The following is a 72089-nucleotide window of genomic DNA, read 5'->3' on the forward strand; positions in this document are numbered from 1 at the left end:
ACTTGTCCCATCATTTTTCATTTTCAGAGTAATTTTTTTTTTGTTAGTATTAACTGGCTTTTTTATATTGTTTTTAGCTATTTACACGGGACACGTTCAAAATCCACCCAGTCAAATTTGAGAACTGATTACCGATCGAGGGTAAGGGGTAATAGTGATAGTGAAAAGTATATAAAAATTAAATCAGAAAAATGAATAAACATAAAAAAATATGTATATATAACACAAAATCGGGTTGATTTTGAACGCAGGTGGATTTTGATAGTATACCATTTACTTAACATGTAATTCATGATTTTAAGCACAATATTATTGACAAATTTATTGTTCTTATACAATTTTACAAAATTAATACTAGAATGAAATCATAGATATTTATTAAACTTAGTTACCAAAAACATCTTTAAAAATATTCTTAACTTAAATCATTTCAAAATTACAAGTAAGTATTTTTAAGTTGTATTACAAAACTACTGTTTAATCTATGTAAACTTATTAAACACGTTTGGATAAAAAACTAAAGTTATGTTCTATAAGATAGCTAAAACATAATAAAAATAATTAACTTTTTAGATAGGCAGTTGTGTAAAAATTCATATAAAAAACACAGTTTTAAATTAGGATTGCTTAAAATTAAACTTAGAAAGTTTCAGAAAGATTGCTTAAAAAACGTAGAAGATACACTTTTAATGATTTAGTATTTTTTTGCCTGTTTACTTTAGTTCTTCCACAGCAAACTTATTGAACTCTCTGACTTTGTACCCTCATATCTTAAAAACAAACATTAGTTTCACATAGCGGTAAGTAGCAGCTAGTACCAAAGTTAAAGATCTTAAAAACAATATCAACATGTAAAAAAAAATTATTGTAACCTCCCTATGCCATTAACCAAATAACTTTTACTATTTCTCAATTATTATAACTCCCTATTATTTTTCAAATAAATATTTTTTATAATCTAACATCTTAAATCTAACCCTCATTCTATCTTTCGCTTTAAAATTTTTTTCACAAAAAGCCATTTTACTCTATGTCATCATAATATAAATGTGTTAACAACAACGCTTTCAAAAATTTTCTAGTGTAAAATATTTACCCCTGGTATTATTTTAAACATTAACAATTAATTATAGGAACAAGTGCTTAATAATATTAATTTACAACTCTATAATTTCTAACTCTGTAAAGTTTTTTTTTTTTTAGTCCATTAGATATCAATTCCCCACTGTATACCATTGTTCAATTGTATTTAATTAAGTCCTGGACATGACATTAAACTGTTCTGGTGCACGACTCGATAACTGAAGGCTTTTTAGTGCACCAGGTCCTTGGACCAAACTTTTTGAGTGTTTTTTGTTGTTCAATAAACAATATATATATATTAGTTCTTAAATTAAATGTTGTTTAGCATCAATATAATTCTTAATTAATTTTTTTGTAAAAAAACTTAATTCAAACCAATTTTTAATTATTTGTCATTTTACCATTAATATTTTACTACAGATCTACAGTTTGAAAATCCGCTCTGCGGTGAAACTTGGTAATTGTTTTTTCTCAAAAGTAATAAATTATTATTTAACCAAATAAACGCTGATAAAATCAATTGAACTTAAAAATTTGAAGCTTTTATACACATTGTTATTCTATTTGAATAACATCTAAATTGTAACTGAAGATCCCTTGAAGGGTGAAACTTAGTTTTACAAAAAAAAGTTTTGATTAATTAATGTTGTATACTTGTCTCCTTTTTTTCAAATAAGTTGAGAACCAATTTTGTTTAATTTAGAACCTCAAATACAAGTCTATACCTAAAATATAGTAGTTTTGCAACTTTTTTTTTTTCGTTATTTTGATTTCTACCTCACTAATTTACAAACTTAGCGCTAAAGAGTATTTATATTTTCTTATGATTGTTCGGTGTTATTAGTTGTTACAAAATTAGTTAGTGTATGTTGTATTTGCTTTGTTGAATAAACGCTTAACCACAGTTATTGCTAGAATTTTGTACGTGGCAGTAAATACTGATTTGTATTTTATGAAACAAAGTAATCCCTTAAACAGGTCGGGGATTAGAGTTTTTCATACTTGAAACAATTTTTACCTATATTACATAAACTATATATTTATGTATGAGAATAAAAACCATGTAAGGTACTTTTAGTTCTGTAGGACTTTTTATGGGTAGAATTGCTGCAATGAAATCTGCCCGTAATTTGATGTGATGTCATTAAAATTATGGGTAGTATTGATATGTTGCTGCAATTAAATGAAAAAAAAAAACATCTTAAATACAAATAAACTAATTGTTCGATTTATATGTACATTTATTTAAATTGTATTGTGAAAAACTAACAAAAGTAGTGGCTAGACTTATTAAAAGATTAAGGATAATTTTTTGTTTAAGATTTAATAAAGAAAAATAAACAAAAACTTGTGTACACTTAAACCAATTGCTTGATTTATAAGTTTTTTTTTAATTTATATTTAGTAAACTTATAGAAGTAGTGCCTTGGCCTTATGAGTACTATTTTTTGGGCACTATTTTATGTGTAGAATTGCTTCAATCAATTCTGCCCATAATTTGATGTGATTTCATTTAAATTATGGGTAGTATTGAGATGTTGCTGCAATTAAATGGAAAATAAAACAGTTTTTGTTAAATAATACAAGTCTCTTTATTTTTCTTTATTAAATATTAAATAAAAAAACTATCCATAATCTTTTAATAAGTCTAGCCACTACTTTTGTTAGCTTACAAAATATAATTTTAATAAATGTACATATAAATCAAACAATTAATCTATTTGTATTTAAGATGTTGTTTTTTTGTTTATAAAATATTAACTACAAAAACTATCCATAATATTTATATAAGGCCTAGACACTGGTTTATTTTTCATTTAATTGCAGCAACTTTATTACAGCAACATTTCAATACTACCCATAATTTTAATGACATCACATCAAATTATAGGCAGAATTAATTGCAGCAATTCTACCTATAAAATAGTGCCCATAAAAAGACCCCTTTTCAGTTTATCCTATGACGTCATCAGGCATCACCTTCTCGTGAAACACTGTGTGACTAAACTCTTAAAGCTGAGACATTACTAAGTGTGTTTACCTATGTTATTATAAAGTTTACGACAGACTCTATGAAAAAAGATATAACTAGTTTACTAATTTTAATGGACACGTTTAATTTCGTTAAGGACAATATAACAAAAACCAACTAACAAGATTTGATAAAATTGACTTTAAAATTGGTTGGCTAGTGTTATGTCAAAAATTACGTTAACTATTATTGGTTTGTGCAAGATTTAAAATATAAATTGAATTATTAATATAATGCATTTATGGTTTTGAACTTAATTTTATGGCTTTATGTGAGTTAAAAAGCAATTTTTTTCCAAACTCAAAATAAGATATCATTTACTATTACAAAACATTTTGAGTATAAACTTAAAATTAATTAATTTATAAAAGCTAATTTGTATATGTATATAAGAAAACTTTAACACATAGATGTTCACAATATAATAAATTTATTGTTTAGTTTTTAGCTAAATAAAGTATAAGCATAATTTTAATGTTTTAATGTAATAAAGCATAACTTATAAGCTATGGTTTAGTAAAATTTAAATTACTTGTAACGTTTAACAAAACTTGAACCATTTTTGTAGAACTCGATATTTAATATTAAGTTAAAAAGGCCGTCACAAACATAGTACGTCAATTAATATATATATAGCAAAATTGTGTAAGATAAAAAATTTAAAATGATGTAAGTTTTAATAATACAATGTAAGATTATCTTTTCAAAACATAAGTGAAAAAACTAAAAATGTTTGATTATATTATAAAGTTACCATGCAAACACATAGTCACAGACACAATTCAGAAAAAAGTTTATGACCATTTTTGAGTGAAATTTTTATGGAATGATCTAAAAAGTGGGTCAAGAGACTTCATTTTCTCAATATCTGGTAAAATTGTCATTCTGTAAAAGTTTTATGGGTAAGAAGTATAAATATTCCATACAACTAAGCATCATTAAATTACTTTGATTAGCTCTGAAAAAATATTCATATATTCAAATGTAAAATAAACATATTTATTCAATACTTAAGTTTTTATTAAATTTCAATTCCTGGTTGATAACAAAAACGAATTATTTAAGTTAAAAGAAGATTTTGAATATAACTATCGAACATATAAATTTAAGCGTTTGTTAACAAAAGATCCTAGCGAAACAAGTTCACTGGAATATATAATAACAACAAACTATACAGTATCCTTTTTTATTACACTAACACATCTTTCTGTGTGTTAACGGATTAACACACTTCAACGGAGCTCTGTAAAAAAAAAATATTGTAAGGAAAGAATATAAGCTAAAGTAGGTGTATACACGTGTCCATTAAAATAAAAATAATTGCTTTAGATTTTTATAGGTTTATGGTTAATAATAGGTGTTTATAACAGTCGGATTTAATATTACGTATTTTACCTATTATTAACCATTAACCAATAAAAATCTATAGCAATTATTTTTATTTCATATTTTCAATAAACACATGTATACACCTACTTAAGTTTCTATTCTTTCCTTACAGTATTTATTTTTTACAGAGCTCCGTTGAAAAGTGTTAATCCGTTAACACACAGAAACATGTGTTAGTGTAATATAAAAAGGATACTGTATAATTTGATTTTAAATATATTGAGTTTTTGAAGTCATTAACATGAATATATTGAAAAGTATTTACTAAATTAAAGATAGTAAAATTTTTCAAAATAATAGTGCATTTAAAATTATGTTAAAATATCATTTCATTTTATCAAATATTTTAAAATATTATAAGACTGTTGCTATAATGTTTACTACTGATGATAACAGGGAAAAAAATTCACCTTATTTTAATGATTAATGAAAAAGTTCTCAAAAATATAAGACAGTTAATGTAACTTCAGCTAGAATAAATAAATTATTTTTTTAATATGAAACTGAACTTTGTTATTGTACTAAATAAGTGACAACCATCGAAAATTAAGATTATTTTGTTAGAAGCATAACTAGAAAAGGATTACTTTAGTTATTTAAAACAAACTGATATAAAAACATGTGTCACTGATAATTTTTATATATAAATCTTCTTGAAAACATTTGTTTTAACATCTTACCGTAGGCTACATAAAAAAATAGGTCTTCATTGATTTACGACAATATTTATAATTTATATACATTTGTATAAACTGATGATTATAATGTAGAATTTTATAAAATATATACAACTTCTAATAATTAATTCAAAAAAGTTTAAAACAAAACTATATTCATTTAAATGTCCATATAAAGCTAATTTTTACAAATAATGTTTTAGTTTAAATACTTATTTTAGTAAACATTACCTAAAATGATAAGTTCCTGGTTTTTGTTTAAAGCCAGATCCAGGTACAACACATATTCCAGTTTCTTCTAATAAATTAGTGGCATAAAAGCTGTCAGGAGACATTCCTTTTCTCTGAAATTAAATACATAAACTATAAAAATTAAATTTATATTCATTTAAACCCAGTTAAAACAAACAGATATTTAATGCTTAAAAGTTAATAATAAACAAACTTCAGCCTCTTTAATTGCTTTCTCAGGTATGGTAATTTTTGGAAAAGAGTACATAGCACCTTGTACAGTGTTACAGCTGATACCTTCAATAGAATTAAACATATCAGCAGTCAGTTTAGCTTTTAAAGCCAAACTATCGAGGACTTGCTTCTTCTCTGTCTTAAACTGTTCATACGAAGGTTCGCCCTCTACAGGAGGATTTACCACAACATCAACTGCTGCCTGTATTTTTTGAAGAAACATTAATTTAAAATTTAAACTTGTACATTTATCTAGGCTGCATAGTTTCTATTTGTATACATAAAGTTTTTCAAATCTAGCTGATGTAAGTTTTATGGTATCTTACACTTAGATCGACATGTGTTAAGTTCTGTTGAATTAAGTGAAGGAAATAGTGAAAATGAGACCAAAAAATTAGTGGCTAAATGACATCTCTGCTACAAAGTTGCCTGCTTCGAGTTATTAATTATACTCTTACAATTTCAATGTAATAAAATGTAGTATCTTCAACATATTGTAAGTAATTGTAGACATCCATTTAGCTTGTATATCTATAAAATTTGGCTGATAAGACGCAAACTAACCATTGAAGCTTTTAAAGAAAACATAAGTATGCAAAAAAGATAACTTTTGGCATATATAATTAAATATTTGCATATAAATACGAAACTAATCGTTAGTATCTTCTGTATGATTAAAACTAGAAAATACACTATAATACACCACATTTATATTCAAAATTTGAATTTATTGGAACAAAACTTTGATACGATCATAAACTTTGCCTTAATAATGTAATAAAAATCTAAAGTTTTAGCGCTACAAAAAAATCGAAGGCTAAATTACATACTTAGTTATCTAACAAAACATGTTTAATCATGTTTTAAAAACCTAAAGACTAATTTGTATCGTTTTTTGTTTATTAATTATGACTTTACAGGATATGTTTTTTAAAAGGAAAAAATTAAAATATTAAATTTTAATGTATTTTAAAGATAACAGCAATATGTAACATGTTCGCTGAATGTTATGACTAAACAATTGTTTTAAGTTTTAAAATAAATTTGTTTCTACTTAATGTGTTTAAAAAGTAATGAATATACAACATACTTTTATAACTTTTTTGATTTAGTTGTATTTTATATATTCGTAAAAATCATTAAACTACTGAAAATATGAGATTTGTACTAAAGTAGTTAAAAAACTGTGTAAAAGCTCTTACTATGGATTTTAAAAAGTATCATATTTTTATGTTATTAACTGTTAGTACCAAATTGAACAACAATAGTTCTTAACGTAAGTAAAAAAGACAAATTTTCGAGATTCTATCAAACAGATTTTAAATATAAACGATGTTTCGTCAAATAAGGCTCTTAGTTATAAGTTAACTATTTTCTAAAAGCTTACTTTAAAAAAAGATGATGAAGAATAGAAAATTTGTTATTATTTTTTTATTGTGTGTAACACCAAAACAAAAGATTACATTTATAGTTAACTGTTATACATTCAAAGGGTATTTATATAATATAAATAGTTATGCACTGCATTGTGGAATCCGGATTTGATCTTTTTTGCAAAGTTTGGATTCTAAATCAAAAATAAAAAATTTCTTGGTAGAAACAAAATGTCTATATTTCAATTGATAATCACAAGAATTTATATAATAATGATAATATCAAAAAGTTTTCTGATAAGACACAAGTAAACATTAAACAATGTAAAAACGTTTTTTTTAAGTTTTCTAAGCACCAAATTATAACTTTATAACCTTTAAATTAGCACCAACTTTTTTTAAATTTAATATTCATAATACCTGTAAATTTTTATTTAGACATTTGTTTTTATTTACTTGTTTGATACTATACAATTACTCTGATATAAAAAAAATCAATTAGAAGTTGAACCCTATTTACAAATTGGTCGTTATCCAGCCTTATTCTAAAGCAAATTTTATTGTTTTGAAAACTTATAAAGCAAAAAATAATTATTTAATTTAATTATTAGCCAGAACAGAGTTTTTCAAACTAATATTGATAATCAACCACTTGGCAGATTTTTGTAAAAACAATCGCTCCCTCCCTTATTAGATATCGCACCTTAACTAGTTAACTTCCTATTTACTTTTTTGCAAGCTAACTATTTATTACCCTGTGACATCCAATGTCGCTTCCAAGGGGCGATATCGCCTACATTGAAAAACCCTTAGCTAAAATTTGATTCTAGAATCTAGATAATAGATATTGTATTTGAATTTTATTTTAAAACATCTATAACAATGTTTAACTATTTGGATCTAGATCAATAATGGTATATAAATTAAATACTTGTCCAATCGATGGAGGGCAGAGTCTGCAAGATACGAGCTTTCGAAGCTGTTCTTTAACTTGTTCATCTAAATTGATGACTTCCATGTACCCTCCTCTCAACCCACACTCCCCCATATAGCCCTTAGATATTGAATGAAAAGAAGCTAGCTCAACTGAGTCACTGTGGAAAAATTTAATATAAAGTCTACGCTTTGTCTGAACTGAAACCATTATACAGAAAAAATCTAATACGAAATAAAACCATCTTATAAGCAAAATAAATGTTTGTATAAGGTCTAGACACAAAACAAACAATCAGGCAAATAAACACATTATTAAAATTTTTACAATATAAGAAAACTTAAACATATAAGATAAACTTCTGTACTCGGGTTCAAATTTCTCACAAAAGGATATCAAAAGTAAGTAGTTGAAAACTATTCATTTAACTAAGCTATACTTGTTAAAAATACAGTTTTTATTTTTTAACTATTTATATAAGATTGTATTAACTATTTTTCATCAAAAATTTTGAAACAAATTATTTTAAGTTATAAAATTAAGTAGCATAGCACAGTTTTTTTCAAAACTTTGAAAAATTGTATACAGTTTGTAATTTTAAACTGGGTCCCGCTAGTTTGCTGTATATAATATAACATACAAACTCAATTTATTAAACTTTATAAACTTTTATAACGTTTGATTATTATTTATATATAAATATATTTAATCATTACCAAAAAATCTATTTAAGTTCAAAAATTTTAATACGTCTAAACTTACCGGTATTCTGGACCTAACTCATGTAAGACTTTTTTGAATGAATGAAATTTGCAACCTTCTGCGTACACGTTGTCTTGATACACCTAAGTAAATATAAACAAGTAAAAATACAATATACATGGTATTAACTTGAATTTACTAAGTAACTTGTATTAAAGTCTAACTTCATCTGCCATTACAAACAAATTGTGCTTCTTCGCAAACTTCAGAACATTTTCTATATTTTGTCGACTTTGTACTTGACCAGTAGGATTACCAGGATTAATAATGCACAGGACACGTGGATTACTGATTTGTTTACCTTCTTCTATAGAACGTTCTAACTCATCAACATCCAATCCCCAGTTATTATCTTCGTCTAAATAGTAAGGTACCTGCAATAGAGATCTTTTAATATTCTAAGTGATAACGTTAATCTAATAAAGCTTCATAAAAAAAGTAAAGTTTCAATGATGCTTACTGTTGTTTCAACGCTTAAAGGCCTTATTTCAAAGCTTTTAAGTTTTATTGGTGAAGTTTTATAAAAGTTTAAATAAATACATACTACGTGTAAAATAAATTTGGTTCGTCTGTTTTTGAAAACTATTTTGTACAAGTAAACTTAATTTGGCTTCGTACTGTTTGTTTTTATTCTTAGCTCGCTTTTATTTTTAGTCAATAAAAATTTAAATAAACTAAATAAAAAAGATTTTTAATTAAGAACTAAAATTGAAAGCAAGCAGAAACTAAGAACAAGAACAAACACTACAAAAAAATAACTTTTCTTCTACAAAAGTGTTGTCAAAGGTAGACTAAACAAACTTGTTTAATACGTCATGATATGTATGTTTGTAAACTTTAATAAAATTTTGCTAGTAAAACTTTATTTGATTCAAAAACACGCTTTTAAGCGTTTGCAACAATTTAAAGCAACATAGAAAATTAGTTGTGTAATTACAGGGTTGCCAAAAGTTTTTGTAAATTTTTTCAGGTTTTAAAAAGACAAGTTTTTTGGTTTATTTTTAATAACAATTTGTGCTAAAGATTAAGCTAAAAAAATGTTTTAAATAGTATAATAACATTGAACAGACACTGTAAAACTACTTTAAATGTGTATTTAATGAAAAAAATTTAAATGATACAATTTTTTTTTCATTATGAAAGATTTTTCGTATCTAATCGAAATTTTGTTACTTTACATGTAGATATAGTACAAAATTCTAGGGTTTACCAAGTTTTTTTTTGTGATTTTTTTTCGAAATTCCAGGTTACTTTCAAAATTTCTCAAATTCCGGGTTTTTTCAGGATTCCAAGCTTTTTGGAAACCCTGTATTTTTTATAAATTATGTATTTATCTCTGTAAAAAAAAATTGCATAAGAACTTTGTCGCTTGTCTATAAAAAAAATATATTTCTAATATTTTTTAAAGTATGCATTTTAAACTCAAATCGTCTGACTTTAACTTAACAATAGTTAAATACTTAGTAAACATAAATATTACCTAAATATATGAATAATAAATTTAATTTAAACATGAATAGACAGTAATACAATTGCATTTTTATGTAAAATAAGATCAAAGAACTTTTAAAGAAAAATAAAACACCTTAAAAAATTTAATAATTTTCCAAAATAACTTTATTTATTTATATTGAGTAACTTTTTTCATTTGTTTTAGTAATTGAAAATAAAAAATAATAAAATGTTTTGAAAAGACAATTACCATAATATTGCTGCTAATTGAATTAATAATACTTTTTAAAAGTACACAAATACTTTTACTAAAAAACAACTGTTTAATAAGAAACTTCATGTATAAAAAAACAAAGCTACAAGGGAATTAAAATTGCATATAACAACATAAGTTTAATCAAAGAAAACATCAGGGAAAGTCTATCAATCAGAACTAAGCCTTGACTTTCTTGTGCTGTGAGACTAGCTCAAGTTAATACAAAGTTTATATTATACCACTTCGATCATCAGACTAAAAATTCTCGGTAGACTGATACCCAGGTTTCCTTTTAAAAACTTTCATAAAAAATAAAGAAAGCCGGGTCTAAGTATACTGAAAACTTGTTAACATTGTTTTTAGTATGATAAAAATAATTAAAAAAATAAATTATGACAATATAACTAAAAAAGTTTAAGGCTATCTTTAATAAAAGAAAATAATTTATCTACAACACTTTGAAAAATACTATATTTATCAATATTTTTTCAATATTGTAAAACTTTTACAACAAACTTTAAAGAGAAAAAACTTTCAAAGAAAAACTACCTTAATAAAAATTACATATCGTATGATTGCCACACTTAGAGTAAAAAAAAACTATCCAGAGTGACCAAAAACTGTCATGAGTGACCTAAAATTTTCCTGAGTCATTATGAGTTTTTAAAGTCAGTAAAAAATCTAAAATCGACTTTAACATTTGTAAAACAAATTTTTAAAATCAATAAAAAACAAGTTTATGACCAAAACTGAAAACAAAACATAAAAGTAATGAAATTGGAAAAACTTAATATCAATCAATGTCTAAAAAACTGGAGTTCGATTTATTAAAACAAAAACTATCTTAAGTTTCTTTTTATAAAAAAAGGCCTGAGTCATCCTGAGTTGAAAAAAATCAAATTATTCTAAGTTATCTTGAGTTATGCTAAGTTATTCTGAGACTTAAAATTTTTTTAAATTGTCCTGAGCTATTCTGAGTGTGTGACAACCCTGACATAGTCATAGTTCAAAACATATATAGATAAAAATATCCTAAAGTTTGTGAAGATTTATTAGCGAATGAACTAATAAATAAAACTACAGTAGTCCCATAACTTATTTTTATTATTATAAGGAAATTACTTTCATTCAAAAAAAACCAAGAAGTTTAATACATTTTTAATAAAAAAAACTAACGAGCTTGGCATTAAGTTCACTGACTGTAGCGGAGTACAGCGGATATTGAGGTATTGGTACCATTGCACCAGTACGGTTACTTTCCTCTCCAGTAACTAACAACTTCATCATAGCCTAAAAATTTAAAAACAATATTTTTAACTGTGTAAAAATTTGAAAAAAAGTATTTTCTATAAGGGTAGGTGTCAAATTGGTAAGAAGGGGCACTTTTGCACGAAAAAACTTTTGCACAGGTTGTTAAGTACTTTTCTTTATTCTACTAACATATGTTTCTCTGTGTTAAACAAATTAAAACAGTTCTACAGTGTTCTGTAAAAATAAGTACAGCAAGAAAAGAATAGAAGATAAAGCAGATGAATAAGTATATTTACTAAAATATAAGCCATAAATATTACAGATTAATTTTTAATAGTTAATACTATGTTATACAGCACGACGTTTATACATTTGGAAACAAAATTATTATACATTTTATCGAACTTTTTTCGTTAGGATCTGTATTAGCAAATTATTAGCTGGTAAATTTTGAGTATTTAAATAACAAGCTAAAAAATAAAAAAGTTAAATAGACTTCTACAACAAAATTTAATTAATATGCATTTTGATGATTGAATAAAAAGCAAGTTTAGAATTAAATTTAAGTATAACAAAAATTAAATATTTTTCAAAGTTAACATAACTTACCACAATTCCATCGCTTGCACCAGTTAAAAGAAAAATATTATTAGGATCAGAAGGTACACCACCATCACGATTTTCAATAAACCTACTGATATCATTCCTCACTACCTCTATTCCAACACTAGCTGTGTAGGCTCCTAATATAAGCAGTTAAATATTTAAATAAACCTTTAAAAATGTAACACAACAATAAACTTTAAACTTAGTGTAAATTAATTCTATTTTTATACTTGTGTTAAATTTTAGCAATAATCTTAAATTGTAATGGTATTGCATCCTTCATTTTGTTATTCAGGTTTAATGGATAATGAACTTCACCACACGACCAAAAACTCAAATTTTTCAACTTAACCAACAAACGGCCGCTTCGATGCTTATGTACCTTATCCCGCTAGGTTAGTTGTCAACAGCGGTTTCTTGTGACTATGCTTGCCTGATGAGTCCTAATAAGGACGAAAACGGTCGTAAGTTGTCTTTGATGGTGATGTTGTTCGTGTGTTAAAGTTCATAATTTATTATTGATGACCGAAATAAATACTAGTTATTAATGTTTTAAATAATTCATAATCTTTTTTATTATTAGGAAATTTCGATAATGTAAAAAAAAGTTAAAAACCTATGGCAACTTAGTACTTAATAATAGTGCTTCTAGTATAATGTGATTTTCATGAAATGAATCAGTGCTTTAAATTCAATAAAGGTAACGATCTAAACTTGTTTGCTGACAGTATGTAATTTTGTTGCTTATATAAGTAAACTGCTTAAGCAACAAAGTTAAAGCTTCACTTATAACTAAACGGTTGTTATCGTTTTAGGTTTTTTTTTTTGTTAATAAAGTATTTAAACGCTAGGAGTTTTTCTTCGTGAAAAATCTTTTAAACTGGGAATGTTAATTTAAATTCAATTAATACTGATAACGTTTTATAAACACGAAAAGAAAACTTTTATACAACTTTCTTTAAAAACACTGCTAGGGACGTGTATAAACCATAATCTAAAAAATAATTTTAAGAAGTTTACAAAGGCAGTAAGTTTGTGATTAATAACTATTTTAAGATTAAACATAAATCTTCATAAAGATGTTTGTTAAAAAGCTTTAAATATTTTAACAATTAAGTCTATTATTAAGTGAAAAAGCAAAAGTTTGTGATCCCTTTTGGATATATTTTTGGAACTTTTGGAACTTTGGGATGTATTTTAATATCTATAAAAGAACATTATTGTATATCTAAATTTAATGTTTCATAATTATATAACAAAAGAAAATAAAAAAAAATGTTAAAAAAGTTCAAAAAATATTTTACATGAATTTCTATTAAGTATGCGAATTAAAAAATCTTATAGACACTGCATATTTAAACCAAAATAAAGAAGTATTTTTCAACTGTTTAGTATTTCAACTAAAGATCTAAGAGATACTAATTTTAATAATGGATCCGGATCAGACCGGATCCTAATGTTTTAAATCCGGTATATCACTAACTTTTGCATATGTTATCCAAAAATAGACCCATATAATATTATAAAAAATGAGTAATAGTTGTAAAAATGAAAAAATGTCGTTGTTTAAAGAAAAAATAACACTAAATTTATAACAAAACGTTCCCTGAAACGAAACAAGTAACTAACGAACATAAACTAATTTAGTTACATGACTATTCAACTTCTAAAACAACAATTTCTTGGAATTTTAACAGAATAAATGGCGATAAAACTGGTAGAAAAAGATGGAAAAAAACTAGTAATTTAATACAGTCCTCCTTTTAGTTCCACTTTAAAGACCAACATAGGTAAAGAATGTCTGCCCATTTCCTTACTCTTAATAAAGGTAATTATATCGAACTATAACCTAGACAAAATATCTTCTGTGCTAAGAACTTCTCTTCTAATGTAATAGTCACCAACACCTGCAAGCATCACGTATTTTATTTCTTCCTCCGTATAACTTGTCACAATCTTCTTTCCACATTCACACTCACTGACTGTTGTGAAATTAGAAGTCTCTGCTTTGCAGCTAACACGGGTTGTAAATGTTCTAAATGGTTCATTGTGCTCTTGATTTCAGCTCATAAGTTCTGCTTTTTTGATCCCAATTGAAACTTTCATGATCACTACTGATTCCATAGTTTAGCCACATATTATTCTGACTTAGCCATCAGCCTAGGATTATTTGTCATCATAAAATCGCCAAGTTTGTCATGCGCGCAGTGAAAAGCTGTAAGCTTCTATTTTGGCTGCTTATGTTTGACCCAGTTTTAAATACCTCCCACCTGCGAATAAAAGCAAGCCATTTTTCTTGGCTGATCTCCTGGTCAACTCTTGACCGAATCAGTTGAGGTGCATTTGGCATTATAACAGCATTTGATGGCTCAGAATTATTCTTTGTACAGGTCAAGAAGTCCGCAAACTACATAACATGGGTGATATGGCGTCTTGTGGTTGCATCAACGAATTGGACACTTTGTTAAAACTATTCCCAGTTTAAAAGATTTTTCATAAAGAAAAACTCTATGCGTTTAAAAACTTTATTAATAATTAAATATCTAAAACGATAACACAAACTACATATTGAAAAAAATGTTTAATTATAAGTGAAGCTTTAACTTTGTTGCTTATGCAATTTTTAAAAGCACTTTATTCATATAAGCAACAAAATTACATACTGTAAGCATACAGGTTTAGATCTATATAAATTGAAGCTACTTTATTGGTTTGATTTATTTCATGAAAAGCACTTTTTGCTAGAAGCACTATCGCTAAGTATAGGGTTGCCAAAGGTTTTTTTTTACCAACTTCTTTTAAGGTTTTTAAAGTACAAGATTTTTAGTGTAAAATTGAGCCTTTAGTAAAAAGTCTTCAATAGTAATATTGAATAGATACAGTAATGCTACCTTAGTTGTGTTTTATAATAATTTAAATTATAAATTGTACAAAAAAAAAACTTTATACGATAAATGTTTCGTACCTGATCAAAATTTCATTAGTTTACACATGAAAGTTGTTAAAAATTAAAATTTTTTTAGTGATTTAGTAAAAAATTCAAATTTTTTTTTAATTCCAGGTTTTCCCTGGTTTTTTGTCTAGAATGTCAAATTCCAAGTTTTTCTAGGATTCCTGTTTTTTTTTGCAACTCTGTAAGTAAAACATATTGTAAAAGCATCAGAAATTAAGTATCATATTTTTAAGTTTATAAGGCCAGCACTTAGCCTATCAAAACTATAAAACTAAAATTGCAACATTTTAATATATTTAAAGCTCTTTACATCGTAGACGGGTAACCTTTGCACATAGACACTTTTGCATAAAGGGTCAATTTTGCACGACAACAAAAAAAAAATAAAAATAATAACAGTAATACATTATTACTGTACAAAGGTAAGGGTTAGGGGTAACAGAAATAGTAAAAAAATGGAAAATTAAAATAAAATAAAATAATGTTAATAATAATGAAGTTACTGAAAAAGGGTAATAGCTAAAGTAACAGTGACAATAAAAAAAAGTTGAGTAATATAAAAAATATAAGAAAAAAAAACTTACTGACCAAGTAAGGGGTAACAGTGATAGTAAAATGAGATAAAACAAAAAATTATTAAAAAATAATAAAACAAAAAAAATTTCAACTTATGCAAAAGTGACCATTCATGAATTTTTGACACCTACCCCTTAACATCAACCTTCAGTGAACTGAGCACTCTATTGTTAACCACAAAAGAAATTAAAACAAATTAAAAAAAAATAGTATTTTAGATTTAAAGTATAAAAAAGAGTATGTTAGTTTATTGTACATACAAAATAAATATATATATTAAAAAAATGGAGACATACAATATAAAAATAAGATTCTTTTTTCAATTAATTTATTTTGAAAATTTTATAAAAACTGTATTTAACAATAAAATAACCATATAAATATAATATATAGACTAGCCTACAGATTGTCCACCACATCCTTCTAATATTCTGTTTGCTCTTTGTTTAGCATCAGAAGGAAACTCATTTGACTTTAAAAGTTCGGGATAAGTGCATAATGCCAACACCTTAAAAGTAAATTATAAAACTTAAAAACAGAGTTTTGAGTGTACTAAAAGAATTTTCAACAAATGCGTCTAATTTTAAAGATTTTTAATTAAGCTAGCAGTTGCTTAATATTGTATTTAACAACAACCTATTTTTCGAGATATAAGGATAAAGTCAGAGAGCTCAATAGATCTATTATGGACGTAGCAAATTCAAAAGGCAAAAAAGGAATATTTTCTTTAAAGTTTATAACATTTTACAGTTTTTAATTAGATTTTCAAGTTTTTTTAGTTTATCGTAACTTAATAATAAAAAATAGTACTTAGGACTTTTTTTGAATAAAAAATATGTAAAAAAAATATTAAAATACTTGTTTTTGCTTTTTGTCATAAAGTGCCTATTTTCAATATTTTTAATACATTTTTTCTCATAATGCAAAAACCATTTCATGAAAATCACTTAAAAATAAAAGATAATGTAGATTTTATGAAAATTTTCAAAATTCGACGAAAATCAGCCTTACAAAAGTTCATCCCTAAAAAGATGTATTTGAAACATTTATCAAAATTTTCACACAAAAGTTAGTGAGTTATTAGAATTTTTATTTCCAGTAAAAAGTATCTTACAGTATATAATTTTTGCATTCAAATAAGGATCAATACTAATTTTCGTACAAAAATGGTGGACCTCAATGGCCTTAAATTAAGCAAAAAGTAAAACCCAACACAATACGAAGGATACTCGTATAATAGATATAAATGTATATTTATATTAACAAGATAGTTTTTAGATAAGGTTTAACACCATACCAGATGAACAGCTAATGCATAGTTGATTTATTAAGTTTTTATAAATAAATTTATCAAATTTTCATTTGCAGATTCAACTTTATTTTCTTTTAAATTTTTATCTGATGGCTGATTTTTAAAATTTTTGTGTGAACAAGGTTTGTTGCTAAGGTTTACAACTAATTACTGCAAAAATAAGGTTTTGATCTACATTTCTATATTATATTTACAGTAACAATTGGTAAATTTTACTTACTAGAATGCATATCATATTGCTGATATTTTTATTTATGCTTAGTAAAGCACATTGTTAAAATCTAATTTAGGAAGATTTAAAATTAAGTATATTGTATTTTAAATGTAATTTATTGTTTAATTATATATAAATGTGCTTCTTAGTTTAAATATTTATCGTTTATTTATCAAGTGGATGTGTTTTATGTTTAACTCTAAATTTAAAAAAATATATAACTTGGTTTTAAAATAACTTTTTATATATGTTTTCGTCTCTTTTTTTCGTGTGTTTTTCAATTGGTTGATGCGTTAGTTTAGCGTTGGACAATAAATAAACAATAATATACAATAACTTCACCTTATTTAAACCAATATTCAAAAAGAATAGAGCTGTTGGTTAACACTTATTGATAAAGTTATTGAAAAAAGCTTAATATATACACAATAAAAAAGTGAAATTTAATTTAATGAGAAATATTTTATGTTTAAATATAAATAAATTTAAGTGCTTAAATAAAACAATAAGTAATAAAAAGCTACTTATTGAGAGCACATAAATGTTCTATAATTCTATATAAATAGCAAATTTTCTTGTATAACAATCTTAACACTTTTAAACATATCTTAAAAAGTAGCTTTTACAACAGTTTTAAGCTAATAAAAATTAAAAATACTTACTTTTTAAAATGTTTAGTAACTAAAAATTTTCAAATTAATTTAACATTTACCACTTGAAAATGAAATTAGTATAGTTTTGAAAAGCTTTGTGAAATAAAATATAAAACAAAATGAGTAAGATGTTAATAATAAGTTGCAAATGGTAAAAAATTATAATATTTATTTACTTTTAACTACATTTGTTTCACTCAATTTGTTTCTCACCTGCCTTATAAAAGTTATAGGTTTTTGCCCCATTGCATGAGCATCTCCAATGTTAGCACTTATCACTTCTTTGAATGGTTTTTTTGTACCCTAAATGAAAAAATAGTTTTAACTTCATGGAGTTGTGAAAACTTTAAATGTTTAAATAAAGATGTTTAATATTATTGTTAGTTGAACTGAAAAAAGTATATGTCTTAAGTAAAAAAGATAATAATAAAGTTGTACAATACTAAGTTCATCAAAAATGGTGTTGCCACTCAAGTTTTGGCCCTAAAATCTCAAGCTTTAATTTAAGTAAACAAGTGGTTTTTATTGGGTTATTTAAAAGTAAAACTTATTTAAAAACTTGTATTTTTCTAGAATCGTAAGATTTTTATTTACTAATCTTATAAAAGTCGACTAAATAATTAGGAAAGGGATATCACAAAGGTTTTTGGAAACCAACCATAACTAATTTTAAGATAAAAAGAATTTTTTTTGGTTGTCAAAACCATTTTTTTGTCTCATTAACGTGTACTTTTTACTTTATAGATCAGAATAAAAGTTCTTGACTTAATGATATGGAGAATAATTAAAATAATTACTTAAATAAGATTTTATTCAACTGATGACCTCGTTTGATTTACTTTAAACGAGTAAAACATTGTTTAGTTGATAATATTTAAAAATGTCTGATTATCTAAAAAAAGTTATAAATATAAATAAGATAATATTTTGTTACCTCTTTTTGGACGATTTAGGTAAATAATTCAATATTTAATTATCAGTAAGGAGGCAAAAGGGGGCAAATTTAAAATCTTAAACAATAAAAGGGTGGTAACTAGTAAGGCAACAGCTTACTTTCACTAGATGTTCTGGGATTTGAAATGAAAAGATAAAACAAGTAAATAACAATAAAAAGGTAGTACTAGAAATTATTCCCAAATAAGCTTATGTATATATAGCTTTTAGGAATTTACCAAGTCCTAAGAACTGTAACAACTTATTTTAACTTTTAAACATTTTAGAAAGCTTTGTTTGAAAAGTTAAGAAAATTTAGTTGTTCAGAGAATTAACAGTTTAAACACTTGAAGTTTTAATTCAAAGTAGTAATGCTAAAAACCACTTACGAAATACATTATACTAACAACTTTTAAAGCAACTAGAAAATTACTACATTAAAAATTTGCGTAGTACACTAAATTTACCCAACTAATTGAAACTTATTATTATTATAACTCTAAAATATAAACTATCATTTTGACTAAATTAAAAGTTAATTTAAGGGCATAGGGGGTAATTTATTTTTTCACAACTTGATCTTATTTTATAGAATTTTAACTAAGCTACAAGATGCTTTTTACTGACTTTTTAAACTCAAAATAATTTTTGACATATAGTAGGTCGGAGGCAACAATAGGTTCCTTATAGGAGGCACAAACGAAAAGAGCAAAAAAAGATTATTTCATTTAAAACATATCTTCTCCTACGTTTTTGAGATAAATAGCTCAAAATTTCAGGAAATGTTCCTTGCAATATTTAGAAAATTCTGTTAGAAGAAAATTTGAAAAAATTTAAGTTTTATAAAAAACACAAACAAAAAATAATAATATGTCCTTAAACATTACTTGTTTCGCACCAACAAATAAAATTACACAGCTATTAAAAAAAAAAAAAATTGTAGTTAATGTATTTAAACTAATACTTTTTATATGGTTAGAAAAAGTAAGCAGTAACATAACTAAATGAATCTTCAATAAATTATAAAGTATAAATAATAAACCAACTTCCTGGAGTTCCTTTTTTAATTGATTAGATCTTACAACAATAGGACCTCTGACAGCATATTCTACTTTTTTAATATTTGGATTCATAGAACTTAAAGTAAGAACTTTAGATGATCCAAAGGATAAATTTTCCGTTTCAACAGAACTCATTTCTGCAATAGAAAATTTACATTAAAGTTGATGTTCATGTATAAACTTTTGTAACTAATTAACGCAGACTAAAAAAAAGCATTATTATATAGAAAAACAAACTACATGCATTGGAGGTCTACCTTGTATTTTAACAATTTAATTGAACTTATTTAGTAAATTCTTTTTCTTGTTATCAAATATTTTTTACTGATAAAATAATTTTTAAGATATAAGCAATGAAAGTCAGTGAGCTCAATAAATTCCTCATAGAAGGTGCATAATCAAAAGTAAAGAAAATATTATTTCACTAAAAATGTATCTTACTAATTTTTAGCTAATCTCTCTCAAACTTCTACAGTTAGTCCATTACTAATAATTAAAAAATCAACCTCAAGTAACTAATTTTTTTTGAAAAAATAAAATCAATAAATATTATGTTAAAACTTTATTTAAATCCTATATATCATTTTTCTAAATAATCTGAGGAATGTTTCCTGAAAATTTAAAGTTTCTAGCTCAAGAAAAAAGGATATTGAGTTTTACTGAATTATTAAATTTCCAAAATCACAATGAAAAAAATTTGACCAATATATTTTTTTGAAAAATCTACACAAAAGTAACTACATTTCAAAAGCTAATTAAAATGTTTATAATTTGTAAAAACTGACTTATAATCTATACTGTTAGCCTTCATATAAAACTCTATACTAACTTTTGTAAAAAAAAATTGTGCATGCACCTTATGCCTTTAACTAAGGCATAGAGAGGGGTGTAACAGTTCTTATTTACAAAATTAACATTGTGTCTAAATTATAAGCTTAAAGTCTATACTATAAGGGTATACTCAAATTTTCCACCCTAATCCCCACACAACCCAATTCTAATCCAATCAGTTCTCACCAATCTATTGAAACCCCAATTAATTCCCACTCAATCAGTTGCCATTCAAATTAATTCCCACCTGACAAATTCTCTATTAAACTAACTCCTTCTTAAGATTATGGTCTATTTTACAAGGATATTCACTTTTCAACAGCATTATTTTTGCACAGGTTTCTATTTTGCACGAGTATCGATTATTCAATCTATTCAAGATAAATATTGATGTATCAAAAATATGTATTGAAAAATTTCTAATAGAATAAGTATCACAGTTTGAAAATCTGCTCACTGTAAATCTCAGTAACTGTCTAAAACTTTCAATAAACATTTTTGAAAAAGTTATTGAGTTATCATACTTTGATTGCTTATATCACAGAAATTACTTAAGAATTTTAAAAATTTGTAAAGTTAACTAGTAATTTAGTTATATTGTAAAAAATAACACTAACTTTTATTAAAGGTGATTTATCGACCTATGACAGGGGTTGGCAAACTGTGGCCCATGGGCCAAATGCAAAAGCCAAAATCTGCAGCCCGCAAGCTACTTTTTAGTCAATAAAAGTACTTTTTTAAAAACAAATAAATAAATGGTTTTGCAATAAAAAACCTACAATTAGGCTCTTAATCTAATACATACTCTTTTAAAGTGTTATTTTACTGCTTTTTTTGTTATATTTTTTGTTTAAAACAGTATTTTTTTTACAAAGTACTATTTTTGGTTTTAAGTCAAATGCGGCCCTCAACAATTTTTTTCTTAAAGTGCCGCCCGCTGGCCAACTTTCTTAGAGAAGCTGCAAAAGGCTGCCGACCCCTGATCCATGACCTTAAAGCAGCAGTTAAGGCCATAAGGAGGTAAAACAGATTTTTTTATAATTTTAAGTTAATTTTTAGACTTTTAATAAAGCTACAAGCTGTTTACAAATTATGAAGCTTTTTCATACTCAAATCAACTTTTTAGATACAACAAACAAAAGTTAAGAGTTTAACATATTTTTATAAAATATAATTTTGAAATAGCAAATAAAGTTTATTTCATTAATTTTCTATATTCTTTTTATGTTTTTGAGCAATAATTTCTAATTTTTCAAGTATAATTTTTATTATATAAACAACATCTGTTTTGTAAGACTTTTTTTACATAGTATTTTTTTCCAAAAAAATAGTAAAATGATATTTAATAATCATGCAAGAAATATTTTCTAAAATTCAGGGTCGTTAGGATCAAAAACTTAGGAGAAGATGTATTTTTTGTAAATTTCAAAACTATCAAAAAATGTTCATGAAAAACTTACCCATTAAACTTACATATATCTTTTTATAGATTTTAAGAAACCGTAGAAAAATATAATTAAAAACTTTGTTTTCCATAAAATATATGATTCCAACAACAAATTTCAACATATCAGTAATATTATTTATACTTTAATCTTTTAAACAAGGGTCATTGTTGATTTTGCAAAATAAATTCTTTGACTTAGAGTAACTTCTATGGGACTAACACTATCTTAAGAGATAAACTGTTCTTAAAAACTATTGCAATTTTTAACAACCCTAAAATTAATTTGATTTATAATTTAATGTTAAAAAGTTATAAATCATAATACTCGAATAAAAAATTTGTGTTAAAAACTAACATTAGTGCTTAAAATGATATTATTCATAAACTATAATATTTTAAGGCCATAAGGGGTTATACATTTTTTTATAATTAAGTCTTTATTTTTCCAAAATTTTAACTAAATTACAAGCTGTACTTTACAGATTTTTAACATTCAAACTATTTTTTGAGACATAATCGAAGCAAACACTATGAGAGGAGAAAAATAAGATAAAATGTTAATTGGGGTTTTAATTAAAAAATGGTTGATCATTCCAGTTTGATCACCAGACCACAAGCCCTTGGTACACTGAGACCGGTTTTGTCCTGATTAGGACTCATAAGTCAGCCTCAACCAAAGAACTAGCAGTTGTCAATCTACAAATGGTTTATACATGCAAGCATGAAGTAACCATTTGCTGGTAATGATCAGTGACATCAGCAGTGTCTTTTGCCGTGCAACGTTCAATACATTGTCCACCAGACAAGACATCTGGTATGCTCGTATTAAACACAATTAACAAAAACATCCTGAAGTCTGAAGAGCAGGAGCCTAGACTTTTGTATGCTGTGAGACAAAGCTCAAGTTTACAAAAGAGTTGATCATACCAATTCGATCATTCAGACCACAAGCCCTTGGTAAACTGGGCTCAGTTTTGTCCTAATTAGGACTCATCAGTCAGCCTCAACTGAAGAACTTAAAGATAAAAATATGTTGCTTGCATGTATTAACCGTTTGTAGATTGACAACTGCAAGTTCTTTGGTTGAGGCTGACTGGTGAGTCCTAATCAGAGGACAAAACAAGTCTCAGTCTACCAAGGGCTTTTGGTCTGAAGATCGAATTGGTATAATCAACCCTTTTGTAAACTTGAACTTTGTCTCACGGCATACAAAAGTCCAGGCTTCTGTCTGTAGACTTTTGCAGATATTTTTGTTGATCGGTTTGAATTAAACTTACAAAATTGTTTAACAGTTCATAAAATTACTAAAAAGTATATTTAGCACTTCACAAGGATGAGTAAGGAAAGTAAGTTATTAAGATTTTCTTTCTATACCTATAATTTTACTTTACATTGAAGAGCACAAAATTTTTTTACAAGATTAGCCTTTATTTTAGTTAAAGCACAATTACTTAATGAAATATAACTTAATGTATTGATTAAGCAGGTGTAAACAACAGTGATTAAAACAAAACAAATGTACATCAACAGTAATTTACTGCTTTTAGTACTTACCTTTACCAAATTGTATCAAATAAGTGCTAATATTATTAGCCCAAGATTTGTTACATTACAACATTTATAATTAATCAAAATTAACAATTTTTTAAGTATTAAACATAGAAACACTTTATTATAACCTCACACATGGTTGCGATACATGTGATGCATGCAAGATTAGTTAATAATATAGCTACATACTTGTAAAAAAACAGTGAAAAGAATGAATCAAGTATAGTGCCAAACAAACTTAAATTAATGTTATATGAAGTATAAAAGAATTAAAATGTTATTAGATTTTTAAAAATTATAAAATAAAAAGAACTTTAGTCTAGTATAAACTTTATTGCATCCAGTAATTATTTTAAATACCCTTTTTATGTTTTAGTTGTTGCCTTGGAGTCATTTGAATTTTTCTGGTACAGAATTTGGCATATCTTGAAAAACTCATTATGTTCAAAACTATTTAATTTTTATAAATATTACCTATAATAAAATATGAACAATTAAAAGGAGCATAGTTCTTACTTGTGCATAAGTTTGATTTAGTAATGTATAACCATTTTTTCAATTGTGGTTTTATAAGGTTTAGTTATTGTTAGATAAACATTTTGTGGAAGAGGGTCAGAATAACACAGCGTTGCTAAAATTTAGCACTGTATGTCATTCTTAGCACGGAGGGTCATTTTTGCACAGTTGTAATTTTAGCACAGTGGGTCATTTTTGCACTATTTCTTTTTCTTCTATACTTGCTTGAGGCATTTTTAAAAATTTGTTTTTACTGATTGTTATTTTGCACATACCAAACCTTTTTAAACCTTCATTTGAAAATTTTTGATAACAAATTTTAATTACAAATATTTCGAACTCTGTAGTACATAAAACACTTGTTTAAATTCAATCCTGTCCTGGTCAAGTTGTTAAAAAGTATCCATGGTGTGCAACTCAATAACCAAAAGGTTTTTTTGTGCACCAGGTCCTAGGACCAAATATTTTGAGCGTATTTTTTGTTGTTCAATAAACTATATAACTGTATAAAAACTAAATTTGAAACTTCAAGTAAACACGCATTAGATTTGTAAAAAATTCAAACCTTAACTGTAACTTTATTTTGGAAGTGTTTAAATCATTATTTAAATGTAGTACAAAGTAAAATTTAATCTAAATGAAACTAAACTCAATACTTCAAAAAATAGTGTATTATTATAGAAGTTTATTGTGCAAAGATGGACTCGGGCATAAAAACCTGAGCCGCTTAAACATGGTCAATATAAAATGGTCAACTTCATTAAATTCATAAGGTTTAATTTAATTAAATAGAGTTAACACTTGAAAGCTTTTCATGGTTTTACCAAACTTTTTAGCCTAAAAAAAAAATAAAAACTTTAGAATGTTAACATTATTATATTATCATATGGTTAAAAAATTAAAAGACATTATAAATTAAACACCTAATCAGTAAAAAATAATAATAATACACTAAAAGTAACTAAAACCAGAATTAAAATTCTTTTTAAACTTTGTAATCTTGAGTTTTTTACAAAGTTTTGAAAAATCTCAGCTTTCTTTTATATTTAAAAAAATATATTATCATATTGATTAGTTATTACTTTTACTATCTTATCGTATTATTTATTTAGTTTGAAATGTATATGACCATTAAGTAACAAACTAAAACATTTATAGGTTTGATATTAAATAGTGTTAAAATATTTATTACTATTACATCTAAAAAGTACTTAAAATTATAAAATTAAGTTTTCCTTAAAAACTAATATACAAATAAAAAACAAATGTTTTAATTCAAGCTTGAAATTCTTACAATTTTAGAGTATTAACATTTATTTTTCATCAGTTAACTAAAAAGTTTCATAAAACCTCTTATTGAAAATTTTTAGTTGTTATAAAAATAAGGCTCCGTGCTGTAAGTAATGCTGTGTTAAAGTGACCCACATTGCACAATTGATGCATCGTGCTAAACTGACGTCCTGTGCTAAAGTGTGATGTGTCATTTTGACTCCCAACCACATTTTATTAGAAAATTAAGTATTTTTAATGCTATCACCACATTTGCTAGTAAAACTTTCAAGATGAGTGCAAAGAGAATTGATGCAAAAGAAAAGTTATTAGATGAAATCAAAAACCCTAGCCTTGTATTTTAAATAATTAATTTGTATGAAGGTATTTTAAAGTAGGATAATGTAAACAAATATTGAGATATCTAAAAAGAAGCTTTTTTAACATTCAACTTTTACATAGTGCTAAAATTTTAATTAGGATTAACTGAGTAGTTAGATAAGTTAGAACAACAGTTTTATTAAAAGCATCTTTAAGAGAGTTGCACTTTTTGTAGAAACCATATTTAAAAATCTTAAGTCACAAAGACTAAACTGGTAGGTATTTTTAATTAAGGTGCTTTAAAAACACAAATTAAAAATGTTTAGCTAAAAAAATTTTACACATGGAGAAAACTAAGAAAATACCTTTTTTAAACTTTTAGCTTATTTGACCAGAAATGACCATCTTTCTAAAATTTAAGTAGATATAACAGCAAATATTTTTTTCAAATTTGAAAATATTTATCAAGGCAGATTAATGTTTTTGGATATTTTTGAAAAATTGAAGGTTTCATTTGGTTTTTAAATTTACAGTTATTTATTATATTTATGACTTCATAAAGACGGAACAGACCTAAAAATCAAAGCAAGTTTATACATTTAAACACTGTATCAAATTAAAAGATAATGACTTTCACATTATAATGATACTTATGTAGTGTACTCAATTATTCTTTGTTGTAAAATTAACTTTATAAAGTTTAAAGTGCAGTGCTTATTCACTTATTCGGGCGCTCACTTATCTGGACAGTTTCAAAAAAACTTTAAAAAAAAATTCAATATTAAATACAAATAATTTTGTGTGAAACAAATATTTAAGCTTTCATGCTGTAAGAAAATTTTAAGTGTATTTATAAATACTGCAACCTAGTTCAGCATTTTTACGTAATAATACTACTAAAGCTTACATTCAAACTTTGTTCAAGACTAAATAAAGGTTTACATATTTTTCATTTTGATTAATTTGTTTTTGTTTTTAAACATACATTTTATTTATTTTTTTACTTTAAAAAAGGTTTTTTTGTTAAATTAAAAGTTCGAATCAGTGGAATAATAAATATTGAACTTTACTTGCTTGAACCTCAAAAAACGTATATCGTTGCAGAAGGTTAGCAAGTCTGATGTTTTTCTACTTAGAAAAAACAATCAAATAAATCAACCTAAAATTTAGCTTTTAACATTTTAAATGTTGCTATCTTTTATTCATAATTACTGTTTGTTTTTACTATAAAGTTTTTGTTATTTATAATGGATTGCATTGTATACAGCTGTGATATTGTTGTATAAAAAAAATTGTACTTATCTAGACGTTTTTAAAGAAAAACTTTGCTATCATGTCCGAATAAGAATAAGCACTGTATCTATAACTGAAATATTAATAAAATATCAACAAATTTTTTTTTTTGAAATAAGGAACTTGAATTTTACAATATTCCTAGAAAGAAATACAGAAACACTATTTTTAATTATAATTATGTACTGCCAAAATGTTCTTTAAATCTGTTTTAAATGCTTGGCACTTTTATAAACTTTATTATAATAACAATAAATTCCAAAACATTTGTGTTTCCCTTGGTCATCACATAAATTTTTGTATCCTTTTTATCCTAGTGAACAAGACATTTAAAAACAGGAACATGAGTTATGTTTGCATTTTTATAAACTCCTTTGCCAAGGTTTCTTCAGCTTTTAAAAAAACAATAATTTCTCAAACTTGAAGCTACACATTCTCTATTACCAATAAGCCTTCTAATAAAGTTTTACTCTTCATATGAAAATAGGTTCTCGTGGTTTGAATTTCTCATCTTCACTGTCATAATCTAGCTTGACATGTGAACTGTCTGAAATTCTAGTGGTAAGAGATGAACATGTGATTAGTTTGTTTTGTTTTAGGTAGTATTTCAATATATCTAATCAAAAAATAATTTAAACATTTAAACAATTTTTAACTGACTTAGAGATCCCATTTTAACCTTTTTTTAATCAAGTGTTTTTTTTTTAAACAATGTTAGACATCTTAGTGTTTATCCAAGGAAGTAATTAAAAAAAAACAGTAAAAAATCAATTACCGACTATTGTGTTTCTAAGTTGCTCTTAAACATTAACCTAAAATAAAAGTTATAAAAATTATTGGGTTTTTCATTTTAACCAGTGCTTAATTTTTTAGCAGGAAGTCATATGTGGTCATTTAAAAGTTTTTTTTTCCAATATAAGGTATACCTTTAAATTTTTTTAGATAAGAAAGATATACTGATATGGCCCTAATTAGAGTGACCATTACAAACCATGAACAAATCATATCTTGTATCAAATTTAAACTGAGTTTTTTGAGATTTAACAAAAAAAACTTTTGAACATATTATCAATTTTTTTATATCATTTTAACAAAAAATGTAAAAATATGCACTAAAATATGTACTTACATTTTTTTATTTTGACTTTTAAGTTTTAAATCTACTTTTACATTTATTAATCATCATAATTCCAAATTACTGAATTCTCTATTCAAACTTATAATTTTTGATTTATATCTATTTTCTTACAGACTAACTCAATTAAAAAAAGTATAAGTTTAAGAGCTTTTTATAATTTTTTAGTTTTACATTAAGCCTTAAAACAAACAAAAAAAACTATTATACTTAACATATAAGTACAAAATCTAAAAAATACATAAAGAGTACTAAACTATAACTCATGCATTTACAGATACTCATAATTACAGTACTAAATATTTCTACCAATGTTTTAAAGAACAAGTACATACAATTTTATTCATATAAATTATAGTTTTAATAAAAGGTTAACTACTTCAATTTTCCTAGTTTATGGTAGTATTTCTACTTGAATAAATATAACTTAAAAAAAGTATTTGAAGTAGTTCATTTAAAAAATTTTTGAAGATTAATACAGAAGTAATTTTTTTTAATGTTTTCTACTACAGTGGTAATAAATTATTTTGTCTCAAACTTACTAGTAGTTTATTTTAATTTAAACTATTTCTATTAAAAATTTGGAAGGTGGTGTAATTATAAAAAGATAAAATTTTAGCTTTTAGTTTTAAGAAAAAACAGGTATTGTTATCTTTTGAGTTAGAGTTTATACTAATTAAAACTAAATAAATTCTAACTCTTGTGTTAGATAAAAACATTTTTAACAATAAACCTTTTCTAAGGAATGATTAGAATACTTTGTAAGTGAAATACTACCCTTTTATAAAAATTAATGCTCAGAATAATCAAAATAATTGTTATGCTTGTAAACAAAAAATTATGGTTTTTTAAGCAAATTATGTTTCTTTATTAGTAATAAATACTCCTAGCATTTTATAAACTGGAACTACTAGTATTTTTTGAAATAAAATATAAAAATAAATTTTCAAAACTCAATACTTATAATAGTAACCAACTAAAAAGGACAAATTTTTAAAAATCAATTTCACAACAAACTATTTAATTTATAAAACAGTGTGATTCTTACTTTGGGTGTAAGGTAAGCTTTTGATTAGTTTGCTTGTTAGTAACACTTATAATTATTCTTGCACCAATAGCTTCTCATGAGATGGTCAGTGAAGCGTAGAGTTTATAGACTTTCGTTATGCCACTCTATCATTCTAAACAACTTCGACACATGACATTTATTTATTTTAACTTATTATAGCATATTCTAAACAGTATTTTGTCGCTTAAATATTAAGGTTAAAAAATAAATGTTTATTATTCAAGCCAGGGTTAATTTTGGATAGGTGCAAGAGCCTATAGAAAAGTGAGAAATTTTCGCCTTTTTTTAAGTAGCATACGTAAAAATACGCTTTTATTTGAAATAAAATTTTTTTAACAAGTTTCCTTAAGTTCATAGATTCTATAATTGGATTTTTATTTTTTTGAAAAGGAACTTAATAAATTTCTACATTTTGTGTGTTATAAAATTGAGAATTTAAACTGTTCTCCAAATAGCGTGTTAATAAATATAATGTTAATTATGTTCTTAAGACAGTTTTTAACTAGCTTAAAGGTAAACAATGAGATATATAAAGTTACAAACGATGTAACACACTCATTTTGCCCATAAAACGTTTATCGTTCCAAAGGATAAAGTATGAGACTGATATATTTTACCATAAAAATATTTTTTGCGATGTTGTCAAAATTAAGGTTAATTTTTCTGTTTAAAGTTCTTTGCGAAAGATAGACGTTTCTCAAAAAATAATATATCTAAAAAATAAAAAAATCGATATTAACATTATTTTTATTGGACATAATGTATTAACAATATGCGTATTTTCTTAAGATGTGCTACAAAAACTAAAACATTAAATCTTCTGGCTCAATTTGGTCGCCTTTCTCATTGTAACGCCTCTGGCTATAAATTAAATTCAGCAAAAGAGTTCTCTCTAATTAGGGGTTTTTTATTAATTTGTTAACTTTCTAAATTGCCGCCTTAGATTAAATTATTAGATATGTGGCAGCTCAAGCTGAACTTTCTATGTGCTAAATTGTGAGTATTGTTATTAATCTCTTATTTTTTAGTTCTGTCTCTTAAATTGAAATTTCTAATAAAGTTAAATTGAAGTTAATTTTACTGTGGTTTGCATAAATTTGAATAAATAAACTCTGCTGTTGATAAAATTAAATTGAAGTTAATTGTACTTTTGGTTTGCATAAATTTGAATAAATAAACTCTGCTGTTGATAAAATTAAATTGAAGTTAATTGTACTTTTGGTTTGGCATAAATTTAAATAAATAAACTTTGGTGTTAATACTTAATTATATTGAAATTATCTCTAATTTGGTTTTACATAAAATTGAATAAATAAGCTTTGTTGTTGATAATTAATTAAGTAGCAAGCTGATTTGGGTGCTCTTAATAATCTCTGAAATTTACAAACCAAATTTAATTAATTTTAAAATAAACTAGTGGGCCACACCTAACTCTTGGTATAGCACAATGAGTAATAGATCCAAGCCCACCAAAAAGGATAGTATGTTCTCTAAAGAGAACATACATCATACTTTAGACAAAGTCAACAACCCCGAAACTCGCTGTAGCCAACGTAACATAGACAGAGGGATTAACAAAAGGGGTGTTACTCTTCGCGCCGTAGCCAACCTGGTCCATCAGACCAACCACAAGCAACGTGCGAAAGATATGGTGACCACGACGTGAGTGAACACGCTTTAATTGATACACAGGGTATAGAAATCAGTGCCGAGATTGACATGAACGTAGGGGGGGATCAGTCTGGAAATAACCAAAAGGAGGAAGAACCCCAGGCAGCAATGGGCAGTTATCAACATCTAGAGACCAGCCTAATCCAAGTGGTCTGCCAAGACAAAGCTACCCACCCCAACAAAATTCTACACTTAGCAACTATGGGCCTCCACCAAGGGTGACAGGACCACCTAGCAACAGCTCCATTCCTCCAGCAAGAACTTCACCTTTGCCATTCCAACAACAACTCCAACCTAACAACTTAAACATGGACTATTCCCTCCAAAACAACAGGAGACCCCCTATTCAAGTGCCACCTCAAGAACTGAGTGCCGAGGAGATAGTACAGGGGATCAAAGATTTGAAGGAACAAATTCGACTGGCTAAACTTCAAGAGGAATTTCGAAGATTACAAGAAGAATTACATGAATTGAGAAGTCCAAATCCATCCACAAGGACAAATCACGACATCTCAACTCAGGGTAGACAGAATACATACATGGATCCTCAAATCCAGGTTCCCCACCAGGTTTCACACACCTCAAAGGCTCAAGACCTACCAAGGAGCCAGGTGATATCTCCACCTCATGCAAAAAACGAGCTCCCAAACTCTCCGCAGTGAGAGGGAGAGTGATTGGGGCTACACTATCTCACACCATAGCTGTCCAGTTTGTAAATAAAACCGCCCCTCGACAGCAACCCCCATCTCAACCGAGACCAACCAGAAATGCCTCAAACTGCACTATAAGTCATCCAGGAAATGAAGTGTCCACACCTTCAAACAAACCGAAGATGACTTTTCATATAAAGCAAACAGCCTCACGTGGTGCAGCAGAAACACCTGATGAGAACCAAAGTTCTGAGCAACCGCAGCCAGCATCAACAGGGCCAGCGTCAACGGTCAGCGCCGCCAATGCCAGCACCTCCACGACCAGCGCCAACGATCTGAGCCACTTTAGCCAGCACCACAATGGGCAGTCCCAACGGTCTGCGCAAACACAGCCAGCATCACCAGGGCCAGCGTCAATGGTCAGCACCACCTTAGCCAGCACCTCCACGATCAGCGCCAACGATCTGAGCCACCTTAGCCAGCACCACAATGGGCAGTCCCAACGGTCTGCGCAAACACAGCCAGCATCACCAGGGCCAGCGTCAACGGTCAGCGCCGCCGAAGCCAGCACCTCCACGACAAGCGCCAACGATCCGAGCTACCTTAGCCAGCACCACAACGGGCAGTCCCAACGGTCAGCGCAAACACAGCCAGCATCACCAGGGCCAGCGTCAACGGTCAGCGCCGCCGAAGCCAGCACCTCCACGACAAGCGCCAACGATCCGAGCTACCTTAGCCAGCACCACAACGGGCAGTCCCAACGGTCAGCGCAACCGCAGCCAGAACCACAACAAAAATCTCTCGACACTACCAATCACAATAAAGATAAAAGTGTAGAAAAATGGACTTTTCAACTGAATAAATTCCCTGCACCCAAACCGAAGAACCTCCCTCAGGGTCTACTATTTTTAGCGGATTCAAACACAAATGTTATCTTTTTGGTTGACAGCGGATCCGAAATTTCAGTCCTGCCGAAGGAATTGACTAACGGTGTAGACAAATATTTTCCTAAACAAAGTAGAACCATCCAAGGGTTTGGTAACAAAACAACCCACCCTATTGGTAGCGCGGATGTCGAACTTCAATTGGGGAATTTAGAACCCATCAACCACTCGTTCTGGGTTATTCAAGAATCACGCCACTTTGGCATTATTGGCATGGACCTGTTAAGAAAGAACGAACTAGCGATCCTGCCATCTACCTCTCAACTATGCAAGATGGGGTCAAACGAATCAGCTAGACTGTTCGCACCTGCTGAGTTGCCCACCCCTATAGTCGCTTCAGTCAACCACATCAATCTGGGTGGTAAGAATACGACTCCGTTAGAAGAAAAATGCAAAAGACTATTAATGGACTTCCCTGAAATTACCAGGAAGCCAACCTACCACGCAAAGCCAAAACACAACTACGAGCTCGAGATAATATTGGATAATTACAAGCCTGCCATGGTCAAAGCCAGGAGACCTGGTATTTTTTTGTACAAGCATAGAAAGATATTTGGTACTTTTTAGATGAATACTACTTAAGGGCTTATTCAAATAAGCAACAGTTGATTTTCACTGATTATTTTGTACAACACCTAGAAGCTGCTTGCATTTTTTATATTACTGTTAAATGACTTAACTTTTAAATTTTTTAATTTTAAAATTAATGGGGTTTTTGATTTTATATTTATTTGTACAACCATTAAAAATTGGTATCTTATAGACATGTATTTTTTTTTTTTTGTAATTATCTTAGCTAAAATAGGTACTGTGTGATATTTTATATAAAAATCTAAAATTTTCTATATTGCATTGAGTTTTGGTTGTCTCCTGTTTAGCACTGGGAAAGCTTGCCAAGCAAATTGTAAAAATTATGGCTCAATAACTTTCACTCATCTAGTTTGGTGGGGTAAGTCGAACTGCCACACCCCAGAGACCTCAGAATGAACCATTCTAATAAGAACAGGCTGCCACTACGTACAGCAGAATTGTAGTGACGATGTCGATTCGTCTGGAAATGCATACATGGCAGCACACCTTCGGATGCCATGGGGGCAATGCCAACCCGTCTGCTGATGATGTCAAGCAGACCCTCGAATCCGTTGGCGTTGATGACGATGGTGAACAACGCCAGGTCGCCAGCGATTAATTCGCGGAGAAGGACGTCAGTGGAGCCAAACTTCCCGCCAGAGTTCCGGGAGAACCACTACAAGAAGAGCGGCCGCAGCTGGAGCAACCAGAGAAGAGGAGGAGAAGGCGAGTAAGAAGAGGCCGTGCCTCAACCTCCAGTGTAAGAGTAAGGAACCATCATCATGAACGGTAAACATTGACTTTTAAAAAATTTTTGACTCATGATTGTAATTTGGAACTTGTAAATTTATATTTTAAAAAAGTCTTTTCTTTACAATTTCTTTAGAATTTCATTTTCATTTTGTTAAAAAAAGCATTTTTACCACACTTGGAAAGTGTCTTAAGCCTTTACTACATTTAAATACTTACAGTTTTAATTTTACTTTAAAAATAGCTAGTAGAGTGTTTAAATCCAGATTTTGAATTAGCTCATAAATGTTGTTATATGCAAGTACCTTTTAGCACATAAAGTTGATGATCATAAGTATCTCTTAAAATATTATTTTTGATTATTACATGTAAATTACAAAAAGAAAGTTATAAACTTATGTTGCATGCTTATATATCTCTAAGTTGAGTGCTCTAGTGCAGTGCTTCTGAAATGGGGTTCCGCGGAACCCTAGAGTTCCGCGACGCCTTTCAGGGGTTCCGCGAAGCCTTTCGAAATTTAAAAAAGAAATTTGAAAGAAAAAATAAAAAATAAATAATAAAACTTCAAAAACAATGGAGCACATAAAATAGAAAACATACATAGTTATAGCATTCATTGATCTGCATAGTGTGTTTCTAGCGGTAGAACTTTTAATGGGTATTCATTATTAATAGGTGTCCTGGTTGCACAAATTTTTGCAAATTTTTTGAATTTATATTTTTAGTGAAGTCATTAAAATACTGGTATTATCACTAAACCAAACAATGTAAGAGCAATCGAAAGAAATTCTAAATGTTTACACTATAAAACTAAAAAAACTCTTTATCATAAACTTATTTCTTGTTTATTATATTGTTTTAAATGCTGTAAAAGTGTTTAAAAAGATATCTTTTAGCTTGATTTAAAATTTAATACGTTTAAAATCTTATTTTTTACTTTAAAAATGCTACTATATTTAAAAAAATCTTGCAAGGCTTATAAAATTTTAAAGTGTTGGCAAATTCATCATTAGCACCAGCAAAATTGAGAAGGCACCAAAATGCATTCCATAAGGACAGTATGTCTAAAAAGTTGGACTTTTTTAAAAAGAAGGCACATGCCTTATTCTTGCAAAAGAATGCTTTAAAATCATCCATCAACCCTTCCATCTCAATTTTAAAGGTAAGTTATAAGGGAGCATTGAGAATTGGGATATGCAAGAAGGCTTTCACTATTGCTAAGGAGTTTGCCCTTCATTTCACTACTGACCTGTACGAGGAGGTTGTATCAAAAACAGTTGTTAAAAAACTTAGAACAATTCCTCTGTCTAATGACACCTTCCAATCCAGGGTCATGGAGATAGCTAGTGATACAGAGAATCAACTACTGGAGAAATTAAAAGCCAGTTTATTTTATGCTGTGCAACTAGACGAGTTCACTGACGTAAGCGGCAAAGCCTTGTTACTCGTTTTTGTTAGATATTGTGGGCAGGAAGGATTCAACGAAGATATATTATTTTGTAGAGAATTACCCACAAAAACAACTTCTGTTGAAGTAATAAAATGTGTCGAAAATTAGCAAGGGTTTTTCATCAGCAAGGGTTTAGAGTGGAATAAATGTGTCGGCATTTGTACTGACGGTGCAGCGTCTATGACTGGGCCCAAAAATTGTGTAGTGAGGAAAATGAAGAAAAAGCAGTTGAAGCTAAATGGATACATTGTTTTTTACATAGAGAAAATTTGGCAACAAAACATCTCACTTCTTGTTTACAAGAAGTTCTCTCAGCGTCGATTAAAACTGTTAGTTTTATAAAGAAAAAAGACACAAAGGCCAGATGTTTCAAAGACCTATGTGAAAGTTTAGACGCTGACCATCTGCAACTTCTTTATCACAACGAAGTTTGCTGGCTGTCGAAGGGGCGGACACTGGTTCGTCTCGTTGAATTAAAGAAGCAGGTTTTCACCTTTCTTAAAAATGAAGGCTCAGAATTAGTGAAGTTTTTTGAAGATAAAGTTTTTTTACGTCAGGCTAGCTTATCTAACCGATATTTTCGAAGAATTGAACGCTTTGAACTTAAGCATGCAAAGGAAGCAAAAATCTATTTTTGTCATGACAGACAAGATTGAGGCGTTTAAAAATAGAATTAACTTTTAGAAGAAAAAGGTTAGCAATTGTAATTTTGCGATGTTTCACCGGTTTGATGAGGCCCATGAAAAACGCATAGAATTCAATTTTTCTGACGAAATATACAACCACCTTGATCTTTTGTCTAAAAAGTTTTAACATTATTTTCCTGAAGATGTTCGCATCGGAAATTTATGGATTTTGTATCCTTTTATGTATGATATTGCTTTAGAAGAAGTGAATCTTCCAACAGATACAGAAAACGAATTGCTGCAACTATCTGAAGATAGCAATTTTAAATTGAGTTTCAAAGGGAAGGAGCTTTTGGATATTTGCAATTTCAGAGTACCCCGTCTTATCAAAACGTGCAGTAAAATTTATTTTACCATTTACCACCACTTATCTTTGCGAGTCCTGGTTTTTGCATGTAACAAACATTAAAACGAAGCAAAGGAACGGTATGCTGACTCCAACCTTATCTGCTTGTCTCAGTCTATCCAAAATCCAGTCGTGCATTGACATGCTTGTTGCTAAGAGTCAAGTTCAAGTTTTGCACTAAATGTTTTTTATTTATTTTTCGTTAGGCATTTTACCCGTTTATTACAGTAATCTGTGAATTCGATTAGGTTCATGTTTATTTCGTTATTGTTTGTAGCTCTCATTTTGTTTTTATTATGCAAGGAAGGATTTTTTTTTGACGTTGCGATTTATCATGTTCGTTTTCGTTTATTTATTATAAAATCATAAAATACCTATTGCCTCTGGCGCACTTTGAGTTTGACTCGACTTAATACTATTACAATTGGTATGATTTCTAACAATGATATAGTTTTGCTAAAAAATTGGTTTTTCACTGAAATTCTTTTGTTGTTTGCAGGAAATATTGTATTAAACATTTTATATAAAATTAAATTAGGGGTTCCGCGGAAAAGTTGAACTTTGGAAAAGGGTTCCGCCACTAGAAAAAGGTTCAGAAACACTGCAGTCTAATGTATAATGGTTTTAACCTTGACTATATTTAAAGTTTTTTTCAGTTTAACAAACGTTTAACACCTTAAAACTATTGTTTATCTAAAAACCCCAAGTTAAAATTCTAAAAATATTTAATAAGAGGGGAAAATGTAACGCCTCTGGCTATAAATTAAATTCAGCAAAAGAGTTTTCTCTAATTAGGGTTTTTTTTATTAATTTGTTAACTTTCTAAATTGCCGCCTTAGATTAAATTATTAGATATGTGGCAGCTCAAGCTGAACTTTCTATGTGCTAAATTGTGAGTATTGTTATTAATCTCTTATTTTTTAGTTCTGTCTCTTAAATTGAAATTTCTAATAAAGTTAAATTGAAGTTAATTTTACTGTGGTTTGCATAAATTTGAATAAATAAACTCTGCTGTTGATAAAATTAAATTGAAGTTAATTGTACTTTTGGTTTGGCATAAATTTAAATAAATAAACTTTGGTGTTAATACTTAATTATATTGAAATTATCTCTAATTTGGTTTTACATAAAATTGAATAAATAAGCTTTGTTGTTGATAATTAATTAAGTAGCAAGCTGATTTGGGTGCTCTTAATAATCTCTGAAATTTACAAACCAAATTTAATTAATTTTAAAATAAACTAGTGGGCCACACCTAACTCTTGGTATAGCACAATGAGTAATAGATCCAAGCCCACCAAAAAGGATAGTATGTTCTCTAAAGAGAACATACATCATACTTTAGACAAAGTCAACAACCCCGAAACTCGCTGTAGCCAACGTAACATAGACAGAGGGATTAACAAAAGGGGTGTTGACCCACACTCTTCGCGCCGTAGCCAACCTGGTCCATCAGACCAACCACAAGCAACGTGCGAAAGATATCATTGAAAAAATTTTAAATAAAAAAAATATTTGTTGATAAGTTTTTTTTTACATTTTCTAAAATTTTTTTTTTTGAGATATCTTCTCTTTTTACTGAAAAAACACAAAATAATCAATACCCCAAAATAATAAGTTTCTTTAAAATTATGTAACAATTAAAAATAGAGTTTACTAACTTTAAAAAATCAAAAACACTAAAAAAAGAGTTTATATTTTTAGATTTATACTATCAAAAGTAACAAAAGCAAAATGTCCGTCTATTTCATGGCTTTTAAGCACTAACTAAAGGCAATATAAATCATTGATTGTTCTATCTTACTGATTAAGCATAGAAATATTGTATAAAACATGCTTTAAGAATGTAAAATAAAGACACATTTAATGTGTTTAGTTAAAAACCACATCTTTAAAACTTTTCTTTTTTAGAATTGTTATTGTAGTTATGTCTTTGAAATGTAACACATATCTTAATTCTAAATTAGAAGATAAAAAATTACTTTTGTATAAAGTATGTATCGAGTTTTAAACGTTAAGTTTAAATCTTAAAATGTTCTACTTCAACAGTTTTTAAAGCCACCAGGCTTCAAAATGATCACAAACAATGTTTTTACATTAGTTCTAATATATTTGACCTTTCTACTACTTTTATACTATTTAATAATAGTATTTTCTATTTATCATTAAATACAATAAGTTTTTCAACTGGTATTAATAGCGGAGTGTGTTTAGAGTTGTTTCCTAGAACTTTTACAATCCCTAAAAAATAAAACAAATAAAAATAAAGTAAATGTTCTAAAAAACGTTGTTTAAAATTCATATTTAATTAAACAAACTTTCTTGTGGTTTTTTGCTAGATTTAAAATTTTTGATATAACAGTATATAATAACCTTATGTCAAAACATAACAATAAGTAGATACTTCAGTAAAAAAAGAAGAAGTTTTATTTATGCTGCAAAGTGCAGTGCACAGCAAGCACTAATTATAAAAACCTGAGAATATAATGTAATGATATACTGGATCTGGATCTGTTTTCTAAACTCCAGTCAAATACAGATCGGTTTTTAAAGTAAAGATACGATCGGATATGGATCAAATTAAAAATAAACTTATAAAACTTTTAATATCAAAACTTCGAAATGGTTTTTTGCGTTAATTTATCATACTTTCATTTTATGAAAAATTAAAAAAGAACTCAATACAAAACTTAACAAAATCTTAATAAAGACTTACTGAAAACTGTTCATATTTGCGGCTTGGGTTTGTACTTTATTTTAAGACTTGTTGTTTTTGATTTTGCTGAAAATCTGCTTGGTCTTTTTAATCTTTTTCTGAAGGCTTTTAATTTGTCAATTTTTTTATCCTTTCTTTGCAAATGCACGCAATATTTAGCTGTTTCTTGAGTTAAACTTTTTTTGTTTTGATTATGATCTCCCGTTTTATTTGTTCTACAAATACAAACAAACGTAAAAATTTAGACAAGTAAGATTAAAACGAAATTAAAAAAAGTGTTAGTTCCCATCCCCACTACTGCAACCGACCTGTTTTGTAGGTATAAAACTATTGAAATCGTACAACTTTAAGAAATGTAGGAATATGACATAATACATCTTTGATATAACAAGAATTTAAACATTTACATTGTATATGTTTATTGAACGAAAAAAAAAAGCGCTCAAGTATTTGTTCCAAGGACCTGGTGTACGAAAAAACCTTTCGGTTATCGAGTCGTACACCAGGATACAGTTTAAAGTCATGTCCAGGACAATTACTAATAAAACAATCAGTTAAATAAAATAAAAAATGAAAGAAAACAAAATGAATAAAATAAAACTGAACGAAAACTAACTGAATTTTGTGTTTAATAATGTACTATGAATCTTGTTTAGTAACATAAGAACAAAAAATTAGATATATTTTCTTGTTTAGTTGTTTACTTTAGTTTTAAATTTAGAAAATTAAGACAAATTAAACAGTATTCTTGTTTCATTACACTAACATATGTTTCTGTGTGTTTTAACAGAATAGTGTTTCATTTTTTAACATTGTACATTCCAATGAACTTGTTTCGCTCGGATCTTATTTGAAAAAAATCTTAAATTTATATTTTCGAATAGAAAATTACAATAAGTATTATTTAAAGTATTTTTTTATATAGTTTTTAGAAAAAAAATTATAATACTAAGTATGATACGAATTCGTACTATCTAACTGTATATTCGCACTATCTAACCGAAACAATTGTTAAATTTAGCATTACTTACATTTGAGATACATAATCATTCGCTTTTTTTAGACAAGCATACGTTTATAAACATGTTTTAGGCAGGGGTCGGCAAACTGCGGCCCGTGAAGTGCTTTATGGCAAAAACACACTTTTTAAAATAATGAAATTAGAGATTCGTGGTTGAAAACAACACATATTTTAAATTTAGCATTTTTGTTTTGATTAACTGCTGCCAACAAAAGAACTTTTCCTATACAGTGCGGTCCAAGAGAAGTTTTTTATGAGAACAAACGTTTTTAACTAATAAATAAAGCTTATAAAAAGCTGCCAACTCCTGTTTTAGGTGAATGCACCTGATTATTGACCTAAAAAGTATAAACCTTTAGCTTAGTTTTACTATTTAATAACGTTGAACATCTGTATAATGTTTTAAAATTCAAACAAATGAGCCAATTTATACAAGAGTTTTTCAAAAAAAAAACAATATAGCCCACATACGGACAAAAATTACTTATATATCACTTACTTATTATTTATAAATGAAATGAATGATACTGCATTCTTTCAATCTTCTAGTTTGTATGATACTAACTTAAATATCCTAGTCGTAAATGTTTTAAAAAATGTAAAAATAATGAACAACGTTTAGTTTCACACTGGTTTTGATATACAAGTCAAAAATGTTTTTATACTTATCATTTTACATATATGAAGGTTTTCAGTAACGCTAGTTTAATAAAATGATTTGAAAAGGATATGAATAGAACTTTCTTTTTATAGAAGTAATTCATAATGTATTAAGCTTCCAAAAAAATTAGAGTACTTCTCTTGATCAAGTTAAAGTAAAGCTTATATAATTAAAGTTTTACAGAGTCTATACACAAACTTACTATGTTTAGTTTCATTACAACCTATAGTTTAATTTTTAAAGTAAAAATAGTTTGTAAAAGTTTATAAAAGTTATATAACTGTTATCTTTAGTTTTTTAGCTATTTACGAAAATACTGTATAATTATTTTTTTTGTAGAATAAAAATAAATATATTTATACAGTTAAGACTTTATTTCTAATTAGCTTGTATGTTATATTATTATTAAATTTTAAGTAACAATTACAATTGGTCGAAAAATTAGTTTATTTAAAAAGCTATAAGAACGTTGTAGAAAACTTTTTATAAAATATTTTACATTTAATGTAGTAACAATTTTATAATTAACTAAAATAACGTATATTTCGAACTTTAAAAGCACTGATAGGTAAATAAATAAACCATTAAGGTAATTTTACGAAAGTCATTTAAAACTGTCGTTTTTTACTACTTAAATACCTTAAAGTATTAAAAACTGTAAAAACGACTAAGTTGTTAAAATATTTGTTTTTGAAAAGTATTAGTACATTTGAAACATAGTCATAATAACTACAAAACAATTAAATTGTTTATTCCAAGTATTTTTGAAAATTGCCATTATTTTTTGTAAATTTTGTACTTAAAGTAATCTGATTCTATTGTTTGTAAATTAAAAAATAAAATATTTTAACCGTAAAAACATATTAAAAGTTAATTTAAATTTGGATCTTTAGTTAAGAAAACTAGAAAGTAGTTTAGAACAAAACATAAAATAACAAGAAGATACTTTAGTAAGGAAAAAGACTATCACCTTTGAAAAAATAGAAGCAATTTTCCTTTTATTTTTTTAATAACTTGAAGTTTTTAGTAGAAAAATGTTCAAATAATAGTCTTAAGTTAAATATAAGTTAAGTTAGAAAAAAAAAGTTAAAAACACTAATCAAAAAATAAACTGTATTGATTTTATCTTAATTGAAGTGTCACAAACTTTGTAAAATACATCATGTTAACCTCTTCTCAAGTGGCCATTTTCAAAATTGTTGTTTAAAATTAACAATAGACTTTTTACTTATCCTACTGTTTTGTGAAGATATTTAAAAATATAATTGAAAAAAATAACCTAACGTGTCTGTTGTTTAACCCTGCTTAAATGTGTTTACTTCGTTGTTTTCAAAAACTTATTGAAGTAAAACACCTATGGTCTAATTTTTACTTAAATATTCTTGTTTTTTACGCAAGGAAATTTGTTATTAAATACTTTTTAAAGTTCTGTAGTGTACAATGGTATTTAAAAGTAAAGTGACAACCTAATACAGGAACATAGGCGACATTAGCTTTAACGACAACTTTTTATAAAATATAAAAATTGATGACAGAAAAAAACTTAAGCCGACAAGGAAAGGCGTCAGGAAGACTAAAAATATGAATGCCGATGTTTTGTTGTTGTTTCTGCTTGAAGCCAAATTAAAACAGTTCACGAAAGAAAAGTAATATTAAACGACTGTATTATGTAGAGGTATAAATTTTAAACGAAAGATTAAAGCAAGCGTCGGATTAATTTTTGTCTAAAAAGCAGTGGTCTGACACATTTGCTTTTGTCCTCCGCACACTGTTGTGTTACGGCTAATGTAGTTTTTGTTCATACATCCGATTAGCTTGAATGTAATAACGTACATGTTTTCCGAGCTTTCAAATAAAAAAAGAGTTTTGTTATGTATAAAATATAGTAGCTAAAAAGAGTTTTTTTGGTCGTTTTTGTACTACTTTGTAATTGTGCTGTTAAAAATTGTCTAAAAAAGTTTATTTAATGTGAAATCAGTAAAATCTTGAATTTATTTTTTGAATTTCAATGAAATTTTAGTTATAATAAAGTTGTTAAGCTAAAAGCATAATAGTTGATTAAGATAATTTTATGTTTTAGATTTTGATCTTTTAAAGTTAAAAAAAATCGGCACGTTTAAAAGTTTAAAATAACCGTTTTTTCTATTGTTGTAGCAGTTTTTTGTTTTAAGTAATTGCCTGCTTTTATAAAGTTAGAGGTACTGACATATTAACTCAAAAGTCATATGTAAGCAATTAAAGCTGCAATTGAGTGGTTCAAGTAGTTTTAGAAGGTTAGTTATCAAGTACTTTTTTTATATCCTCGTCAAAGTTATAACATACCTTTGTTTTAATCAATATAAAAGTAGTTTTTAACTTTGCAAGAATTATTTTAGTTGTTTTTACTTTATCAAGTTTTTGAATACAAAGAAACATTTGCAAAGTGTACCAAGTTAAGACTAAATTTTATTTTAGTTCAGTTTTTATGATAAATATCAGCTTTACGTACTTTTCAATAATCAAATATTAAGTTAAGTTTTGTATTTTTTATTTTTTAAGAAGTTTGGTGTTTGCAATTGCTCTTTCTACATCATTAAGTTTGATCTTTGAATATAGCTTTTAGTCTTATTTCAACAACTGTATTAAATATAAATTTTAGAAAAATTTTTACAAGTATACTTGCATTGACTATAGTAAACAGATTACAAATAAAACAGTATCTGAACATCATTACATATTTGATAATAGTTAATTAAAAAACTGAGACTGACTATTAGCCTATGTTTTAGTTATTACTGTGTTTACAAAATAAAAATATTAAGACATTTGATTTGTTAAGGACTGTTTTGCAAGCTCTGAACTAAAATTACTATCCGTCCATAAGAAATGAAAATAATTAAAAAACAATATGTGATTAAAATAACTTAAAAGGTCAACGCTGTTAGCTTAAATTTTGAAATTTTTCTTGTACTGTTACTAAAGATTCAGATTATCTAAAGAAGCAAAAACAAATTTTAGTAACTTTTAATTTATCTTTTAATAATAAAAATCTTTTAAGTTTATAACATAAAATTATTGCTAATACTAAAAATTGTTATCTATACATCTTAAAGTTTTTAGGATGTATTTCTTATGCGCAAAATTTTGCGCTTAGTTGTAGAATAAAGAAGCTAATTAAGTTTTTTAAAGTTTATTAACTTTAAATTAACTTGCTTAAAACGCTTATAAAAAACGATTCAGTTTTTAAATTTACGTTAATGAAGAAATCTTTTTAAGGACAAGAAAATTTTTGCCAGCTACAGTCAGTGGGCCAAAATCACGTTTAACCTGAAATAGGGAATGAAATTTTGTGTAAAATTAGTACTTGTAATCTTTTCTAATATTTTATTTTAATGTGTCCCCAACGTCATTTATATTAAATTTTTAAAACCAAGTGAAAAATTCTTATTATAAAAAACATTAAACTTAAAGTAATAGTTTTCTTTTTAGCTGTATTTGTTTTTTATAATTAAAAGTAGGTTAATTTCAAACTTAAAAAAGAATGAAGTCAAGGTTATAATTAAATTGTTTTTTTTTTTGCAGCTTTCAGTTGTTAATTAGATATAAAATATAATAATCTTATGGTAAAAAAACACGTCCTTTTTAATTGAACTTACAACTTATTAATTTTAAAATGGTATATGAAAAGTAAAAAGAATATGAAAATTCCTTGTAAAACTTATTATAATCTACAAATAATTTATTTATATATACATTTACATGGTCCCAGTTTGCACAGTAATTTTCATATTGAACTGCCATATGTTTTTGTGTGTTAAAAGGTTCCACACTTCCACAGAGTTCTGTAGAAAAACAATTAGTACTGTGCAAACTACGACCATATAAATAATTATATACTAGTAGTTCTACTGCTTTGTAGATATACAGAAACATAGGTCAGTTCAACAAAAAAAATTACTATGCAAATTATTTTTATTATATATATATCAGCGAACTTGCTTATCTAATCTGATCTTAATTAACAAAATATTAGCTTGGAATTTTGAATATTTGTTGTGTCAGTTAGCAAATTTTTCACAATTTCAGAGTGTTTACTAGGTTAAGGAAAAAACTCTTTTTTGCAAGGGGTAAAAAAGCAACTTTCAATCAAACTCGTTAAATAAAAATTGAAATGACATCAAAATTTTGTCTATGCAAAAACCCTTGCTTTTGTAGATGGAATTTCTTCATTTGGTTTAAAACTCTAAATGTGCTAGAATGTTGGCTTTAAGGTCACTTATTTTCAAAAAAAGGGTCAAAATTTAAAAAAAATTTGCGGGTCTTTTGTGCTACTTTTTTTAAATAGCTTAGAGAGTATTGAACAACAAAATATAGTTATTTGTAATATTCGTATCTAAAAGCATCATTTTTGGTTAAAAACATACTATATTCTCTTATTTAAAATTTTTCACTTCAAAATGTTTTAAATCGCAGATTAATCAGTACTGAATATGTAAAACGTACCTGCTATAATTAACTTGTAAAGCCATATTCTTAATTAGGTAAGGTTTTACGTTTTTCAGAGAAAAATAATACAGTATACTAACTAAGCTGTTTACAATGAATAAAAACTATTGAACAAATGTACTAAGGTTAAAAATTTTATACATGTACAATAGTATAAGCTGCCTTTAGTAAAGACCTGAATAATCTTTTTTAAACTTCAAATGGTAAGTTTTTAAATTCAATTACATCAGATCAAAGCTTTAATTAATAGGAAACAAAAAATAAATAATATTAGCTTTAAATTACAAATTATACTTAAGTAGGATTTAAAAATAGTATTATTATTGTCTAAAAAGATTCATTTAACTGTTTATTTAACTTTGTTGTTTAAAAAATATTTAAAACTTAGTCATATAATTATTTTGAATATCGATCTTACCTAAAGCATGTTCTTTTGATTATTAACACACATTACATAGACTTTTTTACAAGTTTGTTGTTCGTTGAAGTAGAAATAAAAATCTTAATCACTTGTATAAAATGAATATAAGTTTATAAAACATTGAAGGTAAATGACTTATCGAATCACATTTTAATTAAATAAAGTTTGAACTAATTGATATCTGCTAAATTAGTTTAGATTTCTCAAAACTTTTTATAAGAAATTAGCTGTGCGACAAGTAAAATAATAGTTAATAGAGCACAATATATTATTAATTTATAGCTCTTTCTGTATATCAAAATAAGTTTATTCGACCAATTTTTTCTATGTGGTTATTCAACATTATTTTCTTTTGTTTTTAACTTCAAGTTGAATTGATAAAAGAATTGATTATGAATTAAATTATACAAGATCATAGTTGAATACTAGTATATCATCAGAAAATACTTAATGTTAACTTCATTGTAGATTAACTGTGTATAAGACTTTACAATAAACAAAAATGAAATTAATTTGAAAAAAGACTTTAAACAAACAATTTTCAGGTTTATTTATACATTGACCAATGTAAATAGCTAGTACGGTATTAAAAATAGAGTAAACATTTACTGATTGCTTAAAATTCACATCATTGTCCAGAACTGAACCAAAAGTGTTCTAGCTTCACTTTTTAACTAGGATAGACTATCTTAACATAAAATGCTTTTGTAGTATAAAATATTCTTATGCTGATAAAGTAGTTTTTAGTCTTTACTTTTAGTACATTTTGGAGTATGTTTAATATATTTTATTTTTATTATTAGATTTATTAACATATTTTTATTATTATTTGATTTTAAAACTTAACTAAAATTTAAATTTTGCCACAAATTTAATTCTAAAATTATAATTTAACTTGTTTTGCTTTTAGGTAAAAATTTGTTTTAAAAATAAGTTTTTATATTAAGCATTCGGGCGGGATTTAAAATTTTCATAGCTATTACAAGAAGTACAAGATTGTTTAAATTTTTAATAGCTACGTCACCATTAAAATAAGCTACGTTAAAATGCACCTCAAATTTAAGCTCATCTTATTAACTTCACTTTTGCTTAAGCAATGTTTACTTTGAAAATTATCTAGAAGAAAAAAGAAAGCTACATACTGCTTTTATAATTATTATTGTTGTTATATTGATTTTAAAACTTAACAAAAAATTTAAACTTTACCTTAAACTCAACCTTAATATTAAAATTTTATTTAGTTTTTTAAGTAAAAAAATTGAGCAAAAATTTGTTTTTAATTTAACTGTTAATTGCTATTTTCCATGACTGTCACATATCTTTTTAGATTTATTTAAGCTCTGACGAGGTCTTTGACCGAAAATTAGTTTGTAAAATTAATTCTTGAAAGAATAAATTCATTATTTCTCCTCCATTAGTTGAGATCTCTTTATTTGTTTTCTTAAATATATAATAAATTTTATTTTTGTAAATTGAAATTTTATTTTGTTAAATACGAAAAACTTTATAAATAAAAGTTTTAAGCTATTTTTTGTTGGTATACTTACTAATGACAAATTTTAGTACTAATAAATACACAAACAATATAAATTACTGTTTGCTCGATGTTAGATACTTGACGTCAGAATAAACACTAATGACAGCGCATTTAGTTCTAAAGCTTATTTATGAAAATTGGGTTCATCATTAATAGTCTTATGTTAAAACTTACCTAATAATCGTATACTAAATGTTTATTTTCTTAAAGAATAGGTTTAGGTTTAAATATTAGTTTGTAAAATTTAAATGAAATATTTTTAACAAGAACATTTTCCAAAAGCAAGAACAAATTAAATTTTGTATAAAAGTTATAAAGGTTTTGTTTTTATATCGAAAGTGTTTATGTTTTTATATATTGCACAAAAATTCGAAACTATTTCAATGTATATTTTAAACAAGTACAAAATTACAATTTTAAATGTCGTTGCAGTTTTTTAGTTATTATTGTTAATATTTAACTGCATATTTAATATTTTCATTTAAATTTAGTAAAAAATAGATTTTACTCTAGTCTCAGCATCGTTAGAGTTTTTATTAGTACTTAGTATGTCATTATATAATTTCTTAATATTTTGAAAATTTTAGGCTACTTAAAGGCTGCGGATAATTTTTGTTTAATACTAGGACAATTTTTTTATACACTTACTTAAACTAAGTAGACTAGGTGCCTACTTTTTATTAAACATTCATAAATTACCGAAGTATAATAAAGAGTCATATGCAAAAACAAGACTACAAAAGGTGTTTAAAAATTACTACGAGGATAGTTATATATTCTATTTGATAGCAATTAAACAATTTAGTCTTATTGTATCTACAATAAAGTTTTTTTCTTGTTAAGTAACTTTTGAAAGAATAAAATAATGTCATGCGAAAATAGAATTCAAAACTAGTTCTAAGATAGCGCAAACCTTTTATAACTGTATTAGCTGCTTTAAAAGTCAATTTAATAAGCTATACAGTTGGAGCATAATTTAAAAATACGCTTTTTATGTTTTTAACTACAGTATACTACCGCTTAAGTACGCACTTTTTTTGGTACGCATCACGCCTTAAGTACGCACTTATCCAGAAAGACAAAGTAAAGGATGTTATACTAGAACTTCTAAAAAAATCCTGTTTTTTTGCTTAAATTTTCAATCATCAAGTTTTTCCAGATTATTTTATGTTTCCAGGTAGAATGGCCAACCTGCTGAGTTAGCCTTAGATTTTCACAACTTTTAAACTAGGGTGAGTAATCCTGAGTAGTCTAAGTGGCCTGAAATTGTGACAGTCCTGTTATTAAATGTTAAAAAACTAAATACTTATGTAGTGGTTGCAGAAAAGTAAAAAAAAACAATGATATTTGAGCTGTAATGCTATAAAATAAATAAATCTAGATGACAAAGTTAAAAAAACCTACAAATACAAAATAGTTAATTCATAATTTAATTTAAATGTACATACATTGATGTTTTGAAAATGTTTGGTAAACACAATGTAGTTTGGTACTTTCCCTCTAACAAAACAAAATGTAGCTTAATATTTTTTTTTAATCATTGACTGACATTGACTTTCTATATTAAATGTATGTATTAATTATGTAGAAGTCTTTTATAGATAAAATAAATCATTTTAAAATCTATTAAAAATTTTACAAATTAGAATTATGTATTAAATGTTATTTAAAATAAAAAGACTTGTTTATTTGGCTTAATTATTTGGTGGCTAGTTGTAAAAAAGAAAACAAACAACTAAATTTCATGTTATACTATGTCATCAAAAAGTACGCACTATCGTGCTAAGTACGCAATTTTTGGTCGGGTTCAATTTGCGTACTTAAGCGGTAGTGTACTGTACAGTACTGCTGATTTTGTATAAATGGTATAATTAGGTATTAGAAAGTTTTTACTGAAAATTTCTTATAAGCAAAAATATTATAACTTTTTCTTATACTTGATATCTTTTAAGATACAGTCAAAACAAATTTAAGCGTTTAAAGCCGGATTCCTTACTTTATAGTGTACATGTGTTTTAGAAAGTTTATTTTAGAGTAAAGTGGCTAATCACAAACTATATATGCTTTCAAATTAGTAATACTTAGTTTGTTACAATGGTTTTATCTTTATTGAAAGTTTATATCAACATTTTGAGTTATTTAAACGCTTTAAAAACCAACATGTTAAAAAAAAATTATAAAAAAAAAAGTTTCCGAAAAATTCTGCATCGTGATGGTATAACTGTATAGTTTTACATGAAAAAAAAATTAATAGTGACAATAGTTTTAGTTATTATGATTTATGGGAGGACTTTTGTTAGTAGAGTATGTAATAGCTTATTTGGTAAAGTTTTTTTTTGTAAGTAATTTTTATTAAAAAGCAGTTTTTGTATTTGTGGTAATTGCTGATTATGATTAAATTAAAATTAACATTTTTTATAACCATAGTTAAAATCGAGTTACAATTCGTACAAAAGTTATAAGTAATTAAAATTTAAGTTCGTTTTGTTAAAAGTTTAAAAAAAAACATGGTTGCATCAAATAAACTAATTGCTAAAATTTTATTTTCATTAAAAGTATCACACTTATTACTATTATTGATTAAGAATAATAAAGCTTTTTCCTATAAAAAACTAAGTTTATAATACTGCTAAGTAAACAAACCTAAACTGAAAGGAGATTAATTTACTATAAGTTATAATTTGTATAAGATGTTTAAAAGTTAAACAGACTTTATAGATATGCTTATTTAATATATTAAACTATTAGAGAATGATAAGTACAGTTACTATTTTGCAAGAACGAAAAGAAAAACTAGATTCAAGTACTACTTTTACCAAGTAAAACATGACGTATAAGAAGTTGTTAAAGCGAAAACTTCTTTTGAACCAAAATTTAAAAAATTGATTGAAAATTAGGTATTTACCTAAAGATATATAATAGAATTTAGAACCTTTAAAATTAAAAATAAAATGCTTAGTATGTTATTTTACATGCATGTATTAAATATAATAAAGAACATAGACAAGTTTAAATTTAAAACTTGATAATTTTATAATTTTCTACTATTAAAAATAAAAAATATATATATTGAAGTTTTTCTTTTTATAACCAGTAAATTTCTTGTTATTTTTTCCCTAATAACCGTTACATTTTAGTATTTTATTAAACTGTATAATAAGTGTTTGAAACTTTAAATTAGACTCAAAAAAAATCTTTTAGGTAAAAGTGACTTATGTTAAAATGTTACCTAGTATATAAGCATAAATATAGTACTGATTTTTTTATAGAAGTAAAGTTGTATCACAGAAAAATATTGTGCCATGCCTATTGAAAATAAATCATCTCCCGGTCATTCAAAAACTCCGAAAGCACTTGATCTAACATCATCTGAAAAGCGTAACAAAAGAAAAGCTTGTTGGCCTCAGCGTCACAGCAGTGAAAAAGTCTCGCTACTTTGTAGAAATCAATCAAGTTTTAAAATAGCAAAAAGCAAAAATGAGAACGTTAGTTTTGAAACCGCAACAAGAAATAATGCTGAAGTTTCTGAAAAAGACCCAAGTGGCAAAGAAATTGATATTCAAATAGACTTTGACAACATCAATGATAAACAAAACATTATTAATAAAAAAGGAGAATTGTTGATAGATCAGTTATCATTTGATCCTTTAACACCAATATCTAAAAAATCATCAACTGATGTTTTAAATAACATCAAAAGATTCAGAGAACAATTCTTAATAAACCAACGAACACAAAGCGTGAATATACAACAGAAAAACTCTAAACAGAACACTAACGTTATGTGCTTAAAATCTGCTTCTTATGGAGAAAATATCAAAGCATGCGATACTCCAGGAATTCCTGAAAGAACAAAAAAACAGAACCGTTGGGCGTTTAATGTATGGCGAGAATGGGCTAAAAAAAGAAATATACAGGTTAATAAAGCTAAATTATAAAAGTTTTTTTGTTGATTTTGTACAGTAATTTTTAAAAGTTTTATACATCGTAAAAAATTATATATATATATATTAATTTTTTATGAAATGTAGTAACTTATTAATAGATAAGCTGATTTTTAAAAGTATAAAATGACTTATATTTTAAATAAAAAAAAAATCTAGTGTTTTATTATGTAAATACCGGAAACAGAATGGTGCTTATGTTCCTATTAAGTTTGAAAGTGTCCCAATGGATGTAGGAAAAGCTGACGATGATGAACTTGATTTTTGGCTGTGCAAGTTTGTTGTGGTAAGGTTTTATTGCTTTTAGTTACTTTTGAACAAAACTTAAATTTTTTTTTTAATGCTTTCGACCGAAAAATGTTGCGGTCAGAAGATGTTTAAAATAAAAAACCTTTAATTTAAAACTTTTAGTCAAATTATATTATTTAAGCTTTAAAAGCTTTTAATAGCAACTATAACCAGGCTAATATATATAAATATGCCGCAAAAATATCAGTAATTTTTTAAAAGAAAATCTTAAATCGTTTTTAATCAGGATTTATTAGGCAGACAAAATCGCGAATAACCGCTATATAAGTTTAACCATACAGGCTTTAGTAAATTAGCACTGAAGCAATCTTTAGTGGGTACAGTTGAAAAAACTGACGCAACTAAATAATTCAAAGTTCAACGGTTAATATAGTGTCGGTTTCAATATGAGATTATAGTTTACGCTCGTCTGATCAAATCATTAGAAGCTACATTTTGTCTGTTTCTAACAAAGCTAAGGTGTTCATGCAATTATTTGATAAGCACTAGACTGCTCCTAGTGCTTTTTGTAGGATAGCCGAACTTTTCAAAAACTTTCAAAAACAATTTTTCTAAAGTAAAAACTGGATGTAAACAACAAAATTAAAAAAAACAAATTTACGAACGACAGTATAGTTTTGTAATGTAAACTTGCTTAAGGTGTACACCAGGGGCGTCGCATAGGGTTGAGCATTCGAGAAGTACTTCACATAAAAAATAATAACTTGTTATAAATAAAGTAAAACTGCTGAGGTTATAATTTTAAAAGAAGCTTTTATTTACAAATATTTGTTGTACTTCTACAAACATTACAAATTTACATTACAACTTTACAAAATTTGTTTTAAAATATCAAATTAAGAGGTTTTTAGAATACTAATAAAATTTCTCTACCCCTAACAAAAATATTACGCGTTGCCTTTGGTATATACTATAATTTTTAAAATTAATTTATGAGACAAAAAGTCAAAAAATAAACATTATTAAAAAGGCTATAGAGACTAAACAAATTGAAACATGTTTTAATTTTAAAATTATTAAGTCCAATTTTTAGTTTAAAAGACAACTTATTTTAGATATACTTTCATACATTATTTATGTTTATGAATGTACACTTAGAATCATAATGTAAAACATAAATACATATTTTACACAGTTTTGCAGGCTTTTACCTAATGTACGTTGATTATCACAGAATCTGTAAAGCTGTTTATATATTTTAGAAAACAAAACGTTGCTTAATAAAGTAGTTGCGTTAAAAACAGTTATTTTAATTTTTCGACGGTCTTTGTTTGTTTGAATATTTGGGATCTTAACTCTTATCGCTCTATATCTGATATAATTTAGATATAATTTAAAAGTTAAACATTTATTTGTACTACTTTTTCTATACATAGGTTTGAGACACAAGGCGTTCATAAATGATTCATTCTAATATAAAGTAAAACATATTTCGGCTAACCCTTACCAATTACAGTTATTAGCAACTAAATAAAAGTAATAAAAGAGCAAAAACTCAGTTATAATTACGTCATAAATACAAAATTATCAAATATCAAAAAAGATAAAAAAATGACAATCAATTACAATTATTTGCTATTTTAGTTAAGTATAAATCAAAAAAAATTAAAAATTAAAAATTCCATAGATTTAACTTATAATTAAATTGTTGTTTTCACAATGCAGGCCTAAATTTTTTCTATAAAGATTATAAAACACTTAATTGATACAAATTAAGAGATTTACAAAAAATTGACAAACGATTATAAATATAATTACAAATACACTCAAAATTATCCAATAATTGTTTTGCGATTACTGATGGTTTGTTAGATGGTTAAACAAACCAGTATCAATCCACTTTCTAAGTGCCTTATAAATATGTTTTCCTCTTCTTTAATAAAACCGTTTCGATGTACGTCCGATGTAGACACTTTCACATTGATATTTAAATTTATAAATATAATATTTTGTTTTTATGATCGAGTACCAATAATGTTTTTTTTTTTATTGTGACAAACTCTTAGTTCAACCGCACTAAAACTTTTCTTTAACTGTGTTTCTCACATTATTTTCCTGAACTTTACATTTTTACCTAGACATACCGAAATGAATATTGGCTACCTAGATATCGTAATCTCAAACAAGCAGGACATTTCTAAGAACCTTGTATAGTTGGTTTATTCGTTTTAGAGACTGTCTTATTAATCGTCTTGGTGATAACATGTCTAGGAAATAAAAATACAACTTCTGTTATTTAACTTGTCTTTAAGTTTGTCATAAAACAAATTATAAAAGCTCTGAAGACCAAACAGGATATTAAACCAACCTAATGAGATATAGGGCAAAACGATTTTTAAGGGATGTATTGACCGGCAAAAACTGGTTTTGGATAAGTAGAAACAATAATTTTATTAGGTCTCCGCTTTAATAACACATCTAGAAATGGCTAAGAATCATCTGTTTCCTATTCAATTGTAAACTTGAGATCAAGGTGTAAAGCTGAAACTTTATTGAACAACTTATTAACGTTGTAACCATTCATTTAAGATAAAAAACATTTTTAGACTTTCTGAACTAGTTTGTCGTTTTTCAAAATATATTATAGTCTTTAAAACAAATACATCAAAGAACTTTTATTTTTTCTAGTTGTAGATGAATAAAAAATTATAACTTAAAAAGTTTGAATATTAAGAAAGACTACTTTATCATTCTAAGTCGTTTTTCCTTGTTTTATTTTAAAACAACTTTTGAATTAAAAGTAGTGTTAAAAATTATTTGTTGTTACTTTGTATCAATACTATCTTGTTTTATTTTACTTAATTTACTTAAAACTTAAAAAACTTACACACAGGAAGTCTTTTTAAGGTCTATTAAAACTACTACTATTATAGGTTGTTTTGTGTAAATATCTCATTGTTTAAAAGCGTTTTTTCATTTAAAGACTTTTATTGTCCAATTGTTTAAAAGCTTTTAATTTTCTTGAGGCTTATAAAGAATTCGAAATTTTAGCTTTCATTTTATAAAATTCAAAAAGTTTATTGAGTTTACACGTAAAGACGTTACAAAAAAATTCAATATTTTCTTTATTAAACTGGTAAATTTCGGGACAATAAAACCGTACAAACTTTATTTAGTTTCCAAAAAAACTTTGAAATAACTAAGTAGGAGCATGAGTTAGAACTGAAACTTCACAACATTTTGCTTAAATTCACTTCAATGACGTAGTAAAAATTGTCTGAGATTAAAACTTTTCTTTAGCTTTTTTGATAACAGCTTAAAATTATATGTACTTTACTTATTTTAAGTCCCACTTATTAATTAACCTCATTTAATGATTAACTTCATATTTTCTCATTTGTTTAACTAGTTTTCATTTATAAGTAATTAGTTATTTTATAGGTAATAGATTATTTTTATCATTTTCCTTTTCCATAAACATTTTACAACTATTTTGTTTGTTTTGTGCATTACATTTACTAGTTTTATCTGAAATAACTTTTATAGTCGAACTTTAACTTTGTGCAGACGAATAACTTTTTAAAGCTTAATGTGTATTTAAGTAAAACATACCAAGGTTATAAATAAGCTTCACATACGTGCTAAGAAATATTTGGTCATAATGCTTTTTTGAAGAAAGAAACCAATATATGTTAATATTTAGTTCAAAACGTTCCTTTTTTATATATATTAACAGTACATCCTAAGTTATTTGGCCCTCGTTAATCCAGTTCCTTACTAATCCGGCCAGTTTTAGTCGAAAAGTAGATTAAATTCATTCAGTTAAAATTAAAATTATTTTATTATAAAACCGGTTTATATTCAACTGTTTACGGTTTGGTTTGTTTTCATTAAATTAATTTTAAACTTTATAAAAAAGTTGTTTCGTTTATTTTTTATCAGTTTTAATATTTTAGTTTCTTTAGAAAAATATCATATATTAAATTATTAGAATAAAATATTCTTATCTTGCCATACTTAAAAAAAAAGAACTTGCCTAACATGGCTTGATTAGCGAGGATGAACTGTACCAGTAAAATTGACATTTTTAACACCACACAGGATAAGTTTTAATATCATAAAATGGGTTACCTTCGGTCAGTACTAATATTGCCATAAAAAGACTGAAAATGTTTGCACAGTTTTTTATTTAATAGTCCGTATGATGGACTAAATTTGTTACTATTTTTTTAGTTAAATTAAATTTTTTAATTATATGAACCGTTTTTTAGGTAGTGTATAATAAAATTTATTAATTACGTTGTTTAAAGTTGTGCTTTGATTACAAATACATATAACTTTTGTTGTTAAAGAATTTAATAATAACTGAGCTGTAGTTTAGATAGTAGAAAAAATAAACTTTTTTAGAGCTGTAACCAAATATTTTACAGCTTGTGGCATTTAGACTTTATGTACTTTTAATCTTTTAATTATATTAATTTTATCTTTCGACATACATTTATAAAAACCAGATATTAAGTTTGAAGTTTCAAATTACTTAAAGTAAACTATATACCATAATATTTTATAAGTTCAAGTAGCTTACTTAGTATAGTTTGTATTTTTAATATCAAACAATTGATTTGTAACTTTTTAGTCTTAACATAAAAATGCATGTATACGCGCAGTTACTTTTAAATATTACAAAGAACAAGTAAAAAACATAGTTTTATGGTCCACATAAGCAGTTAAAATATTTAAAAATTATAGTTCAATTTTTTGAGTACAAAATGAGTTAACTATACATAAACTTTATTAAAGTATTTAAGATAAAATGTTTTGTTTTTAATTTTGTACTTTGACACTTTTAATTTTACACTTCAAATGACTTATCTTAATATTGTCGCTCAATTTGCTGATTATATAAAATTATAAACGCCGAAAAAAATTGCAGTTGTATTAGTATAACCTGTAGTATTTAAGTTGGGCAAAAGCAATTTATTTTAATTGAACTATTTTACTACAAAAAAAAAATTAAATAACCTTTACATGGAGTACACTTTAGAATCACCAAAATTTAAATATTTTGACTATATATGCAAATAGTACCAAAATGATAGTTGCATTAAAAGTACACAAAAGTAACCATAAATTAGTTGGAATAGCATAAAGTTTGCTTGTTTTTCACATTAAATTAAACTGGTAAATCCGAATGTTTTTTTAAACAGGAAATTCGAAGAAAAGACGGACAAACTTATCCACCTCACACTCTTATGCAAATTGTAATGGGCATACAAAGGTACCTGCGTCAACAAGCTGGTAAGCCAGGTATATCGATCCTTGATAGGAACAATTCAGTTTTTAGTAACTTTAGAGCAACACTGGATATGCGAATAAGTAAGCTTGATGAAGAAAAAGGCAATAGAAACTCGTCGCAAGATCAAAGTAAAAGCTTCAAAGACAAAGGTGTCAACTTTCTTATAAGCAAGGATGTACCTTCCGAACAAAGCTGTAGTTTTATAAGAAATAATCTACAAAACTTACAAACTAATGGCTCCGATAAAACAGTCAGAAATGGCACTCAAGTTGAAGAAAAGTTATGGGAGTATGGACTTATTGGAGACGACACTGCGGAAAAGCTCCTTAACGCTGTGATGTATCACAACTACACAAAACTAAAGATTATCACAACAGATGATCACTGGAATTTACATCTTAATCATTTTCGGATAGTTTTTGGTGATGGCGAGTTAAACTCTAATTTTGTTGAGTTTGATCCTTCTGCATCTCCTCGACTGTCAATGTGCAATAATTTAGAACCAGAAAAAGTCAAAATGAAGTTTTTTATTGATCCAAGTAACCAACACTGTGTTGGTTATATTTATAAAAGATACATTGAGCTTTTACCTACTGCTAATGGACGTTTTTATCACCATATTGTTTTGCCTACTCTTGTAGATAATTCAATACGGTTAAGTGATCAATCGATAGGAAAAAATAGAATAAGAACAATGATTAAACAGCTCAATGAAAAAGTTCAACTATTAATGACGTCTTTCTTACTTAAAAAAAGTGATCTTGGTCACAGTAATATATTTTCATCAGGAAAAAGCTTTAGAAAATCGAATAAATTTATTGGTTTACTTAATCAGGCATCTGCTTATAATAATCAAAAGTTTACTCAATTTATACAACACCAGTTGAGTCAACAACTTCTTAAACGTAAGCAAATCATGATGTTTGAAGAAGCTGAAGAAAAGTTTAGACACACTAATAATTTAATATTTGATGAAAAACATAATAACAAACTACAAACCGATGACTTAACTGATAATAGAAAATCAAACAAATCAGATATTGAAGAGGAAATAAATTCTGAAAATGATACAAATTCAGACAAAAGTTCCACTAAAAAATCCATTGAGGCGTCATCTTATAACTTTTTAAACTTTCAAAGCGAAACTTCAATAGGTGAAAGTGAGGCTGAAACAAATAAAAAAAGTACTTATTTTCAAATTTTAAAGACAAATAAAAAGCACCCGGATACTTTTTTAGAGAATGCATCAGTGTCCAATGAAAGTACTTTAGAAATATCAGTTCCTAAGGGAATAAATAAAGTTGTTATAAGAAGCAATGGAAAAGATAGAGTAATTGACTTAAGTGATATTTAGTGTTGGAAGATTTTTACTTTCAATAGGTAAATTATAAATTTAATTCAATCAGTTTGTAATTGACTTGCTAATCCATTATTATGAAAATTTTAAATGAAAACAGTAAGACTAAAATTTAAAAAAAGAAACCTACTTATCGAAAAAAAAAAAAATTAAAAGGAAATTATAACTATAAATATAAAAGCAATTGAAATATTTTTAGCTAAAAACATCAAACTTAATATAGATATTATTTTTCTTACTTGATTAGACTTCTCGAGTTTTTTTATTTATTTAGTGCTTTAGTTTGTATAAACAAGAACTTTTTTTTCTCGTTTTAAATATTTAGTTGCATGAATCTTATTAAGTTTTAAAACATTAAGGAATAATTAATAAGATTTGAAGATCTTAAGTTTAAAATATAATAAAAAGTTAATGGATGCTACTTTTTATTAAAATGAGTTTTAATATGAAATATACAAGCTAGTTTTAATTTTTTTTTAAATGTTTTAAAAGTCAGAGCAAACTTTAAAATGATAATTTCTGGTAACGTAAATAAACAATTTTTTTTCGGTGTTTACAGTGAAGTAAAGTAGGTCTTGAATGCCTTTAGCTATAATTGCTAATTACGAACTTTTTTCTTTGATAGTGAATTTAATCTTATAACAGTATAAGCTTCACATGGTAAAGCTGTTTTAAAGTTTTTATTTATGACAATAAGTCAGCTACTATTTTAATCAAAAGTATATAGTTTAGAAAGTCTAGAAAATAAGTATACTAATATATCTTATATCTCAGTAGTTAAAAGTATCTTAGAGTACTTAAGGTGTAAAAGTATTTATTATATGTAGGTATTATCGCCCCTCTAGGGGCGATTTTGGCTATCAGGAAGCAATAACTAGTGAGGAATCGAAAAAGTAAATAAGTAGTTAAAAAGTAAAGAGGCGTCTATTTTCTAAACTTCGCAAAAGAGGCGATAATGAAACGAAGTTTGAGAACCCTGTCTTAGAATATGATACGCATAATATTTAAAAAATACTTTTATCAATTAAGACAACAAGTTTTAAAATAAATTATAAAGCACAAACTTATTTTTTATAATAAAACATAAAACTACAAAAGTTATGACTTAAATTTAAATCCAACAATGAGAGTTTTAAACGTTAACAATAAATATGATAAAATAGTATGAAATGTTTAACTATTTCTTTAAAAACACATCGATTAATTAATGAATAAAATATGATTAAAAAGTAACAGCAAAAACAGTTCATTATCAAAATCTTTAATAGACATAATATGCGAATTAGTTATTCATGTATGGCTAATTCGGAGAGATTAATTAAGTCATATAACCAAAAAGAATTAAATAAAAGTAATCTAATTCAGAGCAAATGTAATTGCGCTGGTGGATGCAAATATAATTTGGAAGGGAGAATTGCCGTTCGGAGAACACTATTTACAAGGCAACAGTTAACTCTGATCTTGTGAATAAATTCTACATCGGCTTATCCTCGACTCAGTTCATAACCAGATATGCCAACATAGAAAGGCAGTGTATATGAAAATGAGCTTTCAAAGTAAGTTTGTGACCTAAAGCGCAAAAACATTAGTTTTATAATAAGTTTGGAGGTTATTAAAAAAACACTGTCTATAGTCGATGGCAATAACCCTATGTGTAGGCTTTGCTTAAAACAGCGGTCGGCAGCCTTTTATAAGTCGTGGGCCATTTTTTCTAAAAAAACTTGCTCGAACTTTAAAAAAAAAGTCTTCTGCGGGCTGCACTTGTTTCAAAACAGTTGTAGTAGTCAACATAAAAATACTATCTTAGGCAAAAAATGTGATGAAATAAGCAATAGTGGAGCACTAGGAATGCGTAGTTATTATATTAAGAGCTTAGTCGTAAACTTTTAACATAAAAACTTTTCTTATCAATGTTTTTTATAATATGTGTTTTGAGCAGAAAAGTATCTCGCAGGCCGCAGTTGCCGATCCCTAGCTTAAAGAAATCAACTGCCGTTATTTATGCACTGAAACAAAATGGTTGCTTCTAGTCCATAAAAAAGTAACGTCAGTACTATAAGATTACAGTACACTTTTATAAAAGTTTTCGTTTACTGGTAATGGTAGACCATAACAAAATCAGTAACATTTATTAGTTTGAGTAATTAAACAAAATAAAAAGTACTTTAACATAATATAACATCTTCTTACGCCGATATAATTTAGTCCCCATTGATTAAAAAGGATCAAAAAGAAAGTAAATGTAGAAAATTAAAAAGTATTCTACCTTTACCTAAAGCTTGAAAATGCTCTTTAAAAAGCATCATTGACCATTGTTTTTACATTAAGTATTTTTGAAAATTTTAACCAGTCGTGTTTTTGTATGAGAACTTGTTTATATACGTTTTTTTATTTCAAAGACATCACGAAAAAAACAGAAGTAAGTGCAAAAATAAGGTCGTGTAAGTACAAGACACAAATCAACTACTGAAAGATACTTAGAGACCAGTTTGTACTTTGTCAATGTAGATGTTGTTTTTCGTTTAAAATCATAAATATAATTTTCTATTAACTTATTTTACCATAGAAATTATGATTAGAATTTTGTATCTATGTAAAAGAATTAAAAAAACAACTTAATTAAATGTGTTCATGTGCTGTGTACACTTACTTAAGTATACTGTTTTGTTTTGTTATATTATACGTGATGAAGTGTGTAATAATTTTTGTTAGAAACAAGCACAAGTTTTTATCAATTTTAACAAAAAAGAGGTAAATACATTTAGTTGAAGTACACAGTCTCATATAACTCTAAATTTCAGAGTGCAAATTTTGTTATGGTACACAGTTAAATAAAAAATCAAAACTTTTAAGCATTATTGCTGATGAATTTTAAATTAGATAGAGTATTTAGGTTTTAAAAGTATTTTTATGAAATTTACTTGTGTTATTGTTAAAATTTTTTATAAGTTGTATGCTTAAAATACATTACAAAGCTTTCAGATAATAAAGTTCTACAGGTAATGAACGTTCACTGTTTTAGTTTATGTTTTATACTCTTTTTAAACAATCCTGAATTAGTTTAATTTCAATAAAAATATATTAAGTATATATATTTTCAAACTTTTAAATTTCACTAATTTTCTCAGAAATTAACATAAAAAAGAAAATGTAATCAAACTAAATGCCTAGAAAAATAAAGGTAAGTATTAAGTGTAATAAGTAGCTGTTAAATTACAGTATTTGCAACTAAAATAATAGATATAAAGTTTTAACAAAGAACTTTCTAAATCAGGGGTCGGCAAACTGCGACCTGCGGGCCAAATGCGGCCCTTAATGTCAAAATCTGTGGCCCGCGAGCTCCTTTTCAGTCAGAAATAAACATTTTAAAAACAACCAAAATTAAAGATTTTGTAATAAAAACTTAAAGTTAGGCTCTTAATTCAATAAAAACTTTTTATTGATGCTTTAATATTGCTTAATTTATCACATTTTTGATCTTAAACATTTTTTTCTTCTGATTACTAGAGTTTTTTTTAAGAAAATGCGGCCCTCAAAGGTTTTTTCTCTTAGTAGTGCGGCCCGCGAACAATTTTTTCTTAGGAAAATTGGCCCGCGAGTTACATAAGGCTGCCAACCCCTGTTCTAAATGCTTTTTTTGGTAAAGTTATTTAGATTTTATATGTAAAGTAAAATAGTATTGACTTTAAAAGATCGTAAAAGTTTAAGCAGCGATCAGCAAGCTTCGGTCCGCTAGCCAAATGTGGCATACAACATGTTTTTTAGCTAAAAACAATTAATGCAGTACAAGCAAGTTCTTTTTTGTAATAAAATGTGCTGTTTTTTAGCTTGATCTTATAAAAATGTATGAATATATGTTTACTAGTTTTTGAAAATGAATTCGTGTCATAGTTCTTTTATGCAACTTAAGTAATGCAAAGCTAAACAAAAATTGAATTAAATAAAACTATTTTTGATGTTCGCTGACAAATGTGTAGGTGTTATTTGAACCAATAATCAAAGCAAAACAAAATTTATTTAGCTACTATTATAGGAAGGTTTTTGAACGTATTTATAAACCATTTGCAACTTAATATGAATAAGTTATTCATTTTGTTTTTTATATTTTATTACACAAAGCTTTTCAAAATCATACAAGATTTCTTTGTCAAGTGATAAATTTTAAATGAAATTTGAAAAAATGTTTGTTAAGTGAGTAGCTTAAAAAATAACTTTAAATTATGACGTATGAATAAATTAAAAATAAATACAAAAGTTAGAGATTCAGTAATTAAAACTAAAGGTATGTTTATTAATAGATTGTTAATAATTTTGTTTTACCATTTAATGCTGCTTGCGTATTTAAGTTAGGTCGCTCTTCCTCAATCAAATTCAATTAATTCCAGGCTGTAATCAATATTGATTGAGGAAGAGCGACCTAACTTAAATACGCAAGCAGCATTAAATGGTAAAACAAAATTATTAACAATCTATTAATAAACATACCTTTAGTTTTAATTACTGAATCTCTAATTTTTGTATTTATTTTTAATTTATTCATACGTCATAGTTTAAAGTTATTTTTTAAGCTACTCACTTAACAAACATTTTTTCAAATTTCATTTAAAATTTATCACTTGACAAAGAAATCTTGTATGATTTGAAAAGCTTTGTGTAATAAAATATAAAAAACAAAATGAATAACTTATTCATATTAAGTTGCAAATGGTATATAAAAAAATTATTTAGCTAAATTTTACAAGTGTTACAAGCATACGCATCATAACAGATTAAACAAAGTATATTGACAACATTCCTATCTTCATAACCAAAACATATACTTAAAAAAATCAAAAACCAATGACTTAATATTATGGCAAAAAAACATAAAACACTTTTACGTTAGTATTTTGAAATAGACACACAGAAACATGTGTTAGTGTAGTAAAGAAAGAGAACTATTTAAATTTTTTATTAGTGTTATAAAATAAACCGGTAGGACTTTTTATGTGTACTATTTTATGGGCACTATTTTATGTGTAGAATTGCTGCAATCAATTCTGCCTATAATTTGATGTGATGTAATTATCATTATGTGTAGTATTTACATGTTGCTGCAATTAAATGAAAAATAAAATACTGTCCAGGCCTTATATAAATATTATGGATAGTTTTTGAGTTTTAAATTTATAAACAAACAAATAAAAAATAACTTGAATACACATAAACCAATAGTTTGATTTATTTGTACATTTATTTAAATTATGTTTTGTAAACTAAAAAAGTAGTGGCTAGACTTATTAAAAGATTATGGATATTTTTTTTAAAGATTTAATAAAGAAAAAATAACTTGAATACACTTAAACCAATTGTTTGATATAAAATTATATTTATGTAATTTATATTTTTTATATTAACAGAAGTAATGGCTTGGCATATTATAAATATTTTGAAATTTTTATTTATTTAAGATTTTATAAACAAAATTAAAATTGAACACACATAAACCAATTGTTTGATTTATAGTTGTATATATGTAATTTATATTTAGTAAACTTATAAAAGTAGTGGTTTGCTCTTATGTGTACTATTTTATGGGCACTATTTTATATGTAGAATTGCTTCAATCAATTATATTCAATGGGTAGTATTTAGATGTTGCTGCAACTAAATGAAAAATAAAATACTTTCTAAGCCTTTTATAAATATTATGGATAGTTTTTGTAGTTTTTAACTTATAAACAAACAAATAAAAAATAACTTGAATACACATAAACCAATAGTTTGATTTATTTGTACATTTATTTAAATTGTATTTTGTAAACTAACAGAAGAAGTAAATAGACTTAATAAAAGATTATGGATAGTTTTTTTATGTAATATTCAATAAAAAAAAAAGCTTGAACAAACTATTTGATTTAAAAGTAGACAGTATCTTAATTTTAATTAATTGCAGCAACACCTAAATTCTACCCATAATTTAAATGAAATCACATAAGTTAATTTAAGCAATTCTACACATAAAAGAGTGCCCACAAAATAGTACACATAAGGCCAAACCACTACTTCTATAAGTTTACTAAATGTAAATTACATATATACAACTATAAATAAAACAATTGGTTTATGTGTGTTAAATTTTAATTTTTTAATTTTGTTTGTAAAATCTTAAATAAAAAATTTTTTCAAAATATTTATAATATGCCAAGCCATTACTTCTGTTAATATAAAAAATATAAATTACATAAATATACTTTTAAATAAAACAATTGGTTTAAGTGTATTTAAGATTTTTTTCTTTATTAAATCTTAAATGAAAAAAATATCCATAATCTTTTATTAAGTCTAGCCTATACTTTTGTTAGTTTACAAAATATAATTTAAATAAATGTACAAATAAATCAAATTATTGGTTTATGTGTATTCAAGCTATTTTTTATTTGTTTGTTTATAAATTCAAAACTACAAAAACTATTCATAATATTTATATAAGGCCTGGACAGTATTTTATTTTTCATTTAGTTGCAGCAACTTAATTGCAGCAACATGTAAATACTACACATAATGTTAATGACATCACATCAAATTATAGGCTGAATTGATTGCAGCAATTCTACACATAAAATAGTGCCCATAAAATACTACCCATAAAAAGACCTGACCTACCCAAATAAACTCTTTTTGTCTTATACGTCATCATGCTATATTTTAGCGTTTTTAACTGTTTGATTTCTCTAAAAAAACTTTTTTTGCAATAAGTACCGCAAGTAGCACTATATGTCAGTGAAAATGGCAAAAAGTTATTTTTTATTAAAAACATGTTTAGCTTTTAAGTAGCTTATAAAACACATGCCTTCTTCAAGTCTATGGGGTTATGATTCACCGTTGAACTGGTGACAACTGACTACTTAGATGTGAAGCTCAACTTGTGTGATCTCTCCTAAATACATAATAAAAAGCAAAACGCAAAAAAAAAATTATAAACAAAACTTCTAGTCACCCAGTATACACTATAAAACAAATATCAAATATAATCAACCAACGTTTAAATAAAAGGTCAAGTAACGATTAAAAAATTAAATACAAAACACAATTACAAATTAATAATGAAAAAATGCGGATACAATAATTGACTTCAGTTTGAAAAACCTGAGCAAAAAACTAAAACGAACAATAAAAATAAAAGAAAACGGAATTTAATTTGATATAGTCCACCATTTAGCAGTTCAACTGAAACAAAAGTCGGAAAGAGTTTATAAAATTAGTAAAAGAAATATTCCAACAAAATCAACGCACTATCAAAAAACTTCAATAGACATAATGTACGAATTAGCTACTCATGTCGGCTAATTTGTAGAGATTGAACAAAGCACATAATCAAAAACTATTAAACAAAATAGTCAAACTCACAGTCAATATAATTGCGCTGGTGGCTGCAAATATAATTTCAAAGAGGTTAATGCCGTTCGAATAACTTTATTTACATAGAAATAATTAATTCTGACCTTGAGAAAGGCTCAATTCAGTTTAGATTCAGATATGCTAACCATAAAAAAAATTAAGGTGGTGTGTATAAAAATAAGACTAAACTTTCAAAATACGTTTGAGACCTAAAGTGCAAGTACATTTATTTTAGGAAAAAAATTGGGAGGTGATAAAAAGAGCACAGACTACAATTTAATGATAATAATCCGTTGTGTAGACTATGCCTAAAAAACTGACTGCCGTTGTATATGCGTTAAACAAAAGGGTTGATTAAACAAGAGAAGCGAAGTTATGTTGTTATGCCGACATATGAAAAAGCTTCTCTTAAACCTAAATAAGTCTTAATGTACTAAATTTTGTAGTACTTCTTTGTGTTTGTGTAATTTTAGTTGCTTGCTTCAAACGAAGTTAAACTTTTGCACTGATATGCGTCTTATACAAAACTCATAATTACTTCATAATATTTTTTTTGTGCAATTTGTTCACTAATGTTATGTACATTCGATTCATTTCGATTTATAATAGATGAGGATTATTATAGTAATGTTATAATTTATTTAAAAGTGAAAAATTTAAATCTAAAACAAACGTTTCATGCAGCTTTTTGCCACAATCATCAGCTATATTATTTGAATTATAAATTTACACTCAAATATGGGTAGGTGTCAAATATGCACGAAGGGACACGTTTGCTCGAATGATCAGTTTTGCACTGAGACACTTGCACGAAGGGTCACTTTTGCACGAAGACAATTTTGCACGGCGTCAATTTTGCACAAGGGGTCACTTTTGCACAGGTTGAAGTTTATTTTACTTTTTATTTATTTCAATTGTTTCCTTTTTTTTTTTGATATTTTCTATTTTAGTTATACTTTCACTGTTTCACTCAAGCCTTACCCTCGGTCGGTAACTTATTTTTTTCTTTTTTATTTATTTATTTATTTATTTATTTATTTGTTATTAACTTTTATTTTTAATATCACTGTTACTCCTAACCCTTACCCCCACGACCGGTAACATTTTTATTTTATTTTTTGAATATTTTTTTTTCTTGTAGTTTTTCTTTTATTTTATACAATTTTTTTTTAACTCTTGTGCAAAAATGTCTTCGTGCATATTTGACCCGTGCCCCTCAAATAAACAGTACAGGAATAAAAATATTACACAAAAACCATCATGGCGTATATTTTAAATTTATCCATGGCGCATTTAAGAACAAGGGGCGTGTTTTGACTGGTTACCTGTTTCCTGTGAACCCCCTGAAAAAAAAAGAAAATAAAAAAGAAAAACAAATTCTTAGAATATCACTAAAAACGTTGTATATTGACTTTGTTTTGGTTAATTGATAAACTTTTTATAATAAATGCTGAATTTATAACACTGAAAGATTGTTAAGTTTCCTTAAAAAATGCTCGTTTTTGCCCAGCTGAAATAGATTTTAAATAAATTTTTAATTGTGACGTCATAACAGGTAAAAGTTTTAAAGCTGCATTTTTTTTCTGGGAAACATTTTACTAAGATGCTCTTAGTTTCCATTAAAAATTGTTACTTAGTCTAAATAACTTTTGATTAATTATTGTTTTTCAACTAGTAAGTACAATCTTACTTAAAAAATGTCCAACATAATCACTAAAGTTTTATTTTGCTTACTTTATACTTAAAAGGTGGCAATTAAAGTTCTCAACTTAAATAAAATAAAAGGAGATTGATCAATAATAAATTTCAAATTTTATTAAATAAAACAATGTTTCACTCGTTTGAAGATGAGATCTTCAGTTGTTTAAAATCTTATTCAAATAGAAAAGTTTTATTTTACTTAGTTAATTGTATATAATAATGTTGTGTGAAGCTTTTAAACCTTAAAAAGTTTAATTCAGAGAGTTTTCGAAATCATTATCATTATTTCAAATCAAAATCTACTACACCACCTGGCAATTAATTCTTTTATCTTTTAATGGTATTTTAATGTTTTTATTTAAATTATTTTATTTTTGTATATCTGTTGGCCACAAAGTTGATTTTTGATTTTTTGAAATTTTCAACTTTGAGATATTTCAAAACCATAATCAGAATCCCTGCACCATCAGGCAAACATTTAATAATAATTTAAAGATGTTTTACTTTAATTATATAAGTCTTAACATTTTTCTAAAGTGAAACTTGTATTTTTATTTAGTTGTTTTATTTTTGTATATGTTATTATATATTTAGTGAATTTTCAAATTTTAAAGATTGAATTAATTGAAAAAATGTTTCTATTATAAATAGATATATAAATGTAAAAAGTTTAAAATTTAAAAGAAAAAATTGTAAGAACTCCAGCTATACTAACATTTAACTCAAAATTGAAATTCTCTTTGTAAAAACTTATTCTAGTTTTAATTATTTTATAATATTGTTTCCAGATAATATTATAATAATATTATAAGATTATAATAAGGTTTATTTTCAGGGTTGCCACTTTACCTGGAATCCTGGAAAAACCAGGAATTTGACAATTTAGGCAAAAAAAACCTGGAATTTGGGAAATTTTGAAAAAAACCTTCAATTTTAGCAATTTTCACATTTTCAGCAGTAAAATTTCGATTTGACTCAAAAAATCTACCATATAAATAAAAAAATTTTGTCATCATCAAATTTTTTTTTATTAAAAAACATATTCAAAGTAGCTTAACAGTATATTTTCAATGTTTTCAAACTATTTAACACAGTTTCTTACCTTAAACTTAACTTTAAACTGAAAATAGACCCAAAAATGTGTACTTTTAAAAACCTGGAAGAAATTTGGAAAACCTCGAAAATTTTTTGAAAAAGCGAGTGGCAACCCCGAATTTTTTATAGAGTAAGTTAGTTATGTCTGTAACAGTTGAAGAAATAAAATAACAAATTTTGATATACAATTTGTAAGTTCATAACTTTTTTTTGGTTCTATAGTTTTTATTTATCTAAACTTAATACATTATAACAAATAAATAAATATAATATTTTTCTTTTACTACTTGCATGTTTTTTTTTTCTAAGCAAAAAAAAACCTTTCAAACACAGAGAAATGCGTACTTAAGCGGCAAACTAAGAACAAAAAAATTGTGAACCCCCTTTGAAAAATGTCTAGTCTATACACACCCCTGCTAAGAACTAAAATTTATAAAATTTCATATAAGTACTATCAATTTTAAATGTTAGTGAACTGTAAGAGTGGCTTTTTTAAATAATTACATTTTAAATTTTTTACAAATTAAATTTAAAAATTTTGATACGTTTTTATGCAAAAGTTCAATTTGCTTCGAGCTAACAAGCAAAATCTACAAAATTTTGTTAATTAAATTTCTAACCACGTTAAACTTTTTTTTAAATTTTGAGTAACTTGTTTACTTCTATTTTGCGCTATTTAATTTTAAACTTTAAATAGCTGAGGATCCGTAAGAGGAAACATTTTTTTGTGCTTTAATTTTCAATTTACTCTTTGTATTGTATTTGTATGAAAGTCCTTTCTATTGGGCTCAGTGAACTAAATGGATTTTCTTTACTTGAATAATTTTTATTCTACACATATTTCTTAATGGACAAGACGTTGAAAGGTATCCGTGGTGTGCGACACGATAACTGAAAGATTTTTTCGTGCACCATGTCCTTGGACCAAATATTTTGAGCGCTTTTTTTGTCGTTCAATAAACTATACTAATGTAAATTTGTTCAAAAACAGTGTGTCCGTTCTTAACAACTGCCAACTTCTGCATTATGACTTTTTTTTATTTTCTAAAGACAGATCTGTTTTGCACGTAGTCACTTTTGCACAAGTCGTCACTTTTTCACGGTAAAACTTTTGCACAATTTGTAATTTTTGCAATGAGTTAGATTTGCACCAGAAGTCACTGTGCACGGGTCGTCGGTTTTGTATGTTGTCAATTTTGCACGGTTGACTTTTGTGTAAATAAGATAAAGTTATATTAACGAAAATAACTATATAGAAAAACAATTAAAAAAAAATTAATGTATAATCAAAATAAATCTAATTAAAGTACAAAAATGTATTAGATTAGTGTTAAATTTGAATTAAATTAAACTTCAATTTGAATTGAACTAAATTTATATTTTTATTACAAATTTTAATTTTATTTATAAGTAAATTTAGTGATTTAATTAAAATTTATTAGAAAATTAACAAAAATTACACATGACTCGAGAAAAACCTTTTGAGTTATATCACTGACTTTTTTCAAACTAACTCTTTATCTTTAAATTTATTTATGTTGGAATATTTAGATAACTTAAACAACCTTATATCTCTGTAAAAGTTTCTTTATGTTTTTTTTTCTTTTTTATGAACATTTAAACAAGTAAAGTGAGAATAATATAAAACTTAAAGTAATTTTGTAATTTTGTTCTAAGTTAACTATTTAGTAATACAAAAGATTTAACAGTTAAATTGTACATTCAAGTCATTACAGTACTTTCTAAAAACTTACTCAGTATTCGCGTTTAACAGCGAATAGTACAGTTAGGATACTAGGACTTGGTTGTAAAAAAACGTACGTTGTTGTTTTTAATTTAATCTAGGCTTATTTTATTTTATATATTTTTAAGTTTTTGTATAATCTAAGTTTAAATTTACTTTTTGATTAACAACTGTCTAAATTAATGAAATTTACTTTATAATTATAAGTTTAGTTTTACTTTAGTTACACAAAATTTAACAGTACAAAATTGGTGCCGTGCGAAAGCGCCTATTCGTGCAAAACAAAATCCTTCCAAAAGTTAATATGTTCATAAATGACGACTCGTGAAAAAATGAGAGCTGTGAAAAAGCAGTGTGGTGCAAAAGTGACTAATCGTGCAAAAGTGTCGACTGGTGCAAAAATACAGCCGTGTAAACGTGACGTTTTGTGAAAAAGACTACTTGTGCAAAAATGACCATTTGTGAATTTTGGACACCAATCAAAACTATGTATCAGTGTAATGTTTAAAAACAGAACTACTAAGATGTTTTGTAGTTGATGGCTATTTCCAATTTCAGAATTTAAAACACGACTTACTATTTTGTTTTCGTCAATTTTTAATGAAATTCTTTGTTTTATGTTAGTCTTTAACTAAGTTGTTATCAAGCATTGTGCTTATTAAAGAAAATTTTTGAAATAGTAGCCTTTTTGAAAGTATATAACATATATTTACTTTAAGTTAATCAACAAACTCTCGCTTACTTTTAAACTTTTTGTTATCTTATTAAATCTTACTTTATATTACTCTAAAAATGTTTATTATATTCGTTTTAAAACAATCTACACTGTTAGTTGTTTAGTAGTTAATATTTAAAATCTATACAACATTAACTGAAGTTAAAACTTTTTAAACATATATTGCAATTTTATGTACAATTATACTGATGGTTTAATAAAAGCAAACTTTGTTTAAGAAATGTAAAAAATATAAACCTTTGTAATTTTTCTACATTTGTTAAATTAAATTTTGTAAAGCGTAATCCGTTATCGACGTTTCTACAATAACTTAACTTAGATTGTCTTATACTCAAAACTTAAAGTTAACTAACAATAATTAACTATCTAAAATCTACCAAATAAAAAATGTGATACTTTCTAAAAAAGTTATATTTTGTGCACACAAAGTAGTATTTTATAAACAAAAAATTGTTTATCGTTTTAAAAGTGTGTTTTGAGAATTAATACTAAAGTTTAGTTTACTTTTTGATTTATCTGATTGTCGTTGAAAATATAAAACGAAAACATCAAAACAACACAGTACAAGCGAAATATAAAACTTGATCCACGAATTTATTACAATAGAATGTTTAGACAAGTTTTTATGCGTTTAAAAATAAAATTACTCTGTGGAATTTAGCTTTGAAATACTTCTAGCTTTAAACTAATTAAAACCACTGCTCCTAAATAAACATTTTTTAAACTTAAAAAGCTTAGACAAACTTTTATTTTAAAGAAGAATTAAGTTTGACTTGTTTTTCTTAAGAATTAGAAATACCTATGTCATTTAAAATAAAAACTATTAAAATCAGTAAAAACAGGTGACTTTTTTCAAACTTAAAGCAGAAAGTGTTTGTTTAATAAATTTTTTTTTTATTAATGCTTTAAATTAACTTTCTAATCACTCTTCATCTTAATTGCATGAAGTTATTTTTTACAAAAAAAAAGCAAAGCAACCGAAACATATAAAGCGCAATTTTAAATAGTTATCGATATTTTATTTTCTATGAAGCAATTGAAAACACTAAAGCGTTTTTGTTAACGAATCTTATACTATTTTTGATTATTCTTATTTTTTGAAACAAATATTAAAACGTTTTCAATTTACTGTTAGCTAAAAGTAGTTTTGTGTATAAGAAGCGTGCAAATAAACGTCTTAAGTTTTTAAAACATTATGCTTTGTTTCATACAAAAACATTATAAAGATGATATTTTTACTTTAGAAAAATATTTAAGCTGTTTTT

General features: G+C 26.3%; 4 protein-coding genes across 6 annotated transcripts in view; 3 read left to right on the forward strand and 1 right to left on the reverse strand.

The window, feature by feature from the left end:
• Positions 1–3559: 3559 nt before the first annotated feature.
• Positions 3560–29413, reverse strand: LOC145840980 (alanine aminotransferase 2-like). 3 transcript variants are annotated; one of them, XM_082948340.1, is made up of 12 exons: positions 29394–29413; positions 19968–20119; positions 18202–18291; positions 16209–16317; positions 12284–12417; positions 11600–11713; positions 8880–9089; positions 8716–8798; positions 7951–8113; positions 5627–5848; positions 5413–5525; positions 3560–4000 (listed from the first exon to the last, which is right to left on the reverse strand). In XM_082948340.1, the coding sequence occupies exons 2-12, from the start codon at positions 20115–20117 to the stop codon at positions 3910–3912; spliced, it is 1479 nt and encodes a 492-aa protein (XP_082804466.1). In that variant the 5' UTR covers positions 20118–20119; positions 29394–29413; the 3' UTR covers positions 3560–3909. The 3 variants fall into 3 exon arrangements, with proteins under 3 accessions (XP_082804466.1, XP_082804467.1, XP_082804465.1); XM_082948341.1 differs by lacking the exon at positions 29394–29413 and adding an exon at positions 22287–22305; XM_082948339.1 differs by lacking the exon at positions 29394–29413 and adding an exon at positions 24172–24287 and having other exon boundaries at positions 3561–4000.
• Positions 29414–35059: 5646 nt separating this feature from the next.
• Positions 35060–35557, forward strand: LOC145841379 (zinc finger MYM-type protein 6-like). The gene has a single exon (XM_082948740.1). The coding sequence runs from the start codon at positions 35060–35062 to the stop codon at positions 35555–35557; it is 498 nt and encodes a 165-aa protein (XP_082804866.1).
• Positions 35558–50609: 15052 nt separating this feature from the next.
• On the forward strand, positions 50610–58372 carry LOC145840394 (uncharacterized). Its single transcript, XM_082947643.1, has 3 exons — positions 50610–51239; positions 51454–51552; positions 56723–58372. Exons 1-3 carry the CDS (start codon positions 50625–50627, stop codon positions 58163–58165), a joined length of 2157 nt encoding a protein of 718 aa, XP_082803769.1. The 5' UTR covers positions 50610–50624; the 3' UTR covers positions 58166–58372.
• A 13700-nt stretch (positions 58373–72072) lies between these two features.
• Positions 72073–72089, forward strand: part of LOC145840259 (aquaporin-8-like) — a 4377-nt gene continuing 4360 nt past the window's right edge. The window contains exon 1 of the mRNA XM_082947452.1: positions 72073–72089. This exon is cut by the window's right edge and continues 153 nt beyond it. The gene's annotated coding sequence lies outside the window, so the exon portion shown is untranslated.

This window comes from Thalia democratica, chromosome 7 (assembly GCF_965202585.1).
Source record: "Thalia democratica chromosome 7, ktThaDemo2.hap1.1, whole genome shotgun sequence".
Classification (NCBI taxonomy): domain Eukaryota; kingdom Metazoa; phylum Chordata; class Thaliacea; order Salpida; family Salpidae; genus Thalia; species Thalia democratica.

Bases quoted from the DNA above. Each gene is read 5' to 3' on its own strand.
- LOC145840980 (XM_082948339.1), bottom strand. From the start codon at position 24,250: ATGAGTTTTTCAAGATATGCCAAATTCTGTACCAGAAAAATTCAAATG. The intron at 8,799-8,879 runs GTTAGACTTTAA...ATATTTACTTAG, and splicing joins TGTTTGTAATGGCAGATGAA to GTGTATCAAGACAACGTGTA. The intron at 4,001-5,412 runs GTAATGTTTACT...AAACTTTTACAG, and splicing joins CCAGGAACTTATCATTTTAG to AATGACAATTTTACCAGATA.
- LOC145841379 (XM_082948740.1), top strand. From the start codon at position 35,060: ATGTCTAAAAAGTTGGACTTTTTTAAAAAGAAGGCACATGCCTTATTC.
- LOC145840394 (XM_082947643.1), top strand. From the start codon at position 50,625: ATGCCTATTGAAAATAAATCATCTCCCGGTCATTCAAAAACTCCGAAA. The intron at 51,240-51,453 runs GTTAATAAAGCT...TACCGGAAACAG, and splicing joins CTAAAAAAAGAAATATACAG to AATGGTGCTTATGTTCCTAT. The intron at 51,553-56,722 runs GTAAGGTTTTAT...TTTTTTAAACAG, and splicing joins GGCTGTGCAAGTTTGTTGTG to GAAATTCGAAGAAAAGACGG.